Here is a 70033-nt window from a genome sequence, read left to right as displayed (position 1 = left end):
TATCCTTTTGGGGTTCTGGAGCCTATTCCAGCTGTCTTAGGGTGTGAGGCAGGGTACACCCTGGAAAGGTCGGCAGTATGTTACAGGGCTAACACATAGACACAGACAGTTTGGGCAATTTAAAGTTTCCAGTTAACGTATCCCCACTAACAGCATGTCTTTGGACTATTGGAGGAAACCGGAGTACCCAGAGAGAACCTACACAAACATGGGGAGAACATGCAAACCCCGGCCTTATGGTGGCAGGGAACTTCTTGCTGTGAAGCAACAACCTCAACCATGGAATCAGTGGAGGATTAGTAACTCTACCCTGAGCTCATCACTATCTCTTAGGCTGTGTCCAGACACCATTTAGAGAAAGCTCATTTTTCCTATTTGATCTTATTTTGTCAGTTAAAGGTGAGGGTAAGAACGAAACCGAAAATCTACAGCTTCATTTGCAACATTTTTTTTTTACCACAACAGACCAGTAAAGCTTTTGTACCACCGCAAATGCCAACTTTTCACAAAGTTAAATTGTAGCTAGTTTATACTAATTCCATTTGCAGTATCCCAGGCTCGTCCACATTCATAACACTCTTTATTTGCCTAATAACTTCTGCAATTCAGTTTTCTTCCTACAGCATGACAGTTTTCCTACTCTGTGCAGAAACAGCAGAGGAAGAACCAGACGGCTGGGTACACTCAGCCAAACTGCTGACTCCACTGCCACACACTTTAGTATCAACCGGTAGTGCATTTTGTATCAGAAAATAAATCAGGATCCCAGCAAATCTCAACACCAGCACTCCTGTTATTGCCAGAATCATGTGGAAAGCTCTTAGCCTTGATTGGTCAACCCACCCCTTGTTCCCCCCCCACCTCCCCTGGCCCCGGACGAATCAGAGTGTGAAGTACAGACAGGCAGCAGAAAGAAATAAGTAATATGCAGATGCCCATGTTGGAGAAATTGGTATTGCAGGAAAATTTGGACAGTACAAGTGTTCCACCCCCATCCACCCAAAGCCCACCACCCAAACACACACAGTGATGATGTTTCTAATCTTGATCCCATGAGATTCTCGCAGATGCCTGTAGGTGATGGGGTGAACAACAGCCAGATAGCGCTCCAAACAGGTCAGGAGATGAAACATAACCTTTACAGGTAATGCAATGCTGGAGAAATACTGCCCCAACACAAGCAGTGTGTTATTACCATTATATTTGTACACATTATTGAACTAACAGAGACTCCAAAAATCTCTAAAATCATCATGTTGTAGGTGAAGAAGTCAGAGTGGCTCATTGTCATCCCTGCAGGTGTAGAGCGCTGACGGAGCCAATGCTGGAAACCCATGTAGAGGATGAGGAATGATAGAGCAGTAAGAGGAGGAGGAGGATGCTGCCAACGGTGTAAATTGTAAATCGTGTAAATCGTAGTCAGAAGAAATGGAGGTGTTGTTGGAGTTGTAGGAAAAAAGAGGTGGAGTAAAATTGAGGGAGGACGAGGAGTCGATGGATATGACCTATAGAAGACAGAAGAAGAAAAATAAGAGTAAAATATGGATTAATTGTATGTAATTTGGTACAGCAAACATCCTAAAGATCACATTCCAGGAGATGAACAGTTACTCTAAGAGAGCAAGCAAGAACAGGACGAGCACTGTCAGAGCTACTAAATAACCTCCAGCAGGCCTCTGGTGTGAATCTGACCGAACATTCAGAAAAATCATCATCGTGTGTAATTTACATTGAGTAGGCTAACCACGTTATTACATTAATGCATGTAAGGTGAACTAGCAAACACCGTCGTAATTACATGCGGCTGTCTTCTTGTTTGATGGCAGATGCTCCCTTCACCCTGGCCAAAAAGGCTAAAATGACCAAAGAAAAAGTGGAAAACAGCTAAACATGAGAGGTTTTTGGACAAAGTTTGTGTTTTTTCCATTGATCGAGCACCGTTTAAGCACTGGCACCGTTTCAAAAGTACCGGTTTGGTACTGGTATGGGATAAAAGCTAAACGGTACCCATCCCTACCCACCAGTGTTCTTAGGGTGGTTTTCATTGGAGAGGCAGGCGTGGATACAGGAGGACTTAGGAAAGAGTTTTTGAGTGGTGAGTTGCCTATTACCTGTTTAGTCTTAGTGTCAATAAATAATGGATAACTTAAAAATGAGGATATTTTTTGTATGAAAGACATGATTTCAGGTATTGAAAGCAGATTCTTTGACCTGAGAACAAGAGCAAAAACCCCAAGTATACTCTGACCGATCTTGATAATGAAAACTGGTTACATACGAGCTTTGTGGATTACATTTAATACGCATGCGATATTTTTGTAAATGTTACCTGAAAATGAATTATAATCATTTGTCTAATAATTGCAGTCAGCCTCGCCCAAGGAGGCCCATCTCCTGCCTTTTTCAAAGAATGGTGCTACAATTTCCTCTGCTCAGGAGAGCTTGATTTCAGCTGTCTGTCTAAGGAGGATGTTGCAGATGTGGAATCTTCCCTGCTTGCTCATCTGCAAAGTGAGCACGTGGTTTAGCTCTGGCACATGATATATTATGAGTATGGTGTTTTTAAACACTTTTAACCTTCTGTATTTCCTCTTTCACATTATACATTTCCAGGTTGAAGATGCAGCAGACATACAGTCTCTGATGATGTGGGCTGATGAAATTGTCAGCTGTGGATACACAAACCAGATAAAGATGGATAGTAAGGAAAGCATGATCCGGTAAGGGAGAAAAAGTCAGAGAGATCATTAACCCATCCCCCCAGTTTTTCTTTTTCTTTCTTTTTTTTTTTTTTTTTTTTAAGTGCTATTGTCTTACACTCTACAACAGACTGATTCCAATGCTACAGCAGCTCAGAAAGGGCTGTAAGGTCTTGTGAAGCTGACGGCTGTAAATCCTGAAGCTTGGCACAGTTTGTTTGTTCATGGGAAAATCCTCAAAGTAAGTATTAACATAGCAGCGTGAGATCCAAAGACAGTCCACTTATCTGTACTGTAGTTATCCTGTATTTATTTATTAGTTTTGACTGAACAATATATCTATAATATAATCTACTTTATTTCCTTATTTACAGCCAGACGCTGATTTCATTATGATGAGCTGCCAACCACATTTCAGTGAAAAGGGGACATCTAGGGAGAGAACTGAGAGGAACATCATAAATTTGCAGGAGATTGAAGTATCAGGTACTATATAGTATTAGCTGTATATACCTATAGTATTGTATATATACCGTATGAATCTGTTAAATATTTTTGCTTTGACATGACACTAGGAAGTATTCTTAGTTGTTAATTTAAAACATTGTAATCCAGATTGCTTTTTATTTAGAAAAGACTTCAGAAACATTTTCAAACATCACAGATGGAAACACAGGCGGTGCAGGTGGAGAAAAATCAGAGTTGCTGTCCACCATGTGCTCCAGTGGGTGACCAGCCAGTCCCATGTTCCCATCCTTCCTGATGAAAAGAGACATTTCAAAATAACAAGTTTGACCACGAATGTAAGGAGCGGCTGGGAGATCACTCCATTTGTTACCCAGTTGTGAGTGCATGCACTTGTACTGGGACTTTTCCAGTGCAGCATCTGGACACTTACACAGAGGTTAAAACCATAATGAGTGCAGCAGTTAGATATGGTGGTGGATTCCACAGAGTTTAACACATTGTTGTCTTGTAATTTGGAAACTAAATGAGTAAAAATGTTTCTAAACAGCTGTTAAGATGTTCGTAGCTGTTTCATGAAATTGACAAGACTTCAAAACTTTGTGTAGGGTCCTACGTTGATAGATAATAAGCAAGTGCTTTGTTTGCTTGTCTACTTGTAATCTGAATGTTTTAGCAAACTTAAAAGAGCATTGACTTTCACGTCCATGTGTGTCACTGTTGGTTTGACACCTGTAGCAAGAATCGTATGTACAGGTCACGACCATGTGACTCAGAATGTTTCAAAGGATTAATTGTTCTCTGAAGTCCCTCCAGGGTTTCCTCATCCAGTGGGCATTCAACCTCAGGAACCACAACTGTGCTGTTAGATTCTTCTTGCAGTCCAGCACTCTCCCAGTCAATGTCTGGATCCTGAAGCTCCTTCAAATCCACAAACATATATAATAGTTATTATTCCAGAATAGGTACTTTTGGGAGTAATGTTATTTTGTGTAAGCGTTTTTTCCATTAAATACAACAATTTAAAAAGAACGCCTTTGTTTTCATGTTCTTCCTACTGTAATTTAGATTAGTGGTAATTGAAAAGCAAGAATGTATAAAATCACCAGAAGCATCTCCCAGATGTGCTACAAGTGTTTAATTTGTTAATTTCAGAAGAGCAGAGTTAACTGCTAACTAAAATTTTGAAATTCAACATTGAAATAAATTAAAAAGAAAATCTGATTATGATCTGGTACCTCAAGTCTCTCGCCCTCGTCCAGCTCTTGTAGATGTCCCATACACCAGAGCTGTTCGGGAGTAAGACCACCTTCTGTCCCGAGGGGATGATTATTCCATCCTCCAACAAAGGTGACAAAATCTGCTCAGAGACGAGGGACAAAGATGTAGTGGACACCAAAGAGATGAAAGATATCCGAAATGTCAAGCAGGCCGTCCCCCTCGAGTGAGTGAAGAATATCATGGTACTTGCTTGTGACTGCAATCCAGACATCACGCCAAAGTCGTTCTACTCTGTAAATACATTTCAATTTGGATTTCAGGTATTTCATGCTTCAAATCAATATCAGAACTGCTACAACAATCTACCCATGCAGTCAATAATAATATAAAAAACATCAAAAGACTAACCTCTGATTGTGGACACTCTTTCCAGATATGAAACTCACTCTCTGTTCCTCTTGTGGCCAACATGAAATGTGCAATGTCCAGGTTTTCTACTCCTTGATCTGCCCTAACCCTATGATAAAAATACATTTTTAAGACTGTAGCCTCATGGGCGGTGTAGTTCGTGCTGCAGGGAGAACGTGTTGGACCGCCCCTCCCTCTGTGTGTGCGTGAGCGTGAGGGAGGGAGAAAAAGGAAAGTGAAAAGTACAAGGTGCTACTGAGCAGAAACGGGAGCTGGAAGCATGTAAATATAATAATAACCACTACAGCCAAAAAGAGTGCCTGACAAGCCCAGCTGTAAGTAAGCTATTAAGACTCGACTGTACACCGTGTTCGTGTTTTAAAGTTCTGCTGGAGCAGCCTTTCACCGCCTCTCTCTGTCTCTCGCTAGCAAAGTTGACCCAGACAGTAAAGCTAGTTCCAGGTTACGAGCCTGACACGCAACCCAAAGTATTAGCCAGAGGTCTCCTTACCACGGTCGGAGCCGCGGACCTGGCCGAGGTAACAAGAGAGTGCAAACATGTTGAGGGCTGTGTTCGTTCAGTGAGAGATTTATTTGGAAAGAAAACTATTTTCACTTGCAGTCAAAAACTAACGTGTACGCTTATGCCTGCATTTTTATTTTGTTAAATACAAACAAAATTGTAGCAAAAGTGCTGCCACGTGTCTGGCCAGAAAGAGCTGTTTATTTGGTAGTTCAAGGAAACTACTGTACTATACTGCTGTGTGACTGTCTTCTGCTCGTCAAATACATTTCATTGCAATGTTGACCCTGCGCTAACTTGCATATGACAAATGAAACTGGAAGGCTTCAGATAGTTAAACGTGAGAAAAAAATTGCGTTCATGTTTGCATTTTTGTCTAATTACACAATAATTGGAATTAAATAAAACAAACAAAACACTACATTTTAGGAAATATTAGTGGCTGTTTTCATGTTTGTTTTTGTGTACTACATGGACACTAAAGTGGCCCTCCAACGAGATGACGGTGCCAGAAGTGGCCCGCGGCTCATTTGAGTTTGAGACCCCTGGTCTAGACCATGATATGGGCATAATGTGTGTGTGTTGTTGACCACATGGAAACTTTCAAAGTTTTTACTTGAACACCTGGTCGCACCGGTGTGATCTAGGATTTTTTTTAGTCGCACCATTGAAAAATTAGTTGCACTCTAGAGCCCTGACACATGAGATGAGGCACCGTCAAAATTAAACAATGCACCTGCTGAAGCAAAAGCTTGGGTGTGGTAGGACTTGGGGGAATGAAACTACTTTTCACTAGACCCTGTGCACGAGAAAATGCTAACTTCCTGTTTTAAGACCGGATGTAGGGTTGTACATTTCCGGTAGTTTTATTTTGCAGTCAATTGCTACAGCAAAGGTGGACTCCAAAATCATGTCCAAAATATGAAAATGGAAAGATTACGTTAACTCACAAAGAGCAGAGGGTGGGAACACTCACCATTGCTGTGTCATAAAAAAATCAAATGATCACTAGCAGTGTGACTCTGAAGTGTTATACTTTATGTTTGTACGTTTTCTCCCCAACAAACACAACAATGTCGACGAAACGTTTTGCACCATCAAAAGCATCTGCAGTAGCACCCAAATGGCAGAGGAAGATACTAACCATCGCACAAAAAGTTGGACTTCTGGACATGCTAAAGGAAGGTTGAAGTTACCATATATATTTTTTTACCACTGGATTATAAGGTGCATTAAAGTTAAATTAAGCAATTAAGCTTAAAGTTAAACTCATTAGCTGTCATTATTATTAAAACAAATATACTGTATGTTTATTTCTCAAATAAATGTTTGGGACTGAAAGCAGGTTTTGATCTTTGGTTTCATTCTATAATGAAAAGTGTGAAACTGTTCATGCCTGTCTGAGAAAAGTGTACAAAGTGTGTAGTGACGGGTTTTACAGCATTAAAACATCTAAAATAATTATAAAAAATAAAGCTGGCTATTTTTTTAGCTTGTTAATTTTAGAACACAACACCCGTGATAAACGAGGGAACTCTATATACAAATACTGAGAAATTTCAATCCTTTCTCTCTTTTGCTTTTGAGACATGAGACATGTTTTTAGACATGTTGCCATTTGAGATATCAGGATAAATGTAAACCTCCACAAATGAGTTTAGTTTCCATGTATTATGTATACATGGAAACTAAAGGAAAGCGAACAAAAAACCTGTGACATCCTTGCTTTTATTTCAATAAGTGTGAACGATATATATTAATCTTAATAAAAATTACATGTCATGTGATGATGTCTAGGTGATGGTTTATTGGACGAGCAAAAATGTATGATTGCTAGCAAATAAGTACCACAATGAAAGAAAAAACATTATATGTCCAGCAGTATTCACTGTCCTGCCTTCACATGCTTAACATGAACTTGAGCTAAATACTGTTCTTAATTCATAAGGTTTAATATGAGGTTGTGGCGGGGTGTGGTCGGCGGTGCGGCTGCAGCGTGAACGCACCTGCAGGGCATCGGCAATCATGCCTTGCTGGGTTAAAAGACTGAACTGGGTCCTGTCATGTTGTTGTTGGTGATGATGTCTGCGGCTGGCAGCAGAGGAGCTGCAGCTATTGAGTTTGTAACAGCAACCGAGTTGAATAAAGTAAAATGTCACTTAATGCTGAATCGTGGTTGCATCATGCTTCATTCCTGCCACAGATGTCAATCCATCTATTGCAGCTATAACAGTTTCAATTCTTCTGGGAAGGCTTTTCACAAGGTTTGGGAGTCTGATTTTAGCTATATATATTTTTAACCATTCTTCCAGAATTGTGTTTTTGAGTCAGGTCATTTGGACAATTGCCTTGCTTGCAGTCAAAATTAACCAAATTAATCCCAAAGGCGTAGTAACAGGTTGAGGTCAGGACTGTGCCAGTGAAGTTTGTCCACACCAAACTTGCTCCTCCATGTCTTTATGGACTGTGCTTTGTGTTTTGTGCACTCATCCACAGTCATGGTGGAACAAGAAGGGGCCAAACTGTTCCTACAAAGATTTGGGCATGTTTTTGTATGCTCAAGTATTAAGAGTTCCCTTCACTGGAGCTAAGGGATGAGCCCAACTCCTGAAAACTTGTCTATTGGATTGCCAGATAGAAAAGCATAATTTGTCACTCCAGAGAACACACCTCTGGCCATCTACTAGACACCACTTGATCCCGCAGTTTGCATTGCTCTTGATGATGTAACCTTGGATGCACCTGGAACCACTAAATGATAAGATGGCACGTACCACATTTGAATTAGAGGTCATGGTTTTGCGACATGCAAAGAACCCCTAGCTTTAATTAATTGTCACACACACACCCATTTTTCAACATATATTTGGACAGGACACCGGTATATGACAGTTTGAAGAAACAGGAAACGGACACATCTTCATTTATTAAGAAGAAATAAGTAGACTACAGTTAAGGTTTGACTGTTTTAAGGTATTCATAGCATCTAATATTAATTCTAATATTCTATTTAACCTTTTGAAAAACAGTTACCACATTTCTGGTGACCCGTGTAGAGCTATGGGTAGCTTTAGATTGGGTCCAGAGTTATTTGGGTGACAGGAAGCAGTTTGTGAAATTAAATGGCGGTTGCTCCTTATGTATGGACATTGCTTGTGGTGTACCCCAAGGGTCAGTATTAGGTCCAAAATTCTTCAACTTGTACATTAACGACATCTGTAAAGTGTCCAAAGTATTAAAAATGGTTCTCTTTGTTGACGATACAAACATTTTTTGCTCTGGTGATGATCTGCAGAATTTATTGGAGGATATGACTGAATAAATCTGAATAAATCTAAACTTATGTTATTTGGAAATAGTAGTTTAAATACAAATGCTAAGATTCAAATAAATGGTGCCGATATTGAAAGAGTCAGTGAAAATAAATTTGTGGGGGTAGTAATAGATGAAAAACTTAACTGGACAGCTCACGTAAGATATAGTCATTACAAAGCATCACAAAGCATTGCAGTCCTAAACAAGGCAAAGCAGGTATTCGACAGAACATCCTTTCATATTCTATACTGTTCACTGGTTTCACCATACTTAAGCTATTGTGCAGAGGTCTGGGGCAATAACTATAAAACCACATTACATTCACTTTTTACTCTTCAAAAAAAAAAAAAAGCACTTCGAATCATCCACAATGCAGGTTATAGGAACACACAAACTCACTATTTTTGCACTGAAATATTGAAAATTGACGATCTAGTGAAATTCCAAACAGCACAAATTCTATTCAAAGCAAAAAATAAAGAACTGCCAGGTAATATTCAGAGTATATTTGTTTTGAAAGAAGGAAGTTATAATTTAAGGCGTTTTTGTAACTTCAAAACAGGGAAGGTGCGTACTACAAGAAAAGGCTTCTGTGTTTCTCTTCATGCGGTGAAAATGTGGAACAGTCTGAATATGGAATTAAAGCAATGTCCAAACATAAAACAGTTCAAAAAGAGTTATAAAAATATGATCTTCTCGAACTATAAAGAAAGGGAAAATATTGAAATTAAGTGAATGTCTCTATTTAAATAAATAAATAAATAAATACATTTTTATGATGGGATATTATAGTATATAGTGTATCAGAAATCTGTTCACTATTTTTATTACAAATTATATCAGTAAGGAAGCTGACTAAATATTAACTGATAATTTATGGCAAAGGGGTGGGATTAAATAAGTGTTTCCTTCTTCCCACTCCCTTTCAACATGTAAATTAATAAGAACGGTAGCTATATTGAAATGTATTGATTTTTTTGTATAGTATTTTTTTCACTCTCTTATTTTCTTTTCTAAATGTACCTGTATATTGTTTACATGCTTGAAATAAATTACCAATCAATCAAATACCTAAATACCTGGAATTCGCAGCAATGGACAGTGCACAAGAGAGTACAGACAGGGTGGAGTAGGTGGAGACAAGTGTCCGGGGAGATTGGTGTTGTGACAAAAGGATGTTAGCAATAGTGAAATGGAAGATTTACAATATCATAGTGAGATCTCCTATGATGCATGTTGTGGAGATGGTGGAACTAACAAAAAGACATGAAGCTGAGCTGGAGGTGAGATTTTTGTTGGGAGTGACAAGGATGGATAAGATTAGAAAAGAATATATCAGAGGGACAGTTAAGGTTGGAGGTAAAGTTAGAGAGGCAAGGCTAAGACGGTCTGGACATTTGCAGATGATGAGTAATGGATAATGTCGAATGTGGAGCTGTCAGGAAGAAGGAAAAGGGAAAGACTAAAGAAAAGATTCATGGATGTAATGCAGGGCACACAGAAGGTTGGGAAAACAGAGGAGGATACTGGTGATAGGATGAGATGGAGGCAGATTATCCACTGTGGCGACCATTAACCTCTTAAGCCCCAACGCCCCCTGATACGGGGGTAAAAGGCAGGAGATCAGTTAGGCTTGGGGCTTAAGAGGTTAAGGGGAGGAGCTAATAGACTTAAAAGAAATCTATCAAGAGTTTTTCTTCCAGAAGCACAAATATATTTTGTGAGACTCTGTTAAAAACTTCATCACTGCAACCGTATCGAATAACTTACAGCATGTTTTAGCTTTCACAAAACATGACATTATTTACTATTTTTGCTGTCTTCCATAGGTCATGTTCATCAACACTTCCTCCTCTCTCTCATCCTTAAATTCCTCCGTTAACTCGTTTGAGTCAATATGCAATGATTCAACAGTCAACAAAGTTTTCTACACCATCCACACCTCCATGGCCATCCTCCTCTTCCTTCCACTCTACATCTTCATCCTCTACATGGGCTTCCAACAGTGGTGTCAGAAATCTGCACATGCAGGGACAACAATGACCAACTCCAACTTCTTCACCTACAACATGATGTTGGTGGAGAGTTTTGGAGCTTTTGGATCGGTCTTCTATACCGTGGGTGGTTACACCAATAACATAATAATGATCACTGTTGGAATGTATATGTTTGTCATCCTTTTTCCTGTAGAGACTTTGTTTCATGTCCTGACCTGTCTGGAGCGCTACCTGGCTGTTGTTCACCCCATCACCTATATGCATCTACGAGAATCACATGGTGTCAGGATTAGAAACATCTGTGCTGTTTGTAATTGGCTGCAGTGTGTTGCATGGTTTGGGATACATTTCTTGCTTGGGACTCAATATTTAAATATCCTACTTCTGCCCTACTTCGGTGTCTGCATGGTTGTTGTTGTTTTTTGTTGCCTCTCTGTTCTTCATGTTCTGAGTCGCCCAAGACCAGGGGATGTGGGCAAACACAAGGAACAGTTTGACCAATCAAAGCTCAAGGCTTTCCGCATGATCACGGTGATAACAGGAGTGCTCCTGCTGAGATTTGCTGGGGTGATTATTTTGTTTGTATTGCAATATTTTCCATTGAAAGAATCGTGCGTTTTGACTGAATTAGCATTATGGTTGAGTGTACCCAGCCGCCTGGTTCTTCCTCTGCTGTTTCTGCACAAAGTAGGAAAACTGGAATGTTGTAGCAAAAAATAAATAAATAAATAAATCACGATATAAGAGGCACCCGTGAAGTAACTGTTGAAGTTTCTATGGCTCATTGATGTTTTAGTGTTTTTAATGTACTGTATCTCCTCAGAGATAGTTTATGTTGCTAATTATCATTGTTGTGTACTATGATATTACATTACAATATTAACTTCAGATAGATGACATAAAGAGTTGAGCATAATTTTTTTGACATGCATAAGAGCCAAAACCATTCAAGAATATTCCACTTCTTTGCCTTTAATAAACTCCTGGGTTGCTTTGGCTTCATCTTTTGGATCATTGTGTCACAGCGGGGTGCGCCAGTATTTTGCAAAGGACTCAAGAGCAGATACTGTAGGAGACAGAACTCAACTTAAACCAAAAGCGAGCCTTTATTTGGGCTGATGAAAAACAACAACATTAACATTAAGGTAAAATCAGAAACCACTACTAAACTGAGAATAGGCTATGACAACTATGAAACTCTGACAAAACTATGAAAGCTATGACGAGACTATGGTTTGGCATAACAGACAACCTCACAATGAGTGAGCAAAAACACACAGACTAAATACACACAAGGGGTAATCAGGGGAAGTGGAAACACACGAGGAAACAGCTGACACAAATGAACCTAATGGCGTCATAGGGAAAGTGAACCTAAATACAATGACAAAGATGCACCAAACTCTTTCAAAATAAAGCAGGAAACACTAAGAACATACAATATTCTAAGAATAAAACTAAAATACGCAAAACACTGGGTCGCAGACCCAGTACCGTGATGCATTGTCCATCTTTTTTATGAAACACCGCCCAGTCAGTGTGACTACATTGTCTCTGAACACATCAGAATTAATTTGGCTCATTTTGTCCAATGTCACATCATCATTAAACACTAGTGTCCCAACACCAATGACAGCCATGTACGCCTAAGCAATGACACTGCCTCCACCGTGTTTTAAAACCGATGTAAAGGTATGCTTTGGATCACCTTCTTCATACCTTTTTTTCGCCATTGATCTTGGTTTCATTCGTCCAAAGAATGTTTTTCCAGAACTGTGCTGGGTCTTATTTAAATAATCTAGGCTTTCTATTCTTGAGGCCAGTGGTGGTCCTAGCCTGCCCCCCCCCCCACACACACACACATACACATAAAACATAAAACATATTAAGGATTGTACATTAACATAAAACTGTTGTCGAAATTCACCAGAGAAACACACACACACACACACACATGAAGAGAGGGAGAGTATGCATTGTATGCAAACGGCTACCAAACAGCCATCATAATTCGTCATACATTGAGATGAGGACAAATCAACAACTGACAATGACTAATTAATATTAAAATCTGTAACATAATGTATTGTTTGGAGTTTAGTCTGTTACTGTTACTATTTTTACCATTTCTTTTTGGAGCAACTGTAACCCACATTATTTCCTTAGGGATTAATAAAGTATTCTGATTTTGATTTTGATTGTTTCAGGATGACCTGCCATTATCCAATGACACATCTGCTTACCTGTATCTTTTGCTCGTTTCTCGTTTCTAAACTGAGCTCCTGATGGCTTTGAACTTTTCTTGTCCATCTTCCATTGGTTTTAATTTTGGACTGCAGTATGAACACAAATCCCCCAACTCGAGGATCGCCACAACATAACCTAATAGACCTACACCTTAGTTCACAGATTCACTTTGTCTAAGGTGTATTTCTGGGATTTCACACAACCCAGGATTCAAATCATGAATACATAATGGGCTTGGATTTACAACATTATGAATGAAAACATTATGAATGAAATGTGCTCTATTTGGAGGCAGCAGGTCTCCCTCCCCTTTCCACGGGTTGTGTGTGAGACATTAAATCATCAAAATATAAAATATAAATTTTAAATTGTTATCCAAGCCCGAGTCCTAAAGTGTGTATTTATTTTCTTACTCTTCTTATATATATTGTTTGTTTACTTGCACAGCTGTAACTGGAGCCTCGTCCTCTCGTCTCTCTCTATAGTGTACTGTATGCAGCGGAGATGACAATAAAGTTTTACTTTGACTTCAGCAGCGAGCAGGCTCACCGAGGGCTCTCACGCTCACTTTTCACATATAGAATTTAGGAAAAACATCGGTGCAAATTATAAGTCCCCTGCCGCCCCGCCCTCTCCTCCCTGTGCCGCAAGCAGCAGGCGCACCTCGCAAACGGAGGGCGCCCTTACTCCCAGCAAATGGGCGATAGAAAACCGATCGGTGCCTATGCCATTCCCAATATGCGCTGGCTGATGTCGGGGCAGCATGATGCCCGTGATGCCGCCCTGGGCAACCGCCCGTGTCGACCCGTATCAAAAACCGCTACTCCTTGAAGCCTATGAGTGGCTTGCACCTTGTAGTGAACCCTCTGTATGCACTTTCCTGCAGTCTTCTCTTTACGGTAGACTTGAATATCGAAACATCTAACTCCTGGAGAGTGTTGTTCACTTGGTTGACTGTTGTGAGGGGATTTCTCTTCATTTATTATGTTTGATGGCCCAAATTTGAGCACTACACCAAATACCGGGTATGAGGTTATTATGTGACACCTCTCAAAACACAAATATATCCACACCTACAACCACTAAATGATTGTCTTGTGGCCAGGGATGCACATCACATTTGAATAAGATGTCATTAGTGCAAAGCCCACACTTTTTCCCAATCTGGCTTTCATAGAGCTCACTCTACTGAAACTGCACTTGTTGAGTCTCCGGTGACATTGTGATGAGATGTGATGCAGGAGAATGCTCTGTTTTGCTGATGTTGGATCTGACATCTGCCTATTACACTGTTGACCTTCATAGTTTGCTAAATAGGCTGAGACACTGGGTGGGTACATCTGGGTCTTCTTTGAACTGGTTCACATCTTATTTGTGTGAACGATCCTTACTATTGCGTGATGTAGAAACAGTGATTGTGGATTGTTTTGTCACTGGGATAGACTGAAGAGACGGTATTCTATATTCAAATCCATCCTCACCCCGAGCCACTAAATGTTCTTTACTTGGCCACTGGCACATATAAAATTTAAATTTGCAGTCAGAGCTCTTTCAGCATGCAAAGAACTGCCGCTTTTGTTTATTTAGAATTTTTCCAGACACACCTGTTTGAACAAGCTATTATTGTTACAGGACACTGGTCTATGGCAGTGTTTGGGAAAAAAAAACAGAAAGAGACATGCCAAGAAACAAACAAAAATTCTGTAATCAAGATTTGATGAATAATTATTTTTGATAGTGTGAAAATGACGGATGTGACGCCAACAGCGTTTGCAGTTTCACACAGTTTGTATTGGCTCTGTTTTTTTGCTAAAAGCACAACCACACACCTCATCGTTCACAGGAGAGACATGATCATGTGATGGACCTCAGGTGTGTGTCAGCCTCCCCTGACACCGCACCCTGAATGCACTTCTCCACTCCTCCCCTGCAGCTAAGCCACAAACCACACCCCGCCATAGATAGGCTTCATTACCAGTGTTTTGCTTGATTGTTTTATGTACCATGAAAAATACTAAAGATGTACAGGTCCAACAGTTTCTTTGTTGAGTGATGGTAACATTAATGTTCTTGGAAACTATTCATGTAAAGTAACTTAAAGACAGTAAAGTCTACTGGCACCAGCCGACTTTGAATACAAACTTTTTAAATTATCTTCTCTAAGGACAGCTACAGTGTTTCGACCTTTAAGAACACCAAATCGCTGAAAATTATTTGTAGTAATGAATATGTTTGTAAGCTGAAAATGTAATTTGTAAAATAAGATAACTGTAACAAGATTGTATTTTAATAATAATAAATATTTAGCGTATGTGTATGTTTCTGCTTTTTGTAAACTCACAACAGAGGTAATTGTTCTTTTATTCAAATGTTTGCCTGTTGACCTTTACATGTAGCGCTATGTTTGGAATTTTGCTCATTAAAATCTGAGCTGCAAGAAAAGAAAAACAAAACAAAACAGAAAGATGAAGAAAGCAATGAGTTTGCACCTTCTCTTTACATACAAAAGTTTATTTTTTAATAACTAACCTCGTATTGTGGATGAATAATCTCAGTTGTTCTCCTGACTGAAGTTTGGTCCGTGTATAGCATCCTGCTAAGCAATTGCATTTGTCCCTGACCACCAGAATCCCTCACGTTAACTTTTATGGAGTGGAAAAAAAGTTAGCGTTAATCCTCCAGCTTCACTGTGCTAATGTTATGCTAACATAGCCGTGTCGCTAGCAGTCGCATAGCACAACATTATATACCAGGTAGTCCAACTTCAGTAACCCTGCAAATGCCACTGCTGTTTAGTTTTCTGTCTTCATTTATGTTGGAAGTGGTAGCAGAGCTGTACGTTTTAATTAAATTTCAAAAATCTCTCAGTCAGAACATGGTCTGTCATGTTTAGGTGGAAACTAGCGAGCTAACTTCCTGTTAACTTCTAACTCCGTTAAATTTAATAAATTCTGTTTTCATGGATGCCTGGATGTTAAACTTAATTGTTACACCTGATAAAGCAGCAACGCTGATGATTTTATTAAAGATGAAAGAATTTAGACCGTTTTTAACTCTTAGTGTTCATTTGACTTTGGGCCCTGAAGCAGATGGAGTTTTGGACCCAGATTACTCCGCGAAGCTCCTCACTACGGCAGCCGTAATGCTCTGACAATCCATCAAGCAGTGCAGCTTACCAAAGTTGTACTAAAACATTCAAGGTCAGTAAGCACAACCAGAATTCATACATAAGGCACACCTCGAGTTTTGAGAAAATTAAAGGATTTTAAGTGTGCCTTATAGCGTGGAAAATACGTTATACAGAAGAAAAGAATATATCGCAATATATATCGTTACCGCACGTGCTTCGAATTATACCGCGATATGGATTTTAGGCCATATTGCCCAGCCCTAATGGACATGTACGTCTTTTTCACAGGACTTGTGTCATGGAGGCTTATATGCATCCTCAGGGATGGTATGCAGCCAACATCATCACTGTCATATGCAAACGCCTCACATTCCTCTCGCAACATCTTCCTCGCAGCCGCTCGCTGATTTTCATCCAGATGCTGGAGATCCACTGATGGGTCCCATGACTTTGGTCTCTGTTGGTTTTCTTGTGTCTGTGTGTTACTCGGGTTGTGTGACTTTAGCTCTTTACCGTTTTTGTTCTCTTGTGTCGGCTCGTTTACTTTAGTCTGGATGCCAGCTGCGTATACAGTCTTTACTGGTTCAAGGTATCCAATCACTTTACAGCTCTCCAGATAAATGGTGTGGTCTGTATTGTTAGTCACAGGGATGGGCACATATGGTACTTTTCTGTCTGGGATTTTCTCCAATACGTCATTGAATATTATGCCCTCTGGTGGTGGGTCAGCCCCATCAGGCAGAAAGAGCATGTCTTGGCCCCGGGCATGTGAACCAACCTGTGCCCGTAAATAAACTCTTCTTATGCCAGTCCTTACCACACCTGTCTCTGGGCATTCATTGCTGTTCTGCACAAGATTGACAACATTATGTGCAGTGCGTACAGTTATTTGAAATGCTTTACTCACATAGTGTGCTAGCTGTTTTCTTCCTCCTTTGTTTTTTACATCTTCCTGATTCACGATAGCTTCAATGACATTGTAGCCGATGATGGGATTGCTGGCCACAGCTGGGTACTGGGTACTAGTACTGGGACTTGCAGCTCATTGGTTGGAGACAAATCGCTGCCTAGTCTGAAGCTGACTTCTATCCAGCCAATTTAGGGAATGGGTGTGTCATTTGCTGCAAACACTTTAAGCGTCTCATTGTCTAACAGTTCTGAGACAGGTCTGACGACCGTGTGAGGGAGGTGGTTTTGTCGCCAGTTTTCATTTACTATACTGGACTGTGCCCCTGAATCCCATAACACCTTGGCTGGGTGATTGTCCATAACACAGTTTACAGTATATCTGTTTCCTACCAGGCTTACTAGCCATGACTTTCGTTGAGGGGGTAGATAGTGAACCTCAGTTACCGCTGATGGGACACTAGCTGCAGTTTCTTTGGAAGAGATTGGTGAGCTTGGCTGTTTGTTATGGGACCGTGGGCTTTGGACTACTTTTGGTCCTATCTCAGTAGTCCCTCCCCATTTCCCGATGACAGTCTCGGTGCTCGGCATCCACGGGAGTAGTGGCCCTCTCACCCACATTTGAAACAGTGCAGGCAGTTCTCTCCTTTCCCCTCTTCTTTGCACTTTTTACAGCCCTTTTCTCATTGCTTTGGTGCCATGGTGTGGTGACTGGTTTCCATAGCAGCCATGATCATTTGTTTCATCTCTTTACATAGTTCTTCTATAATCTGCTGCGTGTCTGACTTAGTCTCTTTATTTTTCACTGTTGTCATGGCCACTGTAGCGGGGGATTCTCAGGGTTTGGAGGGGCTTTGAGGAGATGTCAGGGCTGTTTGGCATTCTGTTTGGAGCTCTTGCACCTTGGGAATCTTGGCTGCAGTGGACCTTTTCCGTTTCTCAAATCTTTCATTTTCTAGCTTTGAAGCTTCGTTGACTTTCTCAATCAGTTCTTCATCAGTTATGGTTATGTCGTTTAGGGAGGACAGTAGCTGATACTTGATAGAGTCACTGAGCAGCCCAGTTTCAATGGAGCGGAGGAATTAGCGCTGGATGGTGGCTCTGCTATACATTTCATCTGTCTCCTCATTTGCCGCTTTCCATAACAACTTCTCTTTAAGTTCAATGGCACGAAATACAAAGTTTAAGGCAGTTTCTTTGGGCTCTTAGGAGATACATAGATGCTAGAAGCCTGTATGCCCAGGCTTCTAGCATCTTGCACCCTGCTGTTATGTGCTGGACAGCCAATACTCCAAATCACATCTAAACACAAACTACTGGTTTTCATGCACTGTGGAGTGCAACCCTGAAAATTTGACTGGACATTATTTTGAATTTCCCCCCCATTAAACCAGAGTTTTGTTTTGTTTTTGTTTGTTTTTTTTAATTAAATTTAATTGAGTTTGTTCATACTGTAAGATTACTTTGATTATAAAGAAAATGGTAATAAGGTACATGAATTATTTAAAGGCTGGATGGTTTAAAAGGTTATAGAACAGGTTATTTTAAAACTGCATTCCTCTTGTTTGCTTTGTCCATTTAACACATTAATTCAATAATGTCATGGCATCATACTAAATAGAGTAGTGTTGGCTTGCCATTGAAGATTCATAGTTTACAAAATAAGAATTTAAAATTTATAAGACCATAAGCTTTTTTGTTGTTAATTAAAGACCTTTCAATTCATTATCGCTTTGACTTATTAAGTCAATTTTTTTTAACAAAATGCAAAAGTAGGAGAAAAAGGTGCAAAGTCTATTTTAGTATATTTTTTTGTTTTTACATTACCTTAAAGGCAACTCAAATAGACACGGTCTATTTTAATTAATTATTTGTTTTCAGTAGTGACCCTGGCTTCAGTGACACAAGTTAGTGGAACTGAACCATGATGATCTTTATTAATAGGCCAATAAAGAAATAATAATCAAAATAACCAAACTCACCCTTTATACTTAGTTGAGTAATTTTTTAATTGTATTAGAGGCGCACAAAAACTTTTTGTCATGAATCGCTGTGCGGCAGGCAGGAGTTGGACCCAAAATGCAGACACTCAGGCACGAGGTTTAAACAAGAAGAACTCTGCTTTATTTGCTGGCAGGAGAAAGGCATACAAACTAAACTCACAAACTAGACTCACAAGGGAGACACAGGGAGATCCACACAGCAAGAGGGACGACACGACACTGACTCAGAGAAACATGGGGTTTAAATACACTGGGAAGTAACGAGGGGAATGAGACACAGAAGGAGAGCACAGCTGGGGGAAATCAGAACTGACGAGACAGGGAGCAAAGTAGGATACACTCACATGAGACACAGACCTTCAAAGTAAAACAGGAAGACGCAAACTAGACTAGGGGAGACAGAGCAACTAAGAAACACAGACAATACCAACAACAAAGAGACACAGAGGGGAGCTACTAAATACTCAGAGAACTAAACAGAATACAAGAAAACCAAACAAAGACACTACACTAAAGAATAAGCTGGGACAACAAAGTGAACTAAGAACATAATACAAAAAACTCAGAGGCACAAGAAACTCAAAACACTGGGTCACTGACCCAGGACCCTGACACTTTTAAAGTAACAGAAGCTAATCAAATCAATCAAGATGATAGAAATGTAATATTAATCACTTATCTGAATCCTCCTTTAGCTTCCTTGAATGCCAAAACTTTTCAGAGCTAAATTCAGAAACATCCACCTAACATCTATTACATTCAGTTCGTTCATCCATATGATCACTTTTGCATGAATCAGCTGATTCTCAGAGGGTTAGGTCAAAGCTCCTTTCCAATTTGATTATTGAAATGAACATGAAATTGTTTCGGCCACAATCAATAGGTTTACTCTTCATAAGAACTATATGGAAATGTTTTAATAATGGATCCACGTGGGTGATGGAGGGGGACACAGGCAGCTGTAGCCAGTTGCTGTCTCCAAGCCAACTGGAGTGACCAAACTGGACTTCTTGGTTGTGTTTTTCATATAGGTGGAACATTTTGATGGGATTAACTGACAAATAATATAATGTGTTTTCTGTCACAGATCTTTCAGGAAGTTCATGCTTCAGTTTTGGTGGGCAAAATTGTACTTGTTGGCTTCTGGAACTACTTAAACTGCATCTTTGTAGCTCAGGAAATTTTCTGGATCAAGCTTGTTAACCAAGTGAGCTACTATTAGATAGCTTACACCCCATCTTTTAACCCAAATATGGTCACATTTGAGAACATCAGCAACAGCCACAACTTCAATGATCCAGAATCCAGTTAGTTGTGTCATGGTGATTACCAGTGTTGGGGAGTAACGGAATACATGTACTGCCGTTACGTATTTAAAATACAAAATATGAGTAACTGTATTCCGTTACAGTTACAGTTTAAAAAGGTGGTATTTAGAATACAGTTACTTTGTTGAAATAAATTGATTGCACTGTGGTACTTTCCAGTTTCATATTGTCACAGATTAGGACTGTTTGGGTTTTGTTTGACAGCTACGTTCTGTTGTTCCAGGCGGCAGCGTTAAGGTTGCCATGGTTACAGGGTGACGCTCTCTCTCTGCGTGTTTCCTGGGTGAGAGAGCGCCTTTTTGTTGTTGTTGTTGTGCTAAGCTAATAGGCAGAATGCTACAGGTATAGCTCTAATGAATGTAGCCTCATAGGCAGTGTAGTCCGTGCTGCAGGGAGAATGGACTGCCATACCCGTGATGTGTCTGTGAGCGCCAGGAGGGACAAAAAGGAGAGTAGAAAAGTACGAGTTGTCACCGAGCAGAAACAGGAGATGGAAGCATGTAAATATAATAATAACCACTGCAGCCAAAAAGAGTGCCAGTTGTAAGTAAGCTATTAAGACTCGACTGTACACCGTGTTCGTGTTTTCCTCCAAAACAATAAGTTCTGTTGGAGCAGCCTTTCAACGCCTCTCTCTGTCTCTCGGTAGCAAAGTTGACCCAGACAACAAAGTAAAGTTATTTTTTGGCTACGAGCCCGACACAGAACCCGACGTATTAGCTTCACGTAGCTATAAAAAGCATGATACTATATTAAGTAATCCAAAGTATTCAGAATACGTTACTCTCATTGAGTAATATAACGGAATACATTACAGAATACATTTTGGGGCATGTATTCTGTAATCTGTAATGGAATACATTTTTAAAGTAACCTTCACAACACTGGTGATTACGTCCATCTTTATTGTAGTATATGGATACAGCAAAGATCCATAGACTTCAGTTCAAATGTGTACTGTTTATAGGTATTAACGAGTCTGTACAGCTAAGCTGTCAAATTTTCTCAATTTACGCAACTATCATACATCATCTAAAACCATCAAAAACAACTCCCACCTATACGTAGTTGTAGTAAATTTTTAAGTAATATTAGTAATACAACAATATTGGAAATAAATGCTACTACTAATAAATAGAATAGAATAGCATAGACTAACCCTTTAATGTTGCTGTAAATACACAACAAAATGTTGGATGCTCAATGCCAACTGTGCAGAAATCAAATATAAATAGTAAGACAGCAGAATAAATAAAAAAAAACCCCACAAAAAACAGGAGAAACATATACAATCAAGAAGAATTTATAAAAAAAAAAACCCCCAAACAATAGAAAAGCACACATTGGACTTGTTTTGAATTTGTGAGTGGCCTGAGTGTGTGGGGTGATACTGTTGACAGTCTGAATGGTCTTGGGGAAGACGCTGTTAGTGAGGTGCCAAGCGGGTGCAGCCGGTTAAACAGGTGGTGGGCGGGGTAGAGATGACCTGTGATGGCAGTGATTTTTCTGAGACCCGAGGATCTGTTGATGGTCTCCAGGAATAGCAGTGAACAGCCAGTTATTTTGGGGGACAGTGTTAATTACCTGCTGTGTTTTCCTCAGCACAAGATAGAAGTGCAGCAACTGCTGGGATGTCTTTACCAAGGTGTCAAGATGAGATCAGTGGAGGCAAATTTTACCCGTTCCTCATTTATAATGAGGTAGAAGTGGACCTAAAGTCCATTATGAGTTGTTTTGTTTGAAGGACATTAAGCTTCAGGCTATTTTCTGAGCACCAGCAGGACAACTTCTCTGCCTCTGCCCACAGCACAGGGCGGAGGCCCCTATCCTGAATTTTTTTTTTTTCCTACAACATGACAGTTTTCCTACTTTGTGCAAATACAGTAGAGGAAGAACCAGACGGCTGGGTACGCTCAACCAAACGGAGGATTCCATCAAAGTGCATGAGTGTTTGAGAGCAATCAATGACATAGTACTTATCACAAAACAAATCATCAACCCAAAAAATCTCAGCAGGAGCACTCCTGTTATCACCATGATCATGTGGAAAGCCTTGAGCTTTGATTGGTCAACATGCTCCTTGTTGTGGCCCACATCCCCTGGTCTTGGAAGATTGAGAACATGAAGAACAGATAGGCAGCAAAAAACAACAATCACCATGCAGACACCCAAGTAGGACAGAATTAGAATATTTACAATTTGAAGCCGATATACGGGCAAGCCCAACCATGCAACACACTGCAGCCAATTACAAACAGCACAGATGTTTCTAATCCTGACACCATGTGACTCTCGTAGATGCATATAGGTGATGGGGTGAACAACAGCCAGGTAGCGCTCCAGACAGGTCAGGACATGAAACAAAGTCTCTACAGGAAAAAGGATGAGAAACATAAAAATCCCTACAGTGATCATTATTATGTTATTGGTGTAACCACCCACGGCATAGAAGACCGATCCAAAAGCTCCAAAACTCTCCACCCACATCATGTTGTAGGTGAAGAAGTTGGAGTTGGTCATTGTTGCCCCTGCATGTGCAGATTTCTGACGCCACTGTTGGAAGCCCATGTAGAGGATGAAGATGTAGAGTGGAAGGAAGAGGAGGATGGTAATGGAGGTGTAGATGGCGTAGAAAACTTTGCTGACTGTTGAATCCTGGCATATTGAATCAAACGGGTTAACGGAGGAATTTAAGGATGAGAGAGAGGAGGAAGTGTTGATGAACATGACCTATGGAAGACAGCAAAGGAAAAAAACCAGTAACATATGGAATAATTTATTGTTGTTTAGAAAATACAGTAAAGTTTTGCATATGTTGACAATGGTCATGTTTTTGGGGATTTGTCTTTCACACTGTCGTGTTTTGACAGTAGCCCAGTAGCGGCTACCTGAGAGAAAAGTCTTCATATATGAGGATGGAAGAGGAGGCTGAATAATAATACTAAAACATATTAACAATAACGAAGAAAGAAGTCACCGTAATTAACCTCTTAAGATGCTTCAGGTTATTCGCAGCTGAAGTTATGACTAAGCTTCAGGTTTGAGTTTAACTAACATCTACATCTTTCTTGTAGATGTTACCTTTTGAAAATGTTTCCCTTTTGAAACATTCATACTTTCTAATCATATATTTTTCTAGTTTGAAGTTTTTGGAAATGTTTCATTTTTGGAAGAGTTTTTAACAAAAAAAAACTGCATGGACGAAAAGTCTAAGACCTTATGTCAAATGTCACATCTTTTAGATTTCATGCAATTTAGCATGTGGCTAAAATAAAACCCATTCCTAGCCCCATAGATGGTTCAACAAGGCTGTGGTAGTTGTTAAACAGTATATCAAATGTAATATTAAATGCTTTAAATACCTTAAGAGAACGAGGGTTCTTTGCATGTTAGAAAACTATAATATGCTTTTAGTGCCTCAGGTGTAGAAGGTTTTGTGTATAAAACTAAATGCATTAATGATGCATACTCCACATTCAATAATATTATTGTAGAAGTGTTGGAATTTTTTAAAAATTTTTTCTGTTAGAGTACTTTTTGAGCTGTACATCAGTTTTGTGCAGCTTTGAGTTTTCTCTGTACTACATACAATTTAAGGTTCCTTGAGGAAACTGGTGATGTGATATAAATTGAATTAAAATTGATTTGAGTCTAGTCAGCTAAAAATCAACTTTGTTTCAGCAAATTTAATCAGATAGTAAAGAAATTATATTAGTATTTTATAACATAATATTACTTCATTTTTTCAGTGTGTATTGCAGCTGAATCACAAAATTAGAAAATAACCTAATATAGGTCCACCTATATACAGCCTCATATAGGTGGACTGAGGGTGGTAAATTTAAATGTAAACATAAATACTATAAATATGCTATATGTGTTTTTATTGTCTGTGTCAGTTTGCTCTTATAGCATATTATAGTATGTTGCCATTCATGTTGGCTGTATTATAGGTTTGTGTATTCTCTTTAGTACACTGAGAGCAAATAAAAAATGAAGGTATGTGTCACACACTTGGTCAATAAATCTGATTCTGATTTTTTTTTTTTTTAAATGTTTATTTATAAGATTTTAAGTTCAAAGTTAATTTGATTCTGATTTTGACAAGATTCCCAACACCACTGGCTAACATGCAGCTTCAAACCATGACGGCAGCATGTTTTACATGTTGTACCTCTCTCCTGAACTCCACCAACTATTTTACTAACAAGCTATAGATTAATCCACTGATGCACCAGATGCATCTTTCAGGATATGTGTTGTTGTTGTTGGACGCTTTCCTATTTCTTAAGAACTTGACTTTAAGAAACTGTTGTGTTACCTTTTAGGTCTGCCACGTCCTCTTTTGTCTGCCCACTTGTCCACAATTTTTTTTCACATTTCTAAAAACACACTACACATCACGTTAAAATATAACACTTCTTTTCGGATCCTTTGGGAATAACCTCGTTGGTGTAACAGTGCTATTTTAAATGGTGTCATCTTTGGTGGTTTTCATAGATTCAGAGGTAAAAAAAAAAAAAGTACCTAGATTGGTTCTTTTGTAAGTTCTATGTTAAGTCTAGACAAATATATCCTATATAAATATACAAATATATAAATATATCCTTATATTGGCTCTTACAAAATAAAACCTAAATTGAAACCAACATATATGAAGAATATATACTTTTGAACAATACTGCACTTTGTTGAATACTAATTTCAAATGAATCAACCTAACCTAAATATTTGATCTCAAAAACTACTCACCTGAATCTCCATGTAGCTCAGCCAGCTGCTTCCTTTAATGCCAATGAGTGTCGTCTTCAGCACAGCTGAACCAGAAAGAAGAATCCACACACGCTCATCTAACACCCATTACATGATATTCAAAACTGTTGATTAGGTCACTGCTGGTGTTTTGCATATCAGGACTGGACACCTGCCTTACAGTCACAGTTTATCGTGTATATCTTAATATAATATACAGCAATACAATATCATTTAAAACACTGACTGGTCGCATTGTTGTGATTACCTTTGTGACTTAACAAAAGATTGGTTGTTTTGGACTAGTCAGATTCTCAAAGGCTTGACTCAGATTTTTTCTTTCTGAGTCATCTGGATACTGCAGAGAGGCTGTGGCGTATTTGGTATTGACCGGTGTCCTTGCAGGAGCTGTTGCCACCAATTCCTATCTGCTAGTTACTCCACTAACCAGAGCCACTGAACTGGAATTCATGATTGTGTTTTCCATATTTGTGCCTGGTGGAAAAAAAACAAAACATTAAATTGCTTGCTATAATACATCCAACTTTGTGGTACAGAGCCACGAAAAGTTCATGTTGTGCGGTGGGGAAAAGGTTTATTTGGTGGCTTTTTAACAATATTTAGTCTACATCTTAGTGGATCGTCCATTTTTCTGCCTCAGCAGATAGCCCACAATCCAACCTGTGCTCCAAATATTTTCACATTTGGTTTCAAAACACAAGACGGCAGCAGAAAAGACTTTGATTTAGAGTCCAGAAACAAATGAGTCATGTATGAGTCATGTGGTGGCTACATTAATCTTTATTACAGTGTATGGCAGCGGTGGGAAGCTCTAGTCATCGAGAGCCGGTGTCCTGCAGGTTTTAGATATATCCTTGATCCAACACAGCTGATTTAAATGACTAAATTACCTCCTCGACATGTCTTGTATTTCTCCAGAGGCCTGGTAATAAACTAATCATTTGATTCAGGTGTGTTGACCCAGGGTGAGATCTAAAAGCTGCAGGACACCGGTCCTTGCGGCCTGGAGTTACCCACCCTTGGTTCATGGGTACAGCTAACATGTGCAGAATTCAGCGCAGACAGTTCACAGGTAATAATGCTAACTTGCACAACAATCACAATATATCTGAATGCACAATTATTATTGAGAAGGAATAAAACTCTCTATGAACAGTTAGTTACTAAAGACCTCTGACCAAGTAAACGAACATATTAGTGGAAAGTATAGTACAAGTAATAAATGTAATAGCACTGTTGGGTTTAACTTTATTGTAGGGTATTTAAGTTACAATATAAAGCCTCTTTTCTTTTATCAAACCACCCTAATCCTACAAACACTTACCGATCTACAAATAAAACCACCTTTCAATGCTTAAAATCACTGCACAGTACAATAATTACATTTATTAACATAAGCAGGCATTCTCTGAGCAAACACGTTACCGCCACGAAATTCACTCCAGTTTTGAAAGTTGAAACCTTAACCATTAATTACTTAACTAATGAGTATACAGTCTTTCAGGCTTGTTATAATTCATAAAGTTCTAATAGTTTAAAATCTAATCAATCCATAAAACTCTTGATTCCTCTGACTCTCTATCCTGATCCAGTTTACTTCGCACAACATAGTTTTTTTTCTCTGTGCAGAAACAGCAGAGGAAGAACCAGACTGCTGGGGACAGATAGCAAGTTTGCTACATTCCACATCACACATAAAACTTTCATGTCCATCACTGATAATTGTTCTATGCCAGAACAAATCAGAATGCCAGAAAATTTCAGCAGCAGTGCTCCCATTATGACCACGATCATGTGGAAAGCTCGTTGCTTTGACTGATCAATCCGTTCACTGTTTCGACGCACCTCCCCCGGCCCTGGGCGAATCAGAACATGGAGAACAGACAAACAGCAGAAAATAATGACAAATAAGCTGATACCTGAAAATGCTAGTTGTAGTTTGACTGATCCCTCAACAGACTGAATTATCCCGTACCATCCAATGTTCTGCACCCAAACACACACAGTGATGATGTTTCTAATCTTGACCCCGTGTGTTTCCCGTAGACGCATGTAGGTGATGGGGTGAACAACAGCCAGATAGCGCTCCACACAGGTCAACATGTGAAACATAGTCTGTCCAGGAAAACTATTTTCAAACAAGTGCCCCCCAGTAAACTTGATTTCTATGTTATTGGTAAAAGTGCCCACAGTACAGAGAAGTGTTCCAAAAACAACAAACAACTCCACAATAATCATGTTGTATGTAAAAAAGTCAGAGTGGCTCATTGTCGTCCCTGCAGGTGCATTGCGCCGATGCCTCCAACGCTGAAAGCCCGTGTAGAATATGAAGATGTAGAGTGGAAAGAGGAAGAAGGTGTTTGTGATGGTGAAACTGGTGAAAAGGGCCGTGGCTGCTATGGGACATTCGGATGAAGTGGAGGAGCTTAAAAGGCTGGAGACATCACTGAGAGCTGAGGAAGAGTTGATGAACATGGTCTGTTGAAGACGGCAAGAATAAATATATTTGATCATTTAATACTTTCCAGCAGTTTCAACCTGCAACACCATATCACTTATTCTGATGATGTTCTTGTAACTGATCCTTACAAAATCATTAATTCTCCTGCAAGAAACACTCAACAATAAGATGTTCTTGTCAGTGCTGCGTTGAATTAGTGCCATTTCCTACAACTTCAAATTTCCACATATATCACCTGGAATGGCCTACCTGATCTGTTATTGGACTTTTGTGATGATCCTAGCCTGTCCATAGTAAACACCGTAAGGGTGTTCATGTGGCACTAGGATACTGTAGACTGCACAAAGCAGGGGCTGCAGTGTGCTCGGTAAGCCTGCAGGGCTTTGGACATAGCGGACAGGTACTGGCAAGCCAAGCACAGTGTAGTTCTGGCAAAACTGAAACAAACACGAAACGTTTTGCACCAAAGGAACCTGCGGTAGCACTCAAATGCAGAGGAAGATGCTAACCATCGCACAAAAAGTTGTACTTCTGGACATGCTAAAGGAAGGTAGAAGTTACCGTATTTTTCGGACTGTAAGGCACACGGGTTTATGAAGCCCATTAAGTGAAACAAAACAGTCACATAAGTCAGACTTTACTCAACTCATTCTTCTTTTTTCCTCTACTTTCGTACCACTGATTCATTAATGTTGAATTCTCTCACACCTGCTCTATTCTCATGTTTGATCTTTGGTTTCATTCTATAATACTGGATTAATTTTTCTACGAAGGTTTGAACTTTGAGAGTGTTTAAACACGAGACAAAAGTGTGAAAATGTTCAACCCTGTCTGAGAAAATGTATAAAGTGTGTCGTGAGGGGTTTTTCAGCCTTAAAACATCTATAATAATTGTAAAAAACACATTAAAGTTGGCTACTTTGCAGATTTCACCTATCGCTGGTTATTTTTAGAACGTAACTCCCACCTTAAACTAAGGACCACTGTATTTATTGCAACATGGTATGGAAAAAAAAAATCAAATTGTAAGTATTAATAACTATCAAGATTAAAAGGGCGATCGTGGCTCAAGAGTTGGGTGTTCGTCTTGTAATCTGGCTCGGACAGTCTTGGTCGTTGTGTCCTTGGGCAAGACACTTCACCTACCGCCTACTGGTGTTGGCCAGAGGGGCCGATGGTGCGATATGGCAGCCTCGCTTCTGTCAGTCTGCCCCAGGGCAGCTGTGGCTACAACTGTAGCTGCCTCCACCAGTGTGTGAATGAATAGTGGTATTGTAAAGTGCTTTGAGGGGTCCCGAAAAGCGCTATATAAATGCAATCCATTATTATTGTTTTAAATACCGAACCATAAAATGTCTCCTCCGTGAATCGCAACCTTATCGTGGTGGAGGGGTTTGTGTGTCCCAGGGATCCCAGGGGCTATGTTGTCTGGGGGCCTTTTGCCCCCTGGTAGGGTCACCCATGGCAAATTGGTCCTGGGTGAGGGACCAGACAAAGAGCGATTCAGAAGACCCTTATGAAAAAAACACAGAGGGAACAGTTTACCCTGCCCGGGATAGGGTTACCGGGGCCCTGCCCTGGAGCCAGGCCCGGGGAGAGTGCCCGAGGGCGAGCGTCTGGTGGCCGGGCCTAGCCCGAAGAGGAGACATGGGCCCATCCTCCCGCAGGCCCACCACCCGCAGGAGGCGCCATAGGGGTCGGGTGCATTGTGTGCCGGGTGGCGGCCAGGAGCGGAGGCCCTGGCGGACTGACCCCCGGCTGCCAAGACTGGCAATAGGGACATGGAATGTCACCTCTCTGGTGGGGAAGGAGCCTGAGTTAGTGCGTGAGGTTGAGCGGTACCGGCTAGATATAGTCGGGCTCACCTCTACGCATGGCTTGGGCTCTGGAACCAGTCTCCTGGAGAGGGGCTGGACTCTGTCTCAGTCTGGAGTTGCCCCTGGTGAGAGGCGGCGGGTGGGGTGGGTATTCTAATATCCCCTCGGCTTGCTGCCAGTACGTTGGGGTTTTTCTCGGTGGACGAGAGGGTTTGTTCCCTGCGCCTTAGGGTCGGGGAACGGGTCCTGACTGTCATCTGCGCTTATGCGCCGAGTGGCAGTTCGGAGTACCCAGCCTTCTTAGAGTCCCTGGGGGGGGGGGGGGGGGGGGGGGGGGCTGCTGGAAGGTGCTCCACCTGGAGACTCTGTTGTCCTGCTGGGAGACTTCAATGCTCAGGAACGGCCTCCCTGATCTGAACCCGAGCGGTGCTTTGTTATTGGACTTCTGTGCAAATCACAGTTTGGCCATAACGAACACCCTGTTTGAACATAAGAGTGTCCATAAGTGCACGTGGCACCAGGACGCTCTAGGCCGTAGGTCGATGATCGATTTTGTAATCGTATCACCAGACCTGCGACCATATGTTCTGGACACTCGGGTAAAGAGAGGGGCTGAGCTGTCAACTGATCACCACCTGGTGGTGAGTTGGATCAGGTGGCGGGGGAGGACGCTGGACAGACCTGGTGCACCTAAACGCGTAGTGAGGGTGTGCTGGGAACGACTAGCAGAGGCCCCAGTCCGCGAGATCTTCAACGCACACCTCCGGCAGAGCTTCAACAGCATTCCGAGGGAGGCGGGGGACATTGAGTCCGAATGGACCATGTTCAGCGCCTCCATTGCCGAAGCTGCTGCATTGAGCTGCGGCCGCAAGGTGGTTGGTGCCTGCCGTGGTGGTAATCCCCGAACCAAATGGTGGACACCAGAGGTGAAGGGAGCCACCAGGCTGAAGAAGGAGTCCTATCGGGCTTGGTTAGCCTGTGGGACTCCGGAGGCAGCCGACAGGTATCGACAGGCCAGGCGGAATGCGGCTCGGGCAGTGGCTGAAGCAAAAACTCGGGTGTGGGAGGAGTTCGGAGAGGCCATGGAAAAAGACTTTCGGACTGCCTCGAAGAGGTTCTGGCAAACCGTCAGGCGTCTCAGGAGGGGAAAGCGGTGCTTTACCTGCACTGTGTATAGTGCTGGCGGAGCGCTGCTGACGTCGACTGAGAAAATTGTCAGGCGGTGGAAGGAATACTTCGAGGACCTCCTTAATCCCACTGACGCGTCTTCCGAGGAGGAAGCCGAGTCTGGGGATGGGGGGAATGACCCGCCAATTTCCGGGGGCGAGGTCACTGAGGCAGTTAAACAACTCCTAGGTGGCAGAGCCCCTGGTGTTGATGAGGTCCGCCCCGAGTTCCTGAAGGCTCTGGACGTTGTAGGGCTGTCCTGGTTGACACGCCTCTGCAATGTTGCATGGAGATCAGGGGCAGTACCCGTGGATTGGCAGACCGGGGTGGTGGTCCCCATCTTTAAGAAGGGGGACCGGAGGGTGTGTTCCAACTACAGGGGGATCACACTCCTCAGCCTCCCCGGGAAAGTCTATGCCAGGGTGCTGGAAAGGAGAGTTCGTCCGCTAGTTGAACCTCGGATGCAGGAGGAACAATGCGGTTTTCGTCCTGGTTGCGGAACACTGGACCAGCTCTTCATCCTCTCGAGGATACTTGAGGGTGCATGGGAGTTTGCCCAACCAGTCTACATGTGTTTTGTGGACTTGGAGAAGGCATTCGACCGTGTCCCTCGGGGTGTCCTGTGGGAGGTGTTGCGGGAGTATGGGGTGTCTGGCCCATTGCTACGGGCCATTTGATCCCTATACAACCGTTGCAAGAGCTTGGTTCGCATTGCCGGCAATAAGTCGGACTCGTTTCCGGTGGGTGATGGGCTCCGCCAGGGCTGCCCTTTGTCACCGGTTCTGTTCATAATTTTTATGGACAGGATTTCTAGGCGCAGCCAAGTGGCGGAGGGCTTTCGCTTTGGTGGCCTCAGAATCTCATCTCTGATCTTTGCGGATGATGTGGTTCTGTGGACTTCATCGGGTGATGGCCTCCAGCTCGCACTGGAGCAGTTCGCAGCCGAGTGTGAAGCAGCGGAAATGAGGATCAGCACCTCCAAATCTGAGGCCATGGTTCTCAGCCGGAAAAGGGTGGAGTGCCCACTCCGGGTCGGGGATGAGTTCCTGCCCCAAGTGGAGGAGTTCAAGTATCTCGGGGTCTTGTTCGCGAGTGATGGGAGAAGGGAGCCGGAGATCGACAGACGGATTGGGGCTGCAGCTGCAGTAATGCAGACGCTGCACCGGTCCGTCGTGGTGAAGAGGGAACTGAGTGTAAAAGCGAAGCTTTCAATTTACTGGTCGATCTACGTCCCTACCCTCACCTATGGCCACGAGCTGTGGGTAGTGACCAAAAGGACGAGATCGCGGATACAAGCGGCGGAAATGAGCTTCCTCCGAAGGGTGGCTGGCCTCTCCCTTAGAGATAGGGTGAGAAGTTTGGCCATCCGGGAGGGGCTCAGAGTAGAGCCGCTGCTGCTCCACATCGAAAGGAGCCAGCTGAGGTGGTTTGGGCATCTGACAAGGATGCCCCCTGGGCGCCTCCTGGGTGAGGTGTTCCAGGCATGTCCCACCGGGAGGAGGCCCCGGGGCAGACCCAGGACACGCTGGAGAGATTATATCTCTCGGCTGGCCTGGGAACGCCTTGGTGTTCCCCCGGACGAGCTGGAGGAGGTGGCTGGGGAGAGGGAGGTCTGGGCCTCTTTGCTTAGGCTGCTGCCCCCGCGACCCGGCCCCGGATAAAGCGGATGAAGATGGAGGGATGGATGGATGGACCATAAAATGTCTCTGAAAGTGTAAGAGTGTTGCCAGAAGTCTTCAATAGATTAAGAACCTGAAACTTTATTTTTGCCTGTCCCGTTTGGTTCTTTTGCCATCAGAATTATTGTCTAAAGGCAAAGAAAGATGCCCAACGGATTTACTTTACCAAATGGAAAAAAAAAAAGAACCTGAAACTTTTTGAAGAAATCACAAACGGTCAAAATTTAAACATGTTGTAATTACCCAAGCAAAATTCCATCACTGGTGCAAGCCTTCCCTTTTAGCTAATATCCACATTGTCTTTAAAATGTTTTCATCTTCTCAAAATGTTTTCCTTTTTGAACAGTTACAAAGTTTTCAGTTTTTAAAAATTTGCCTTTTAGCATTTTTCCTTGAAACAAAACCTGTTTGCAGCTGTATGTGGGTTCCTATATCGTAGTGTATTAGAAATATTACATGCTTTAAAAGAGTCAAACCTTATTTGTATTCTTCTTGTTTCTTCTTAATAAATGAAGACGTGTCACTTTGCTGCTTGTTCGGAGTGTCTCAATTAACCTATCAGAACACATGTTGATGGATAGTTATGTGAGGAAGATGTAAAATAAATAAAAGAGCTAGTTCTTTGCACGTTTCAAAACCACTAATGGCCCGTAATTTCAATCTGCCACATACTGTTTTATGACTTAGCACCTCCAGGTATTGAGCAGTCTGAGTATAGCACAAAATCTCTTAATCTGTCTAAACTCCAGATCCACCATTTAGAGTATACACTGCATATTTTATAGTACCACTGAACGTTGTAGGGTTTAATTTTGTTTTGTTACTTTACTTTTTGAGCTGCACGTCTCTTTTGGATTTGCCTTTCCTTGAGTTTGAGTTATAATCAGGGCCAAACATTAACTTTGTCCCAGCATATTTAATCCATATATAAATAAATGAGATTAGCAGTTTATTAAAAACTGCCCAGTGACTTTATTTTTCATGTGAGTATTTACAGGAGCTGAATTTCCTTAAATCAGAAAACAATCTTACTCGACAGCTCCGTTCTCCTTCCTTTGAGGCACTCAGACTCAGGGATGTTGTCATTATTGGCATTTAGCTAGATATACAGGAGGAGTGAGTGTGAACCTTTTAGATCTTACAAAAGCCTGGAGAATTATAAATGTAGAACATTAAGTCCGGCTCCTTATAAAAAAATGATTAAAGCTAAAATATAAAGAAATGAGTGATGGTTAAAGACTTATACAGTACCTTATCAAATAATATTTTCTAATCATAAAATGCTGTCACTCACCTGAGTCCTGTTGTTCGTCAGCAGGGAGCTCCGTTTAATACCAACAAGTGTTATTAGTGCAGCTGAGCCAGAAATAATCATCCACATGCACTCATCTAACATCAAGTACATATTATTCAAAACTAACCCCAATGACATGGCTGTTGTTTTGCATATTAGGACTGGACTCCTGGCTTACAGTCACCCAAACAGTTTATCTTCTATTTCTTAATACAATACACAGTAATACAGTATTATTCTAACTACTGACCAGTCACATTCGTGTGATTAGCTTTGTGACTTAAGAAAAGATTGGTATCTTTGGACTAAACATATTTTCAGAGGCTTAGTTCAGACTTTCTTTTGTAAATAATTAATCTGGATACTCAGAGAGGGTGTGGTCTATTTGACACTGACAAGTGTCACAGCACAACTAGCTCTCTGCTCGTGAACTTTAATTAACTGGAGTCACTGAGCTTGAACTCAGGACTGTGTTTTTGCACATTTTGAAAAAAAAATGTAATTGAATTATGTAACAAATGATATGTCTTACAGTGTGGTACAGATCCTTCAAGACATTTATGCTATAGTTCTGGTGGGCAAAAATTTTATTTGATGGCTTTTAACAATATTAATTCTACACCTGAGTGGATCGTCCGTTTTTCTGGATCAGCAAATAGCCCAGACTCCAGCCTGTGCTCCAAATATTTTCATATTTGGTTTTAAAATACAAGATGGCAGCAAAAAAGAGTCCAGAAACAAATGAGTCATGTCATCCCTCTTTATTACAGTGTATGGGTACAGCTAACATCTGCAGAGTTCAGCACAGACAGTGACTGTTTACAAGTAAAAATGATAACCTGCACAACTACTACTGAGAAGGAACAAGTCTCTCTACATACAGTTAGTTAAGATATAGAAATCATCTCTGACCAAGTATATAAAAATGAGTAGTAAATGTAGCAAAAGTAATAAATGTAATAGCACTGCTGGGGTTTGTATATACTCTAAGTCTGTATTATTGTACTTTCCTTATAATTTAAAATCTTTATGGCAATGGTTGTTGTGATTTGACCGATATAAATACAATTGAACTCACACAAGTAGATAAACATCTAATTTCAGAGTTAAGATAGCTTTTAGCTTTCAGCTCTCACTTTCTTCTGACAATGCTTTTTGTCTCTTAACTTGAATTTGAAGTAAAAATTGTGTTGCATTGCTTTGACAAGACAAATTGACCCTGACAGCACTTAACAGCATTTTAGTTGTTAAATTTTAGCTGGCATGAATTACAAGGCAATAAAGCATGGCTTTTTGTTTCATATATCCACAGTTAATGTGATAGTGTGATATAGCAGCACAAACAAGACCAAGGAAGTATTTGGCTGATATTTCAGATCTTCAGTTAAACTACCCTAATCTTACTGACAGTGACTGATCAACAAATAAAACACCCCCTTCTATGTTTAACAACTCTATAAAGTGCAGAAATTCTATTTACGAACATAAACCAGGATCCTCTGAGCAGACACATTACCAATGTGAAATCACAACTTACTCTTTTGAAAGTTGAAACCTAAACCCTTAATTAGTTACTCAATGAGTATACAAACTCACAATCTCATAACTTGTCATAACTCGTAAGGTTTCAATATTTTAAAATCCCACAACTCCATTATTTTTCAACATCCATAAACTCCTGAGTCCTCTGACTCCCTATCCTCATCCGGTTTTCTTCACACAACATAGTTTTTTTGCTCTGTGCAGAAACAGCAGAGGAAGAACCAGACTGCTGGGGACAGATAGCAAGTTTGCTACATTCCACATCACACATAAAACTTTCATGTCCATCACTGATAATTGTTCTATGCCAGAAAAAATTAGGATGCTAGCAAATTTCAGCAGCAGTGCTCCCATTATGACCACAATCATGTGGAAAGCTCGTTGCTTTGACTGATCAATACGTTCACTGTTTCGACGCACCTCCTGTGGCCCTGGGCGAATCAGAACATGGAGAACAGACAAACAGCAGAAAATAATGACAAATAAGCAGACACCTGAATATGATAGTAGTAGCAGTACTTTTACTGAATCCTTAGCAGACCACAGTATCCCGTACCATCCAACATTCTGCACCCAAACACACACAGTGCTGATTTCTCTAATCTTGACCCCGTGTGTTTCCCGTAGACGCATGTAGGTGATGGGGTGAACAACAGCCAGATAGCGCTCCACACAGGTCAGCATGTGAAACATAGTCTGTCCAGGAAAAATATTTTCAAATAAGTACCTCCCAAGAGAAAGAACGCTCATGTTAATGGTAAAAGTGCCCACAGTGTAGAGAACTGATCCCAAAACACCAATTATCTCCACAATAATCATGTTGTATGTGAAAAAGTCAGAGTGGCTCATTGTTGTCCCTGCAGGTGCATTGCGCCGATGCCTCCAACGCTGAAAGCCCGTGTAGAATATGAAGATGTAGAGTGGAAAGAGGAAGAAGGTGTTTGTGATGGTGAAACTGGTGAAAATGATATTACCGACTATGTGACATTCGAATGATCTGGAGGAGTTAAAGTTTAAATAGCTGGAGACTGAGACAGGATCACTGAGAGCTGAGGAAGAGTTGATGAACATGGTCTGTTGAAGACAGTAAAAATAAATATATTTAATAATTTAACACTTTTCAGGAGTTTCAACATGCACTATATCACTTATGCTGATGATGTTCTCGTTTATAACTGATCCTTTCAAATTATTCATTCTGCAAAAAAGCCTCATCAATACTATGTTCTTCTCAGTGCTTCGTGCTGACAATTTCCCTTCACTGGCTGTCTGTACATAATAGAATCCTTTTAAAAATTTTCATTTGTTTGTTTTTAAATCTCTAAATGGCCTCAACACGAGTGATGTGTTGAGGAATTTTCTTTGTCTTTGAGTTTGGTCAGAGCATATAAGACAGCAAACCACGCCCATCTTCAGAGACTACTTTGGTGTTTGACCAGAGTGTTTCTCCATATTGCAATATGTTATTAAACCCGCTGCAAAAGACACTCACCAAGTGTTTGCAGTTCCTTTTAAAACTTCACAGCCCAATTTACCAGAAAAGCAAAATGAAACTCATGGGGATTGGATTCCTAAGGCTTCCACCCCTGAGTGCCACAGTCAAAGGGCAATGAGATCTGGAGAAGCTGATCAGGAGGAATGGTCTGCCAGAACTGAAACTGAGTGTTTTTCTGGCTGCACAGAGCTGTGGTGCCATTGTGATTGGTTTCTTTTGTCTGATGGTGGTGACAAAAGCCAAAAGGAGTGCTCCTGGGCTTGGTCAGCTTGTAGGACTCTGGAGATAGCTGACAGGTACTGGCAGGCCAACTGGAGATTGGCTCTGGCCATAACTGAAGCCAACAATTGAATGAAGTCATGGAAGAAGACTTTCGGTCAGCCTTGAAGCAATTCTAGTAAATTTTCAGCTATTATGAAATATGAAGGTCAAAGAATATATTGGTGAATTCTTTAATAAAGTTATGTGGATGTCCAAATGCTATATTTACTGACACATACTTTGGACTTTTTTAAAAATACAAATCATCGGCTTTAAATTACCATACCATCAAATGTCTCTGTAGGTATGAGAGTATTACCAGAACTCTGCAATGGTTTGGGAACTTGACAATTTTTGAATATAATATAATAAAGCAAATACTAAGCTAATTTGAAGAAATCATGAATGGTCAATAGTTAAAAATGGTATAATTACAGAAGCAAAATTGCTCATCATTGGCATAAGTTAAGAAACATTTCTTTAATTCTAGTTCATATAAGAATTACAATCATATTAATAACAATGAAGAAATTAGTCGGTATAATTAAGCATTTAACATCCATCAGGTCATGGCAACTCAAGTTATGGCTAATCTTAGGCTTTGGTTTTAGCTGATGTCCACACTTTCTTGTAGAAACTGTTACTTTCTGAAAATTTTTCCCTTTTAAAGCAGTAAAACATTCTTGTTTTTTTAGTCAAACCTTATGTGTATTTTCCTTATTTCTTCTTAATAAAGGAGGACGTGTCACTGTGCTTTTTGTCCAGACTGTCTCAAGCTTGTGTGAGGAATATATGTAAAATAAATGAAAGAGCGAGTTCTTTGCATGTTTCAAAACCACTAATGACCCCTAATTTTAATCTGTCACATACTGTTTTATGATTTAGCACCTCCAGGTGTGGAGCAGTCTGTGTTCAACACAAAATCTCATAATGGTGCAAACTGCAGATCCAACATTTAGAGTATGCAATGCATGCATGTTGTACAATATGTTTTAAGCTGCAGTTTTTTTTATGCTTGTGGTCTCTTACTTTAAAAAAAAGGTTTCCTAGACTTTGAGTTTTAATCAGGACTAACATTAATTTTATCCCAGCATATTTATCCATAATTAATTAAATCAGATAACTAGTTTATTACACACTAACAAGTCAATTTATTTTTCCTGCATCTATAGAAGCTAAATGTCCTTAACTCAGAAAATAATCTTGCTCGACTGCTCCGTTCTCTCCTTTCAGGTGCTCAGACTCAGGGATGTATAGTTAGATACACAGGAGGAGTGAGTGTAAACCCTTTATTACAGAAGTTCTGTAATAACAAAAGTGTGTCCCTTTGCAAAAGGGGTTTGATAAAGGTGATATTACTCACCTGACTTTTATTTATTTGTCAGGTACAAGAAATAGTCAGAAATAAATGAAAAAGCCACCAGTGTCTAAATATAAAAAAAAAACTCTGAAAGACTTTCCAAAACCCTTGAAGTGTTTGGAGAACTATAAATGTAAAACATAAGTTTGCTTACTTAAAAAAGAAAGCTGATATTTAAAGAATTGTTCAAGACTTATATCCTGCAGTACTTTATTGAACAATAATTACTAATTATAGACTGACTAAGATTGTCTTTTTAAAGTAAAAATAATATAATCATAAAGACTTTATTTAAAAATGCTGTCACTCACCTTTGTCCTCTTGTAGCTCAGCTTCCTTTAAAGCCAACAAGTGTTATCAGTGCTGCTAAGCCACAGATAATAATCCACATGCACTCATTTAACATCAAGCACATATTATTTAAAACTATCCACTAAGTACAGCTGACGTTTTGCATATTAGGCTTGGACATCTACATTACAGTCAGTCACACAGTTTACCTACAAGTCACATTGTTGTGATGTTATATTTTCATGACTTAAAGAAAGAGATTGTAAGGAGCACGAGTCAGCTGATTCTAAGAGGCTCACATAGAAACTTATTTCAGGTCTTTATTTCTAACTGATTCATTTAGATACCCGTAGGAGTCCATAAATGTATTTAAAAGTGATTTACTTAAGCAAGAATGGGAGATGTTGTATAAGGAAAGAAATATTGATAAAGCTTATGAGACTTTTTTAGGAAAATTTAAACTGTTATATGATGTTGCCCAGTAAAGAAATATAGCAAAAACAAAAATATGCAGCATGTGCATGGATCACAAAAGGATTACAAAATGCATGTAAAAAGAAAAATACCTTATATAGAGAATTTAAAAGAACAGAAGTACAGAAGCTGAAAACAAATACAAGAAATATAAAAATAAATTAACTAGTATTTTGAGGTCATGTAAAAAGGAATATTATGAGAAATTATTATCCATCCATCCATCCATTCGCGGGGGGCGCTGGAGCCTATCCCAGCTGTCATAGGGCGAGAGGCGGGGTACACCCTGGACAGGTCGCCAGTCTGTCGCAGGGCCAACACACAGGGACAGACAACCATTCGCGCTCACATTCATTCGCACATTCACACCTAGTGACAATTTGGATTATCCAATTAACCTATCCCCACAAGCTGCATGTCTTTGGACGGTGGGAGGAAGCCGGAGTGCCCGGAAGGAACCCACGCAAACACGGGAAGAACATGCAAACTCCACACAGAAAGACCCCGGCCTGATGTTGGAATTGAACTCAGGACCTGCTTGCTGTGCGGCAACAGTGCTAACCACCGTGCCACCGTGCTGATTTCTGCTGATGAGAAATTATTAAATATGAATAAAAATAACATTAAAGGGATTTGGAAAACATTAAGTACCATCATGACAAATGATTCTAGGCAGGTAAATTATCCTTCGTATTTCACTAATAATGAATATGAAATATTAGTAACATGAGTGATGTGGTTAATGAGTTCAATAAATTCTTTGTGAGTGTTGGGCCAGACTTGGCTGATACAATTCCTGATAAAAGAAATTCTGCAGATAAAGAAACTAAACTCATTGACTGTAATCCTCATTCAGTGTTTTTAACTTGTTGGGAAATCACAAACAAAGAAATTCTACAGACTTTGATGACATTGATATGGAAATCATTAAGAAAGTGATCAGTGGCATATCCAAACCCTTAACATACATTTGCAATTTGTCTCTACAAACGGGTGCATTCCCAACACAAATGAAAACAGCTAAAGTAATACCACTGTTTAAAAATGGAGATAGACACCAATTCACAAATTACAGGCCTGTTTCTCTTTCACAATTTTCAAAAATACTGGAAAAAGTTTTCATTAGTAGACTTGACAAATTTATAGATAAACATAAAGTAATAATGGACAGTCAGTATGGTTTCAGACCAAATAGATCAACATCTATGGCATTAATGGAACTAATTGAAAATATAACCAACAATATAGATCAAAGACAATGAAATATTACTTGATAAACTGAAGTACTATGGCATTAGAGGAGTGGTGCTAGAGTGGGTAAGGAGAGACAGGCAACAATTTGTGAAGATTGGTGAATATCAATCAGAGTGCCTGGACATTGTTTGTGGAGTTCCACAGGGGTCAGTATTGGGACCAAAGCTGTTTATCCTGTGAGGCATTCACACAACTATGTGCCGAAAGGAGGTGAAGAAACTGAAAATTATGGTGAAAAGGGGTAAAGATCCTGATATTTGTACTGAAAAGAGTTGAAACAAAGTTGAACTGTGTTTTCATGAGCCAGATTCGAGCCCAGGCCCTGGGTTCAATATCTGATGCCTGTGAGGCATTCACACAATAAAGAAACAGGAACTCAATAGTGTGGATGCCTACTGTATCCACACAATAATAATCAACAAAGCACAAGAGTATCAAACCAATCCATAATGCAAAAATAAACTAAAACATAAGAAACTCAAAATGCTGGGTCGAATCGACCCCAGAACCGTAACATTTTTAGCTTTTGATCAACAGGTTACAGGCATATATCTGTCATCCTTGCTGCAGTTACCATTTTGACTGTACAATAAATAACAAAAAGTACATTTATTGATTTTCTTAAGATAAACAACTTGAGGTTTATTTGGATTTAATTTGAGAAAGAAAAAAGTTACAGAAAATAAGAACAAGATAAAATTCAGGTGGTTAAAGTTTCTGATGAAAGTAACTTTTTGCGTGACTATGATTGCTATGACTACTATGACTATGATTGGAGCAATAGCAAAGCAAAATCACCTGAAGAGTAACTGAACATTTTCATTTTCTGTCCCCCTCACACATTGGTGACAGGTCACGATTATTCTGGTCATTCAGGTAGTCCTCTCCATAGTCAATGATCTTTTTCAGTACACTCAGTATCAGTGAATCCACAGCGTCATCTGTCTCGATTTCTTTGTGGTAGTTCTTCACCAGGAAGATGCTGTTCAGTGGAATTCCCAGGTTCACGTTCACTGTTTCCATCTAAGTTAAACAATATTAATTTTTTAAAAACTGAAACTATATTGTTGCACTAGTGATATAATTATAAATTACTTATTGAATTATTTGTACTGATTCCAGCTGAGGTTTCTGTACAAATATAGTGAAATGTACAGCCGAATTATAGATGTTACATTCATGTGTAAACTGTCTACAAACTCATGAAAGTTACTTCTTTGAACATACCAGCTTTTTCAAGTGCTTGCTCCTGTAGGCGTTCTTTATGTCTTTTTTGACTTCAGGACAAGCTTCATCAATTTTTGTCAGAATGGCTATTTGTGGGATCTCTGCCAATACAGAAACCAATGCAATCATTTTATCTCATGTTTTTCTAGTATATGAAATTGTGACATCATATATGCTCGTAGAACAACATCTGCTCTCACGTTTGTCACGAGCTGCTGCTCTGATATCGTTCATCTTTCTCCAAGTGTCATCATCAATTAAGCTCACTGTGTTAGCAGAAATGACAAAAACCAGAATGTGGACTTTGTCATCAAAAGTGGAGGAGCCTCTGTAGTTAGGATCCGTTTCAGGCAAGGGGCATTTGGGATTGAACTGGGAAAAACATGCAAGAGAAAAATGACTGAAAACAGAAGAACTGTTGCAGTTAGGATCCGATTCATGCAAGAGAGATGTGGGTTTGAACTGGGAAAAAAAAGCAAAATCACTGGAAACTTTTTTGCATGATACAATTTCTGTATCACAGACTGTGTACAAGCATCTGAAAGAAAACATCATACCCTGTAATCTTCTTTGACATGTCCACTGATGGCAAGTTTGATGTCTTCCACGTGAATTCCTTCATCACTGGACTGAACCCCCATGGTGTCATTGAAGACAAAAGGGTAAAAGGTGTCTGGATTTCCTTTCTGAATTTTATATGTCCTGTACTGTAAATAAAAAAATATATAGTGTTGTTATATCAGTGCCAGATATTAAAGAACCTAAACAATTTGGTATTTGCAGAATAGTTTACACTATAGTTGCACCTACTATCCTACTTTTCTAGTTCAATTTCTACAAAGCAGTTACCACTGCAGTGCCCTCCTGTAGTCCTAGAAAACCTTGTAAGAAATGTGTTTTTTGTAACCCTCTAACAGTAACTATGATAAGAATAGATACATCCTCATACATACTGCAATGGTGAAACTTTTGGAGGCATTTGCTGCCAAAGCTCGAGCTGTGGTTTTGCCTCTTAAAGTACTGTCGACAGAGTTGATGAAGCTGGACTTTCCAGCACCTGGTGGTCCATAAAGCAGAATTCTGAGATGCTCAACATCTTTGTGAGGCTTGTAATCTCTGACAAGCTGCAGGTCTCGCTCTCTTTCACTGTTCAATAAGAAAATTAAATATGATTGAGTATGCACATAAAGTTTACACAACAGTGGCATGAACGCACACAAAATAACACAATAAGCAAACAAAACACTTGAGGGGTGTACTAACAAGCCAGACTGACATACTCAGCTTTGCATTGGTTGGCTTAATAATGCTAAAAACCAGAGTCACACAAATGTAGCTTCATGATGGTGGTTATCACTTTCTGCCTGAGTGTGCATTGCTATCTTAAGGTAAGGTAATTTAACTGTAAAAGCAAAAGATCAGATTTCAACTTTGATAAGATAGCAGGGAGGATTATGGGCATGGCAGCTCCTATAAACACTCAAGAACTACTAGAACAGACCATCCTTAGACAGGCAGATGGCATTTTAACAGACCATCTTTAATGCATCTTTAAACTCTCCCAGTTTTTCAAAGTGTAGTAAACGACTTGTTTCAATGTCGTTGACAAAGAGTTCTAGCCTGATTCAAACGCAAACACTGCTTGTTGAAGGGATAAGACTGTATTTCCAACGCCTTGCATTTTCACATGTTCAGTCATGTCCACAAGATAGTAGAACTTAAGGCGCCTCTCAGTGTTAGCTAACTCATGATGCTCAACATTTTTCATTTCAAGAAAAGTCCAGATTTCGCTCAGACAAGAGGTGAAACAGCTGAGCACTTGACAACCAATGCACATTGCTGTGCAGAAGAACACCAAGATAATTATTCCCAACTTTATTCAGTAGTGTTTTAAACTGGCGTTCATTTAAAGCTCGGGCATCAATAAAGTTGACCACCCGAATGACCAGACATCACCTCACCAAGCTGCTTGCCACACGTCTGAGAAAAAGTGCCTCCTTAGGATGGCTCTCTTTTCATGTTCACGAAGAAGCGCTACGAATCCCCTGTTTTTCCCCACCATGCACAGAGCACCATCAGTACAGACCAAAATACGTTTACTCATCAGTAATTATTTTCTTTGGTAAGCTCAGTGAAAGACTTGAATAAATCCTCCCCTCTTGTTGTCCCTTTCATAGGCAAAACAGTAAGACTTTCCTCACCTAGTGTGACACCAACAACATACCTTGCGATCACGCTGAACTGAAATAAATGGCTTACGTCTGTTAACTCATGCAAATCAAGAGAAAAGAATGGATGCATTTATGTCCTTCACTTGTGTTTTGCCATTTGATTTGCCATCAATTGTGAACAGTTCTTGCAAAGAGAGGAATGTCTTTTATTTGTTTGATTATCTTGTCTTTATCCGAAAAGTAATCAAGAAGTTCATTGGCAACATCAAGCACAAATGTTTTGGTATAATCCCCATCTGTGAATGTCTTTACATTTCTCACAACTGCTAAAGCATTCGCAAAGCTAGCCGAATTCAAGTCACCTTGCTGCTAGCATACCAGAGTTGAGCCGTAAAGGAAGTGGTTCTCTGATGTTGCCTCCACTGATGCAGATTGAGTATGACTTCTTTATATATATATATATATATATATATATATATATATACATATATATAAAAGCATGTAGGGCTGTTCGATATAACGATATATATTGGATGACGATATAAAAACGTTTATCGTTTCATTTTACGCTATCGTTTGTTTCGTGGTGTCGCAAAATAAACTGTTTACAGCAATATTTTTTCATCGTTTTGATGGTCACTGTAGTGGCTATATTAGTCAAAGGAGCTTGCAAAGAAAAGCGTCTGGACTTCTTTAAGTTACTTGAAAAAGAAGTCCAGACGCTTTTCTTTGCAAGCTCCTTTGACTACGATGACCTGGATGACTGAGAACCTTCACAGACATAGTGGCTATATTAATTTCTTAAAGTTCTCTCTTTCTCTTATATTTAATATAACCACACTACAGACAAGCACCTGTTTTTATGCGTTGTGGTTAGCAACAACGACGGTAACAGCATCGCGTGTCCGATTGTTTATGTTCCACATAAACCTTTCACAATAAAGCTCAAGATCATGTTGAGACTTTTCAAAATAAACTGAATCACGTGAAAGATGCAGATTATTTACGGATGAGAAGTAAAAAAGAGCGGCCAGGTGCTAAAAAATAAACCTTAGACTCAAATGTTAGAACAGGCTTTTCCCCGCAGCACGCCGTGTAATAAATCCTCACAAAGAAAACGGCGGGCGTTACAACTTATGTCTAAAAATGTATCGTTTCATGCATCGGTTAAAACACTCGACTCCAGCTACATGACGCGCAGCTGGAAACACTTCCCGCAAGACGTGCTGTAATTCACAGAATTTACAGAAAATGTTACATTTTTGTGATTTATATCGTTATCGGGACGACAGAATTCTTATATCGCGATATGAGATTTTGGTCATATCGTACAGCCCTATAAGCATGCTTTCATTTTCATCTGGCTTCCAGGAATTTCCCCCTCACTTGTCCAAACTAGTCTGTTATAGCTTCTTTGTTTGTATGTGTCTGGCAGGATCTGTGTGCGGCAGGCAGGAATGTAGAACGCGAATGGAGACTCTTGGAGATGAAAAGTGAACTAAAACCAGCTTTATTGCTGGACATGAGGGAAACTAACTAACCCGAGGAATACAAAATAAACTAGAAATACAAGGCATGTGATTTTGTTAAATAAAAGTTTGCTTTGACGTATCGTGTAACTCATTGGCCTGATTGTCAGAGACATAAGAGGAAAATGTGATGATGATCTATAAAGACTATAAGAAGTATAACACCAAGAGGCAAGTGAGAAGCAACAGCAGAAAATAACTAATCCCGTGAATTCCTAATGTAATACCTTTATTTCAGCACTCAGTGCACTCTCAGCACCGTGATTCATTGCCAGCAATACAGCTGCACATTGGAGGTTTGAATCTCTCCACTGATACATTTACACATTATATAATCCGGTTTGAGACTGACATCAAATGGCAAACATGTGTTACAAACATAACTCACATTTAAGTTCTAGAACACAAAGAATAAACCACGCCCATAATACTCACTTCCATGGTATTTTCCTTTCTTCTTGCCGTAAAACTGTAAAATGAACATGTTAATTGTGTGAATCACATGAGAAGGAAATTGTTTTAAATTCATTATACATCGTTATGTGTTGGTTTAATCTTAAAGTTTAAAGAATTTTATATTAAATTTTAAATTTCTTACGGGGAGGTGAAGGAGGAGGTGAAGGGGGAGTACCTGCAATTAAAATATGACATTCTAGCAACATGTTGACAACACTTTTCCATATTCAGTGTTACTTATATAATTTACTCCCTTATGTTAAATGAAATGTTAATCTTTGCTATGTTCAGATTAAGCTTTGGTCTACACACCTCAAAAAACTATTCAGTATTTCAGTCAGGCAAGTTTTATTCGTAAAGAGTAATATTATATGAAAAAACCCAAAGAGCTTGACATGCATGAAAACACACTGAGAGCAAAATTTAAAAAAAAGAAAGAAAAAAACAAAATTTATGAACTTATTAAAGCAGAGCTGCAAACAAACAAGTAAATCATCACAAATATGTAAGCCATAAACATGTTACATTAAAAAAAAAACTGCTTACCCAAAATAGATTTGATAATTTTCCTAAAGAAGCTCATGTTTTTTGCACCGACTATCTGTGAATAAAACAGGTAGTTGGGAATATATACCAGGATATTGGACTATATACCAATTGCATTTAATCATTGTTTTTCCTACCGTATTGAAATGATAAGACAAAGTTAGCATACCTGAATATCCAATTGTAAAGGTAGTGGTTCTCTGGTGTTGCCTCCACTGAAGTAGACTGAGTATAACTCTTTTTTTATATAAACATGCTTTCAGTTTTAGGGCATGTGACTTGTAGGAATTTCCTCCTAACTTGTCCATACTAGTCGCTTCTTTGTTTGTATCTATCATGATCTGTGTGCAGAGGAATGGAAGACCTGAATGCAGGGTGTACCCCACCTTCCTATGACAACATGTGTCAGGTAAGGTAATAATAATAATAATAATAACATTTTCATTAGCTCGTGCTCGAGACTTCGCTTTAATGCAGCAGATGCTGTCCTTGTCTGACAGTGCTAAATCATAACCGAGCCCAGTGACTGGTTCTTCAGAGATGGCTGGCATATTTAAGTTTATGTGCACTTTCTTTTTTTTTATGACTTTTGGGCAGGGGAAACTAATTCTGACAGGGATACCTACCTTGGCAGTAGTGCAGGTGAAGCCAAAGGAAGATATGCTTCATCATATTTTCTAGTATTTGGCTTGGAAGGAAGTTTTGCTGATGCTTCACCTGCTTTGCATTTGTGTGGGAGGCCAATCAATAGTGATGTGCGGATCGATATTGAAATATTGATTCCTCCGATACCAGTCATTTATGTTCTAGAATTGATTCTCACATTAAAAAATTTATATTTTAGTAATTTAGGGTAAATTTGTATTTTATCATAAAAAAGGAACGCAATGGAAAGAAACTATATCATTCGGATTGTCTACATTGGAAGGAACTACTTCCTCTTCCGCCTTTCATAGTCATTAGTGATGTGTCGTTAGCTAACGAAAAGGCTCTTAGAGCCGGATATTTGAAGTGAACGACGTGAGCCGGCTCCTTATTTGGAGTTTGGGGTTTTTTCCCCCTTTCTCTCACCCTCTCTCTCGCACTCTTTTTCCGCTTCACTCCACACGCAAGCCTTGTGCTTTGCACTGGGAAGAGGGGGCGGGGCGGTAGTTACACTCGCAGTAGCACAGGAGTAGGGGTGGGTTTTTATAATCAATTTATCAATTAAAATTGATTCTGGCTTGGATAATTTGAAATCGATTCATTAAAATCCATCGATTTTTTTATATAAATTTATTTTGCCCGAAATGCCAGAATCTCAGGTTAAACCTCACAAAATTTCAACAACCACCAAACAGCTAAGACAGTAAATGAGAGCAGGAACACGGATTCTGCACAAAGACCTAAACACAAAGCGCGGACCCGCGGATCAGAATCAGTGAGATGTCGCCTTTCTCACCTGACGGCACAGACACGGTCGGGGCTGAAAGCCGACGGCTCGCTGATTCTGATCTGTTGGCAGGTCCGCGCTTTGTGTTTATGTCCTTTTTGCGCTGATCATAAAGCTGTTCGTTTGATCTCACTCCAAACAATATTGACCGAACCAGAAGCAAGGAAGATCCAAACTACGCTTCACATAAACATCGTCATGAATTCCCTCTGACTTTTGCTGTTTTGCTTCCACCATGATAAAATCACTCTTCATGCACAGCTCTCTCTCTCTCTGTACTTCAAGAACAGTTTCCCGTCTAAAAATCTGTTTTCTGCATTATTTGCTTGCTTGTTACGCACAAGTCTACCGTTGTTTACAGCGCTGTCGGCTGATGTTTTTTTTTTTTACATACTTCTGAAAAGAAAACCTAATTTCTGCCGTTCAATACTGAACAAATTTAAACGTTTTAAAATTATGCAAAATGCAAAACGCTTAGCCGTGTCTGTAATAAAACCACTGTAACTTCAGAGGTAATGTTCATAAGTTGATTAATGGTTTTCTTTTGTTTTTGATGTACTGCAGAATATTTTAAAATCCCAGGCCAGGAAAATCACCTTCATGTTTTTCTGTGTTTTATCTTCAGCTACTTTGACACAAAGGCCTCTGCTGTGACGCTCACACCTTTGATAAAGTCTTGCGTGTGTCAGCTTCCTTTTTATAGATACAAAAATATGTAAATGTACTGATCTGAATTATAATATTTCTGACTGTCAAAATTTCCCAGATTCAAATTGAATTGAATCGAATCGAATTAAATCAAATTGTGGATTGAATTGATTCAGGACCTTGTGAATCGGAATCGAATCGATTCTAGAAATCAGTGACGATACCCAGCACTACACAGGAACAGAGCGGGAGGGAGAGACAGAGAAAGAGAGCCAGGGACAACAACGGATTCTTCAGGGCCAAGAAAGACACGGCTCAAAGTTGTCTTTTACTTTAAAAATGATCTTTAATTAACATATCCTGGATATGGAGACCTTAGCACACAACACACAACCCAAGGTCTGAAGCACAAACGGAAGCCCAGGTATTTATATACTTGCTCTCTAGTGTGCATCAAACAGCCTAGTTGGTTTCACTTTCACTTCATTCTAGCTGCAAAAGCACGCTTCTGCCAAAGCATGCCGTTTCCTGTCAGCCCTTTTTGGCACAAAGTGTACTCAGGCGTGGGCCGAGGGCGTGAACCCACCATGAGTTCTGTCCCAGCAAAACGGGGGGAGAGGGAGAGAGGGGGAGAGAGAGAAGAAAAGGAGAGGTAGGAGTGGGGAGAATCTGATCAGCGCCTTGCCGATCCTGCAGGTCGTGACAGAGACAGACGTCTCTCACGGAGTCCTTTAGTGTTGCAAGCAGGCAAGGCGTTCAAATAGTGCACAACTTCAGTTTTTTTATTTCTATATGACAAATTCTGCATTATTAAGTGATAAGAACAAGTAAACTGACATCCTGTAATCATTATGATGCTATAATTTGAGATACAATAAAAGATACAATAAATAAAATACGTTTTTGTAAAGTATTGCTATCGGATCAGTACCACCCTGAATTTTACTTGGTATCGGATCGGAAAGGAAATCAGTGGTATCGCACATCACTACCAATCAAAAACCTGTCCATTATTCTAACAGTGTCCAAGCGTTTTTTTTTTTTGTTTTTTTTTGCTTTTAAATTCATACTCCCCCTGCAATAGCTCTGCGTCCCCCCACTTTGGGAACCTCTGCGCTAATCTAGGGGGGAAAGTAATTTTCATCATCCTGATAAGCTTGAAAATCAATATTTGGTATTTGGTACCAGTTTTATTATTTTCCAATCTTTGTTGTAATTGTGTAATATTAACTTGAATTGAATGTATAGGTCAGTATTAACCAAAAAATAAAGCATTCCATTGAAAAAGGTCAGGTACAAGGACTTGACTGAACATAAGTAAAAAAAATCAGCCAAGGGGCAGAGCATAATTTTCAAGGGGTCTTCAGAAAGCCTGGACACATATTTTTGTCACCACTCAAAAAAATTGCAGTTAACTGACTCCTTGTAGCAAAAATTGAATCAAAAAATATAAAGAAATGAGGCGTGGCTCAGGACCTTTGCACCACATGGTACTTTAATGTGTAAATTAAAATATTAATTAGAGACCAACTCAGGATAATCTCAGTGAGAGAAACTCATTCAAACTCCAAAATACTGCCACTCACCCGAGTCCTCCTGTAGCTCAGTGAGCAGCTTCCTTTAATGCCAACAAGTGTTGTTTTCAGCGCAGCTGAAGCAGAGAGAACAATCCACACATGCTTATCTAACATCTATAATATACTATTCAAAACTATCCACTATGTCACTGCTGGTGTTTTGCAAATCGAGACTGAATACCTTTATTAGAGCAACTACCACAGGTTATCTTATGATTACTGTTTTAGGACCCTCAAGTGACCCATTACATTACTGTGATGTTATAAGGAAGACGTTGTGGTGTATCAATCACATGAGTCTCAGAGGCTCGGGTGGAAACTTATTTCAGGTTTGATTGATGCTTTATAAAAAAAAGGAAGGGGGAGTGATTTTTTTGTGAATTTTAGTATTTATCTATCGCAATACACTTAAAAATGACTTCTTCTGGTATCATAATAAAATCTACAACCTTTCTATTTCTCTGTCTCCACAGAAAGAGTGCACACAGACATAAAGAAAATCTGGACTGACAGGTTTAAACATTACAATGATTTCATTTTAATGAATATATTCTTGTTCAACTGATTCTTGATTATATTTTGATTGGTTTCTGATTTGATTACAGGAGGAATTACTTTTAGCAAAAGCACATACATAGAACTGTCTGTGCTACAAGCAGTGTTGGAAGACATGTACCAGCGTTACGTATTTAAAATACAAAATATGAGTAACTGTATTCCATTTAAGTTACTGTTTAAAAAGGTGGTATTTAGAATACAGTTACTTTATTGAAATAAAGTAACTCTTGAGATCGTGGCTCAAGAAGTTGGCAGTTTGTCATCACATTCAATGAGAGGAAGGAGGTCTAGACGTGGGCCTTCACCTACAGGCTCAATTTGGAACCACACTGCTTTCCTGCCAAGCATTTGAACAGCACACGTTCTTATATGGTACATCAGAGGTCTATCCTTGATTCCAAATAACTCAAAGAATTCAGGGCGTGCCAGCGGCGTACATCTTAAAAGACCGTTCTGGTTGACCTTTAGGGAAAACTAGACTAGACATACCTTGGAGCAAGAATGTGGAAGACAGCCTTCACTGCAGATTTCAGTGCATCATGATGTTACCTTGGGTAGAGTGGAAAAAAACAACCTTGGGTGGAGCGTTGTCTCGAGGCTGAGGCTCTGGTTCAGGTGCGTTTTCTGGCTGGGGTTTTTGACCCGTGTCAGGGTGCATGGCAGAGGAATGTTTTTCACTTTGGCACTCCTCACACTTGACCTTGAAGTCACAGTCCTTTATTGTGTGCATGGGAGACGTTTGTGTTCTTTGAGTATGTTTCGTCTTTCATGTAGTAGTTTGATCTGGAAAGCTCTACATTTGGCTAGAGGATGCGTTTTCTTGTGGACTGGACAATAACGTGTTAGATCATCCTCTCTGATACTAGCAGAAGCAGTTGTATCAACCTCCAAAAGTTGATTCTGTTCATCTGGACGTAGCGTTTTGTGGGAGAAATGTTTCATCACTCACAGCTGACTGCAGGTTTCCCCAGTTTTATAAACAGTACATTTGTACCAGCCCACTGAAGGACAAACCCACAGCTTCTAGAACCTCTGCTTTTGCCGTAGCAGCTGCAGCTTTTTTCTCTATCTCCAACATCTGTAAAACATCTGCTTTTTAATTTCCAATTGTCTCTAACTGTACGAGGCTTTAGCATTTAAATAAAATACAGAAAAACTAATGCTGACTGTATAGAAAATATTTTTTAACTAAATGACTTTTTTTAACATAAATTACCAGAGATGAAATATGACATTTTTATCACTAAATTATTATTTTACTTGGGACAGGACAGCTACAACACACCCACAAAGGTTGGATTTTAGGCCTTTTACTTCATTTCTGTGTCAGGGGTTGCCGAGTGGATGTGGAGAAGAGGACTCAAACGCAGGACTCACGGTGAAGATTCAGGGTGTTTATTGTGAGGGACGAATGACGAAAACAGGAGATGGCTGACTGACTGAATAACTGAATGAACGGCTGACTGAGCTGAACTTGGAAGGCAAACATGGGGCATAGATAGCAGTGACAACGTCAATGACGCGACGCCGACCAGGAGAGAACTGAGGACTTAAATACACTGGCTGAACAATGACTGATAGGTGACAGGTGAGTGAGCAGCTGAACACAATTGAACTAACGATGCATGGAATAAGAACTAGAACATAATGCGCACAGAGTAACGTTAACACAAAACAGGAAGTGGAACGTACAAAGGATAAACAGTGACCATGAACTGAAAATACTTACAGGAACCCTGACATTCTGGTTGGAGCTGAGCTGAGGGATCTCTGTCTTTTTGACAGACCACAAAAATACCACAGATGTTTGTCACACTGGCTTGGGCAGCTGCATGTTAGAAATCATGTCATGAGTCGTGGCTCTGAATTTTTAGCTTTATCTCATAAAGTTGAAATTTTACGCAGATTTATCTGTCAGTGAGAATGCCATCACATGACAACTGACTGCAGATGCTCTGACACAGGTTTGAACAATTCAGAGCCGATGAGCAGAGTATTATAATTTCATTGGTTTAATTGAATCTCCGTTTTCTCTCCCTATGATTGGCTGTTAGTTGGTGTGTGGCGTCTGTCTGCAGTGGATGTCATCCATGTTTCTATGGAGCGCGTCCAGGATTACTGCATAGATGGGATAAACTGAGGATGTGTGACAGCTGTGCCACAATCTGCCTTTACAGTGAACATGATAAAACTCTAAGGTTCTTCTGCACTCGCATTAGCCACCTCATTTATAAGCTTATGAACAGGTCACTTGTTTGCATGTGATGATCTTATTATTTTCCAAAGTGAAGTCACAGGTAGTTTTGAGTTGATCCCTCGCTCAGAAATCTGTGGTTATTATCAGGTATGACATATTTAAGTCTACTACCACATTGTTATTATAGTTTCTGGATTTTCTTTATGGTTCATGACCAACATTTTATCCTCCATAGGAGCAACAAATGATGGTGACACAATAAGAATTGTTATCCAAACCAACAACTCATCGCACACCTGGAGCCACTACTAACTTTTAGCCATCAAGGCACACGTTGGATAAAAATTTGCATCATTAGATGTTTTGTAACATGCAAACGACTTCAGTTCTGTTCATTCTCCATATGGCACACCTGTTTTTGACAGGATAAATGAAGTGTCGCAGGCTGAGGAAACGAGATAAAAGCCATCGTTTGTGTAGGAGAAACAAACGAAAACACCGCAGACAAGTTTCAACTTCCTCAAGGTAGGCCTACTCAATCATACAACCATATGTACAGTTTGCATCGTCACCTGTGTGAGAAATGTATTTTGGTTATGTTATGGTTATATTATTTGATGTTATCCCTCACTGTAAACCCGAATCAGTTCACTGAACTTAAAACATTTGTGGAAACTGATTACCTCAAAAGTTTTAAGTACACAAACTCATCTCTTCTAAGTATGGGGGTACTCAAAATTTGTATTTATTGTTAACTTAAAATTTTTTAATTATATTTTTATTTTATTAATTGAGCTTTACTTAAAAACTATATACTTTAATTTTAATATTTTTGTGTTTTTTGTAGTTTACTATTTTGATCCAACACAATGCAATTATATTACAACCTAAACGCAAATTATATGATTATTAATTAAAAGATATTTATTTTTAAATGTTTGAGTTTAGACTAGTAAAAAAAATTTGAGAAATTCATTTACTTTACATTTTGTTTATTTAACATTTTTTTATGGAAATGTAAAAACATCACAAATGTTTTTATAAAACCATTAACATGGACATGGGCACCATAAAGTGAGCATTATAAATTCGGTGTAGAACATCTTTTTGTAAAATCACAAAGGACAACATCAGTCCTAATAGCATCTTTCTCAAAATACACAAAAATTCAAAATAAAAATTCAAATACTAATCACTTTTGTTTGAAAAAGAAATAAAAAACAATTTTTAAAAATGGATACAAATAAAGATGATCATCTTACAAATAACAAGAACAGGCAGGCAAGTATAGGAAAATTAGGTAAACTGATGGAGTTAAATCCACCCAAAGCCTGTAGTAAACTTAAAGTGCTTTAAATAAAGTGCTTCAAACAAAGTGCTCAGTAACAGAGTGCATGTCCTAACAAACATTGCCTTATATTCCTTCCAAAACTACTCTTTCAGTAACAAATCATTTTTAAGAGCATGTAGGCAGGGTTTCAGGGGTTTGCCGTCATCAAGCCCCATGAAGATTTTTTGGACAAAGGTAAATGTGTGAACCAGCTTCCTGGGGTAGTCTAAATGCAGAGCACAGATCAAGCCAAACAATAAGGCAAATGCATCTGCAAATCTGGGAATATCACGCATCACCAAGTCGCCTTCCACCACAACGGCCATGCTTGAGGAAGTAAAATGGACAGAACTGGTCTGGGAAGTGCCGTCGGTAACCACTGTGAGAAGGGCAACTGGAGTGTCAATGAGGGTCGACTCATCCAATGTGTCCGCCTGGAATAGACACAGTATCAATAAGTAAGGTTGGTTTGAGAGAATGTGACAAGCAAGACCTGTAATCTAGCAAAAAATTCAGCAGTGTAGTGGGTTACTTTGTAACGGGTTAGGGTACTCTACTTTTTTGAAAAATGTACATTAACGCGTTAGCTTCTGTCATTACATAATTAGTATGTTTGTTATTTTTCTAAAAAAAAAAAAAAAAGAAGTAATTTTTATTTTATGACTTTATCTCAAAAAGAAACTAAATCTTGACTTCAGCCTTGTTTTTGGGGCCACCTGCAGCGTAGCCGAAGTGCTGTGATACGCCTGTGCCCTGCTCCTGACTCTGTGTGTGTGTGTGTGTGAGGGTTTTCTAAAGAGAGGGTATTTTGCTTGTACAATTTGGTAGCTGCTAGGGTATTAAATTGTATTTTAAAAAAAAACATGGTGTTTTATCTCACTGGCAGAATTTAAGTGATGCAAAAATACACTTACATTACATGTCTTAAAGAATTCTGGGTCCTCCTCCCACAGGTATACAGGAAGGGCACGAAGCACTGCAGTGCGTTTCACGTTGACATCAGGCGCCTCCTAAAAAGGGAAAAGAAAAGTTCATTGAACACAAAGTTTTCAGGTGTCATTCTTTGGGGAGAATACATGTTTATGAAACTGCATGGCATGTGACTCTACATAATTTTGGAGACATTTCTTTTAAGACAACCTTTCTGTCTCTTATGACAAAGAGTCTGTATCTTACTCATTTGACAAAAATCCTACACAGTATTTTAAAATAATAACAGATCAGAGCTGTAATCTGTATAGAACACAGATGTTCAAAGCAAGGAAAAAATTGAGTTTTTAATCAGTGAAACGTTTAATTTGTGTTAATTTTATCATTATCAATATTCACCTGAAGATCATAATGATTCAGGATGGTTCGCAGAGCCTCCGATATCTTGCCAGTCCGTGCAGCCTTCTGTCTGTATAGAGCCATGAGTCGTGGTGTGTGTCTGTCAAGTTCAGCGTAGAACTGGTTCCGCAGGTTGATGTTTGTGACTCGGTGGAACTCCGCACAAATCTAAAATAAAACAGGAACAAAAACATCAACATGAAGCCAAATTACTGACCAAATTTACATCTTATCATTAAAGAGGAATTGCCCAACTTCTGTCTAACCTTGTTTTATAGATGTCCTATTAAGTTTTTTGTTTTTTTTTTTTAAAATTGGACCCGAACCACAAGCACAAGTGTATCACAAAGCTGAAATATATTTTTGTTTGTTATCTATTATTTATTTATTTGTTATTTATTTATTATCTGAATCTGAAGAGATCTGCTGAACTTGCATTGTTTCATGTTAAACTGAAGAAGAAAAAAAAATCAAAGCACAGATACCTGAGAGTCAAATAGCAGAGCAGGCCATTTCTCTAAGAAGTTCTTTACCATTGGGTTGTCTTGAACAATTTCATGGCGACGAAGTGGAAAGGTAGTCTGCATCAGTTTTTCAATCATTATTTTGTTGGGCTCAGTCTTCTCAACCTCATTTTTTATCTGGACTCTCATATCCTCCAAACTGACCTGATCTTCTCCTCTTGGAAGGTTTGGGAGGTAGTTCACCTCAGCTCTACTGGCTCTTTTTATGTTTGAGTGGGGGTGCTCTCCTTCAGGGTTGTTAACACTCCTCCTGCCAGCGTTGACAGACACCTCCACACATCCAGATCTGGCTAGCTTGGTGCGATACTTTCCCATCTTGAATTTTAAACTGGTCTTCCAACCATAACTTCCATTCCTACTTCCAGGCTCTTTAAGACATGGATGAGTGGTAACAAGAGCTTCTGCTGCCAAACCGACATCTCCATCACTCGGATAGGCTTTGAAGGTGTGCATCGCTGAAGCCATGGTCTCCAAGATGTTGTGCTTTTGGGCTCGAGTCAACTTCAGATGTTTTCCAGACATCTCAAAGGCTCTATTTCCCTCCTCAAGTACATGTTCAACTTCGTAAGAAAAGGTAGGTACTGGGAAAGTGTCAGGCCAACACTTCAGACGCTGAGCTAAAGGCACATGAGGAAGGATGTCTGTATCAGAACTTGCACAAGAACTGACATCACTTTCAGATCTCACTACTTTTAGGGTGCCCTTCTCCGGCAACTCTTGAATATCCAGTAGGCAGGTAAGTTGCCCATCAAAGTCGGGGTCTTTGTATTGTAAGGTAAACTCAAAGTCCAGCCTAGGGTTGAGCTTCTCACGGAGTATGGTGATTAGTTCTTCCACCGACTCAGGCCGCTTAGTTAGAGAAACCTTCACAACAACATCTGTGGTGAGGTGAACTCTCAGCAGGAACTTTTGGGATACTGCCATCATCCTATGAATAAAACAAGGAATGGAGATGATTTTTAAAAAAAATGAATTGTCTCATAAGCACTGTACATCATACCATTAACCTTATTATTAGGGATGGGTTTTTATAATCGATTCATCGATTAAAATCGATTCTGGCTTGGATAACGTAAAATCGATTCATTAAAATCCTGAATCGATTTTTTAATATAAATTTATTTTGCCGGAAATGCCAGAATCTCTGGTGAAATCTCACAAAATTTCAACAACCACCAAACAGCTAAGACAGTAAATGAGAGCAGGAACACCAATTCTGCACAAAGACTTAAACACACAGCGCAACCCGCGGATCAGAATCAGTTAGATGTCGCCTTTCTCACAGTCGGGGCTGAAAGCCGACAGCCCGCTGATTCTGATCTGTCGGCGGGTCCGCGCTTTGTGTTCACGCCCTTTATGAGCTGATTCTAAAGCTGTTAGTTTGATGTCTCTCCAAACAATATTGACCGAACCAGCAGCAAAAGAAGATCCAAACTATGCTTCACATTAACACCGTCATGTATTCACTCTTACTTTTACTGTTTTGCTTCGACCACGATGCACAGCTCTCTCTCTCTCCCTGTACTTCAAGAACAGTTTCCCGTCTAAAAATCTGTTTTCTGCATTATTCGCTTGCTGGTTACGCACAAGTCTACCGTTGTTTACAGCGCTGTCGGCCAACGTTTTTTTTCTTTGTTTTATATACTTCTGAAAAGAAAACCTAATTTCTGCCGTTCAATACTGAACAAATTTAAACTTTTTAAAATTATGCAAAACGCTTAGCCGTGTCTCTAATAAAACCGCTTTAACATCAGAGGTAATGTTCATATGTTGATTAATGGTTTTCTTTCGTTTTTGATGTACTGCAGAATATTTTTATAAAATCCCAGGCCAGGAAAATCGCCTTCATGTTTTTCTGTGTTTTATCCTCAGCTACTTTAACACAAAAGCATCTGCTGTGATGCTCACACCTTTGCTAAAGTCTTGCGTGTGTCAGCTTCCTTTTTATAGATACAAAAATATGTAAATATACTGTTCTGAATTATAATATTTCTGACTGTCAAAATTTCCCAGATTCAAATCGAATTGAATCGAATTAAATCGAATCGATTCGGGACCTTGTGAATCGGAATTGAATCGATTCACGAAATCAGTGACGATACCCAGCCCTAGTCCTGACACACAGGCTGGTGTTTGTACAGCTTCCACAAACACAATAATTTTGTATTTTTAAGAAAAATAAATGCAATATAATCATAGTAAACACACTAACGCTCACGAACACCACCTACTGCCAACAGCGCATAACATACAACTCCCTTCAGTTACATCACACGTCCAGATTATGAAACTTTCAGTCAAAATTTGGGTTTCTAAACATTTTTAATTTTGAAATACCCCAATCAACGTATGAAGACGGTTTTTGGGGGACATTTTATATGCATTTCAGCAACTACTGAAATCTGCACTTTAAGGGACTTAATGAATGGTTTCTTTTAAAAATTAAAAATGATTGAGTATTTTCACATCACATGAAAATATAAATTTTTAATACAAATTTGGCCCTACAAAAAAATGGAAACTCAGTAACCAATATAATGGAGATTCTTTAAACATGAGCAAATATCACAGTAAAATTGTTGATTGGGATTTACACATTGGATGTATCCTCAGTAATTTTGTACAATTATACAAAATTATTTTATAAGAACGCAACAACTGATGAAACAACTTACTTATGTGACTAAATATGAAGTGTTATAACTTACCACAAAGGTTGAACTGTGCCACCGACCCTTGGTAGATCTGCACATGATAAAAAGATGCATTATAAATAATAACACAGCTATTAATAATTATACTGGCGGGGTACATTTAAGATGTTAATGTCACAAAATAAAATAGACCGGTTGAAAGAAGTACAAGGTAATGGTAATGGGGGGAGCCATGAAAATATATCTTTTCAACATGATTCAGTGTGACAAAGCAGGGGCATGATTAAAAAGAAGAAAAAAAAAACAGGTATTTTAACCTACAAATGTTTTAATGGCCATGAAGAAAGGACTCTTCAATAGATCTTTCAACTCACCTGTGTTTACTGTCTCCACCTGAAATTACTTGCAGTCTTAAGTTTTTTTCTTCGGTCTTCAGCCTTGGAATAAAAAATAAAAATACTGAAAACCTTATCAGCACACTAAATATACAACACCTTGCTATATTTCAATCTGGGTATTACTTTTAATTGTTTAAGATAGAAGTTGCCACTGCTAGCTAAGTCACTTTTGAATGATGCTAATGAGAAGAAAAAAAAAACCTGCCGAACAATGAGGCTGCTGTTGTAAAAACGCCAACTTTCTTGCGTTGGCAATGGGTCGTTAAAATATCACTAAGACACTTTCTTTATGTGCAATTCTTATTAAAACTGTGTTTTAATCGGTTAAAAATGTAAAAATGACGACATCATCGGTTTGAAAAAGAGCGCGAACAACCGCGAACAACTATTCACTACCTGGGTCTGTGCTGTTTAACACAAAAGTGCATTCGAAAACAAGTTATTGGCTTCAACATATTAATATACTTGCTTTTTTACAGAAAAAATAAACATAACGAAGGTTCCGTTTTACTTACAAGTTTCTCCAAATGTGCTCTCCAGTCGCTCGAGAAGGGCAGCCATATTGAACAGAATTTTCTGTCAACGTCGTTCAGGTTAGAGAGAAAACGTCATGACGTCATGACGTACACATGCGGAGCTCGAAAAAAAAAAACATTTACTCAAAAATCATAATTAAAAAAGCAGTATTTACTCTTAACTTCTAAGCCATGTACAATTATAACTGTTTGAATCGTTAACAGAACAGAAAAGTTTTAAGTTGTTTCAACTTTGTGACGAATTTCAATTGTTGTATCCACAAACTTTATAAGTCAGGTATACTGTTGGGGTTTACAGTGCTCTGTCCGCCAGTTATTCATTTTACACATGGCCTGGTATACAGTAGGTGATAAAATTTCACAATCTTTGCAGAGTGCTGAAAAACCCACCCATATGGAAAAGAAATAGTAAAAACATATATGATTTACTCATGAAAGTGGCCACTTTCTCATTACTTTCATATATTTTTTTTAGTAAGTATACAAAACATACAAGTTTCATTATATAATTTTTCAAGGGATCTTATATGTGTTTTCACTCTTGTATGCTTTTCATACAAGTTTCATACACGACAGATAAAAACTTTATAAGATTCATACATATCTTTTCCCTATGGGCAGTGACTTTGAATTTAGATTAGATTAGATGAAACTTTATTAACCCCTCGGGTGGGTTCCTGTGGGAAATTCAGTTTCCAGCAGCACAGCAGCGACACAAGTTGGATGTTACAGATACAATTAAAAGGGGATGAGAGTAAGGCTAAGCATAAATATACCATAGATACACATATAAAAATACAGAATATATAATATGGATAAATATGAACACATAGATTGCACATTTGAGTGAGTCTATTGCGCAGTGATTATTGCATAGTCAAATATAAGAAAAAACATTGCACAGTGAAAAAAAAGCACTACAGCTCAGTTGTTCCCACCCTCCTTTGTCCCCCTGTTTCCCCTCCCTCTCCCCTCCAACGAGGAGTTAAGTAATTTAAACCCAAAGGAAGTCCAGAGCTCTTCAGAATGGTGGCCTTAAATTCTTATTGGTTTGACTGGAGCAATGATTTCATTTTGGCTTTTTTTCTCAGCACTGCAGTTAGCGTTAGCAAAAAGCAAACAAACACAGAACACTCCCAAAAATATTTTAGGTGTAATCTTCCATAGTTGACTAGACATTTACAGGAACGTCAGGAAACAAAACACTAATGCAACAAAACACTCAATGTAAAGAATTTACTCTTGGTAACACTCACATCTGGGCTCAAATTTTAAATAAATCTTTTAAAAACATATCATAAATTATAAACATTATATTTGTGTAACAGAAATGATCCCAAAGGTAACATTAAGCTTAATCCTACAAGTGTTCAGTAGGTTTGAGGTCAGGGCTGCAGGCAGGCACCCCATCCTGTCCACTACTAAATTCTGCAGGTAATCATTTATAAACGCCACTGTGTAGGGCAGGGGTGTCAAACTCAATTGCACAGGGGGCCAAACCTCAAGGCACACTTTAGGTCGCGGGCTAAACAAGATAAACATTTATTGAACACATTAAAACAATGCTTTTTAAACATAAATATGAATAAAAACAGACAGGAATATAATTCAAGAATAAATAAACTTAAAAAAAAACCTTTAACTTTAGATATTTTTCTCTCCACAAAAATATATCCTGTCAAAATATGAAATAGAAATATGAACATGCTGCAAAAAACCCCAGAAAAAATTAATTAAAACATATATAAAGTTCGATCCGCATGTAGACGGAGCTGGGCCATTGCTTCAGGAATGGAACTAATAAACTCTGCGGGTCATACTTTCCCTTGAGTGTCCCATTAGAATAGAATAGAAGAATAGAATAATCCTTTAATTGTCCCACAAGGGGAAATTTGGTTGTAACAGCAGCCTAAAAGACACATATACAAACAAACAGTACACAGGACACAGAACAGAAACGTACACAATTTTTTAGCATGTTGCAGCTCCATCTGAATCTGCACAGGTGCAGTTTATCCGCCGGGCCAGATGTGGCCTGCGGGCCTGGAGTTTGACATATGTGGTGTAGGGGGTGAGCATTGTCACCTGTGAGGGAAATGCTGCCTCACAGCATCACACAACCTCTGCTAACAAGAGTCAATAGCCCAACCCACAAATTACTTTCCTTACAAATGTGTCGCCATTTAAACATATGCTTTACATGCTTGTCAACGGTATATGATTTACTATACCGTTGCAAATCTAGCAAACACAAATTTCCTTACTTTTTGTGCGAAACCGACAGATGTAAATAGTATGTAGTTTAATTATTACTACAACTTTAATCAAATTAAATCCAACCAATGACATCATAATTATTATTAGTATTATTATTATTCTCCTATCCTCTGTTTTTCTTACTTTCTTCCACAGGTCATGCTCTTCAACTCTTCCTCCTTCGCCACAGTTTTCCCCGCCCCAACATCCCACGACTCTTTCAATTCCTCCAACTCCACCATGTCTTTCTACGAATTATGCAGGGAATCAGTACCAACCTTTGCCATCTACACCATGTACACTTTTACAAACATCCTTGTCCTCTGTCCACTCTGCATCTACATCCTCTACATAGGTTTCCAACATTGGAGGTGTCAGCACTCTGCATCTGCAGGAAGGTCGATGACCCTCTCTGACTTTTTCACCTACAACATGATGATCTTGGAGATGTTTGGTGTGTTTGGATCAGTCCTCTTTTGTTTGAGCAAACCTACAAGTAATGGCTCACTAATGATGTTGGGCATATATTTATTTTGCGTAGTTTTTCCTGGACAGACATTTTTCCATGTCCTGACCTGTATGGAGCGCTATCTGGCCGTTGTTCACCCCATTGCCTACATGCATGTGCGAGAAGTATCGAGGGTCAGAATTAAAAACATCTGCACCTTGTGTGTTTGGCTGATATGTGGCGGTTGGGTGGGGATAGTAAAGCTGTACTACCCCAGTTTTCCCATGGTCCCGTTTCTTTCATTGGGCATCTGTCTGTTAGTTATTATTGCGTGCTGTGTGTTTGTTCTCTATGCTCTGACTCGTTCAGGGCCAGGACACATGGGTAAGAACAAGGATCGAGTTGACCAATCAAAGCAGAGGGCTTTCTATATGATTACAGCCATAACAGGAGTGATGCTGTTGAGGACTGCTGGCTTCCTGCTTTGTTTTGTAATAGAAACAAGGAAGTTAGCTGATCTCCAAGTGATGTGCTGGTTGCTGGATTTAGTCATCTGGCTGTCTCTCCCCAGCAGTCTGGTTCTTCCTCTGCTGTTTCTGCACAGAGCAGGAAAACTATCAGGCTGTAGGAAGAAAACAGAATCAGGATAAAGAGTCCATTAAGAAAGTTTGACTGATGTGTACAAAACAAAGTTATAATGGTAAAAATTGCCTGTATTTGTATAGTGCTTTACTAGTGCCTAAGGACCCCAACGCGCTTTACATATTCAGTCATCCACCCATTCACACACTGTATTTTAATGTATAAAATGCTTTGTAACTTATATACAATGTATACTAAGCAATCATAGGTTGTAGTTTATATAAAATATTTTGATGATACATATGTAGGTTGTAGGGCATCAGTGTCTGATGCTCAGGACATTTGTTTACCTATTTACATGTACATTCTTATGTATATTGATATGCCTCAGTTTTAAATGGATTTGTATTATACTAATGAGCAGTAAAAATTAACCAAAGATATCTATAAATAGGTAAACAAAGAGGGAATTCTGAGCTCCAAAACCCTGATATACTCTTAATCTAATTCAAATGTTTGTTTGTTTTTTTGTTATCAAGCTATAGTAGTTTATGACTTGCTATGGTACTATCCTAATTTTATTTTTTTCATTAACCTCAGTTCAAGTAAATTATTTGATATATTAATATAGGGACAAAGCCATATGATCCTGTATAAATGTGCTATAAACTGCTAAAAAAAACCTTTAATAAAATGACAACAATTAACAACACTGTATGTCACACATACTTTTCTTCAGTCTTTTTTAATCCACTCACACAACAGCATTTTCATGTTTGTATGACATAAGAGTCAGATTGTCGAGAGTTCTCAGAGCTCATTTGTATGAGGGTCGTAATGTCTCAGATCAGTCAATTTTCTGCTTAATCGTCCCTGAATTGCACAAAAACTATTTTTAAAATTAAATTTAGTTTTAAATCTCAAATACTATGGAAAAATGTTCCACCAACCCCCTTTTTAACCACACATTGTTAACTTGTTTTCTCTTCTTGCAGAATTAATAATTATTATGGGCCACTTTTGGTCTGAGACAACTTTAGTATTAGTGTTTAAAAAAATTAACAACATAGAAATAAACAACAGATACATTTTGAAGGAAAGATAAGTGTAAGTAGATTATGCTTTTTGTTAACAAGGAAAAGATTTGCCAAGTGGGACTCATGGTGAGTGAACATAAAGGTAAAATGTTGTGATTGTTTTGAACGGCATTACAAGTAAACATGCTGTTCTGGAGTTCAGTTTAGACTGCGTTTTCTGTTGTTTTGTGTTTAATTTCCCGATCTCCAGCAATAAAGTTGTGTGAGTTCTGAATCAGTCTCTATAGTACAGTCGTTCAACAACGCAAATGTCTAATTAGTCATTCAGTTAGTCAAGTTAGCAATGGCAGAAACTATGTTCAACATGTTCAAGGTGATCTGGCGAAACTCCGGCCAACTGGCCCAGTAATAATAATAATAATTGCAATTCTAAAAATAATAATAATAATTATTATAATTTTTGTTATTATTTCACTTTAGAATAAAAACAATACAGGAGCCAAACATTTAATCTTATTAAGATTAGAAGTATACGTGGAAAACTAAAGAAATTAAAGCAAGAATCACACATTTAACTTAATGCAATAAATCTAAAAATAACAATGAAGACGCTTGAATAAATAAACTGGCTGCAAATTTCATAAGGTGAGACACAGACAGGTAATTAAGGCTACGTTCACACTGCATGTCTTAACCCATGAAAAAGAAAATAGTAAAAACATATATGATTTACTCATGAAAGTGGCCACTTTCTCATTACTTTCATATATTTTGTTAGTAAGTATCCAAAACATACAAGTTTCATTATATAATTTTTCAAGGGATCTTATATTTGTTTTCACTCTTGTATGCTTTTCATACAAGTTTTATACAAGACAGATACGAACTTTATAAGATTTATATATATCTTTTCCATATGGGAATGCTCAATTCCAATTTTTTTGGTCTGCTTATTCACACTACAAATAAAATGTGACAGCAAAAGCAAAGCAAAAGACCCAGTTTAGACCCAGACCAAACAGTATTGTTTGACTGATGGCCCTTAATGTAAAGACTTTTTTCGGACTTTACGTTTCCTAATTTTGCTTTAAGTTATAAAGTTATTTTGTCATTTACATATGGCCTAATAATTATCCTTATTGCTGTTTTAGAGGAGCGGTGCTTCAAAGGATAGTTGCAGATTTCTGTCAGAATCTGCAGATTATACAGTACAAATAAAATGTTCACGTTTCTCCAACGTTGTCTTTCAAACAGTTTCACTAACATCTACACTGGATGGCCAGGAAGCGTTCACGACGTCTTGTCCGGTGCTGATAATTGGCGTCTGTTTTGTGTCAGTGACGTAAAAGACGGATTTCATGTGACATGACCATCAAACAGCAGTCGCTTTCTAAAACATCAGATATATATCGGATTCAGTACCGCATACGAAAGTGACCCAGATCGGATTTGATGCGCTTTCACCTGCAGTGTGAACGTAGTGTGCGCCATCTCTGAAAAGTGCTTAGAAAGGGGAGTGCTGGGCTTTTTAACAATTTTGTTTTATTTTTATTTCAACTATCCAATATTCAGAATCTGCAACTGGGACATATACACTAAAATCATCTGATTAATTTTAATTACACTAGGCATCAAACCATTTTTTGTAGGATTTTATCTTAAATTGAGATATTATTTTAAAACTTGTGTAAGATTTAAGTGTGAAAAGAACCACCTGAAAGTGAGTCAACAGTCCCACTTTTCAAAAATATTTATCTTGAAAAATATATAAAAAAAAAAAATATAAAAAATTGTATCTTGGTAGATTTAAAAAAAAAAATGTATTTAATGAGATTTTCCAATGCCTGACTAAAGCTGGCAAGGAAACAAAAAAAAAACGTCTGCAGTTTGTGGAAAATTGTTTATTTATCTTTATAATTAATAATATATTTTTATAATATATGAAAAAATATATGAAAAAATGTTATTATATATGAAAATAAATTTCACAGCGCTCATTACAGATGTTTAAACTGTGGATCATGAAATGCTTATGCTAATTGGAGACAGTGAAGTAGAAAATGTTCTAAAGGATTAGCTGATTTGAGATGTTGCAATCCCATAGACAGGATATCTGGAAGGTTTTAAAGTAAACAGTCAAAGATACAATGTTTAAGGCAGGGATTATACTTGCTTGTAGATATGTGGAAACTCCTTCTTATCATATCTAGAGAAAGGATTTATGGATAATTGGTGAACCACGTCTAGTTGAGCCTTGTGTTCACCTTTTGAAGAAATGTATGTCACTGGGACCCAATTTTTTTTTGTCTTAACCATTTCATGGTTGTGGGGGGCTGGAGCCCATCCCACCTGCCACATGGTGAAAAGTGTGGCACACCCTAACTGCATATCTGTGCAAATATAAGAATATTTGCATGATACCATATATCACTATTTTTCTTGGAAGTAGTGGTAAATTCTGCTTTATCTTTCTGTGAAGGTCACCTCACATATCAAAATATCATCTATTTTTGTGACTAAATCCCATAGTACCCTGAAATATAAACTGCAATTGCGACTAGAAAAATTTGCTTTTCCTGCAAAAATGCTGTGTGGTTGCTGTAAAGCTGAAGCTGTCTGCTGAAAATAGTTGAAGAAGCTGAATTCCGTATTTGAAAAGTAGTCAAACTTGTAATAATTTTATAGAAGCATAACAACTTTGAAAAAAGGTAATAACTTAGCAGAAACGCAATAACTTAGAAGAAACATACTAACTAGCCAGAAATAGTACAACATAGCAGAAGTATTGTAATTCAGCAGAAATGTTAATATTAACCCTCTGGGGTCGACGGATGCGCAGGCACATCAAAATCACATGACCAATTTAAGACGACACAGCTACATGATGCAGCTACTCAGAGTCTCAATTTCATTTTCAACTTGGGTTGAAACTATATACCAGTTTTCAAATTGTGCCGAAAGGCCACGTAAAACCAGAGTTATGATAAAAATACACGCAATGTTTTTTTCTGAACAAAACAGTGGCGTTTACAGCGGGAAGAACGGTAAAAATGGTGTTTTCTATGAACAGCGCGAGCAAACACTCTCCGCTTGTGAGTAAAAAAAAAAAGACTAAAAAACCCTTCCCTATTGGTGTTACAGTTTACCATGTCAGCCAATCAAAAAAATGATAGGGCAACATGTGAGACTTGGTTGTTTAGGGAGAAGGGGAAGTTTTTAGGAGTGACACCCGTGACAGAAAGCGGGCGAGCGAAAGACAGAGAGAGAGCGAGTTTTCATATGTGAGACATTAGTGACGTTTAGCGTGTTTGGAGGCTGTAGTTAGTGTGTTGTGTAGTTATTGTTTTGTATTGTGTGTCAGTTATACTGCTGAATTTCATATTTGCTCTAAAAAAGCCGTCAAAGGCAGATTCCAGTGTAAACGCTGTTCCCACATGGAAAACAGGACTGATGCACCTCCTGCTGTCAGACCTGCAGGGTTTAGGCCTGTGGTGTCCTCCTCTGTCTTATACTGAACACAAACTACATTTCTGGACTGGCACAAATAATTTGTGTGCCTTCTTATTTGATGCAGAACACCTGATTGTTCTGTAAATAGATTTAAATGGTTATATAAAAAATGCCTGAGGCCTTGGCTGCATTTTTAGGTAAATAGTACCATATAACTTTGTTGTTTGCAAAACTTGTGCATCATTTTTAGAAATGTACAATTTATATTTGCATTTCAAGTTATGAAAATGATTCGTTAAACATGTTTGTGGGTTTTACAGTAAAAAATATAACTTTTTTCTACTCGGGTTATGAATTTTTTGTCTGAATTTAGATCAAATATGCTAGTATGTTAAAATGAAAAAAATAACTCAAATTTCAGATGTTTGAGGTTGTGCTGAAAATAATGATACCAAACAAGGCCAGATAAACAGTTTTTAAAATATAGGAACATGAGGACAGTTTCTTTCACCCTTCGCCATCTCCCTTCTAAACAGTTGACCTGTCACACTGCTCCCACTGCCAGACTGCAACTGCACCTTATGTACATTCTGTAGTATTCATTCCACCTCATTTCATTTCTGTATTCAATGTATATATATACACATTTAGATTGTTTATTTATAGTTGGTTTTTCACAGCTTTGTGTATGTATGTGTATGCATGTATGTATAATGTATATAGACACGTGTGTGTGTGTGATTTACATTGCTGTGATTGAGAGTCACCATCTACCGGAGCCAAATTCCTTGTATGTGTCTATATACATGGCCAATAAACACGATTCTGATTCTGATTAAAGGTGAAATATAAAGGTAAAATCAAAAGTAGTCAAAAACGGCCAATTATACCCTGGACCCCAGAGGGTTCTTTTACCCTACAGCAAGTTATCATTATTAGGCACTTGTATTTAACATAACTAAAACAAATACTTTTTTCTAACATGTTTTGACAGATTACATCACAAGTTGTAACCGGCGGGAACCTTATTTGACCTTTCTAAGAGACTTTGTTTGACACCCACGGCTCTTACTGCTCTTAAGAACTTCATAAATTTTGAGTTTTTTACTGCCTTTATAATATGTACAATACAATTTTTTGAGTCATTTGAGTCACTGAGTCAGTTGACCAGAGTGCAAAAAATGTACATTTTCACTTTGTCATGTATATCCTACTGCTAAGATGAGTGATTGAAAAAGAAAAACAACTATTTTTATGGAGCAAAAAAAGAGCAAAAAAAAAATTCTAAAGGGAACATTTATTTTTATTTTATTAGTATTTTCCTCAAATGTGTCAAATATATATTTTCTCATCTAAATGTCCACTGAGCTGTGAGCCAGGGGGCGGTAATGCGCCTTAACATTGGTTGCCAACCAAGAAGAAGAAGAAGAAGAAGAAGCTGTGAGCCAGGAGGGAGAGGGTGAGTGAGTCAGTGATTCGTTTATGCTACGATTCAGCACAGCAAGGGAGGGGGTGAGTGAGTCCTGCGTGATTCGCTTACGCTACAATTCAGCACAGCAAGGGAGGGGGTGAGTGAGTCCTGAGTGATTCGCTTACGCTAAGATTCAGCACAGGAAAGGAGGGGGTGAGTAGCTCAAATGTGCTGTTAGCATGTTAGCAGAGCGATGCTACTGTGAACCGAGGAGCTATCCGGTCGTTAAGTCTGACGTCACTAGCCGTTTCTGGGCCTAAACTCCGCTGCAGGTCCATATATCAAACGATCACTATGGCATTACTGAGAGTTGAAAAACTGTCCAAAGTCTTTCATCTTTAATAAAATGATTAGCGTTCTGCTCTACCAGGTGTAACAATTGAGTTTAACATCCAGGCATCCATGAAAGCGGAATTTATGACATTTAACGGAGTTAGAAGTTAGCAGGAAGTTAGCTCGCTAGCTTCTATCTAAATACAATATAGCATGTCCTGACTGCGGGGTTTTGGAAACAAATTAAAACGTACAGCTCTGTTATCACTTCCCACATAAATGAAGACAGAAAACTAAACAGCAGTGACGTTTGTAGGGTTACTGAAGTTTGGCTAGCTGGTATATAATGATGTACTACGTGACCGCTAGCGACACAGCTATGTTAGCATAATATAAACAAGCTAACTTTTTTTCCACTCGATAAAAGTTAACGTGAGTGTTCTTGGTGGTCAGGAACAAATGTAATCGCATGGCAGGATGCTGTAAAAGGACCAAACTTCAGCCAAGAGAACAACTGAGATAATCCATCCACAATACGAGGTTAGTCATTCATATACTGCTGCATGGGCTGGGCTGTAGTTACATCCTAAGGTTTTAAAAACTAAAGTAGAGTTTAAATAAATGATTAGCAGTAATAAAAGCCGAGGGAGGTCAACAGTGATCACTGACTGTTTTAGGAGCTTTTTGAGAATAAATAGAAGAAAATACATAACATTAAACATGTTAGCAACACAAAAGCCATATTAAATGCAGACTACTTTAGGCCCGGAAGTAGGATTCGTCACGTCATCACTTAACGACTGGATTGTCTTGGTGTGAGCTTCTACTCAGGGCTTTTTCTTCCAGTTCAGAGCAGAAATGTTTTTGTTAAGAAACTGGCTGTTGTTCTTTTCCCCACAGTTTTAATTATAAGCTAGATATATTTCTACCAATGAAATTAGTTTGCTAAGAGCAACAGGGATGAGTCAGTGAGTCAGTTGGGCTTGTGAATCATGAATTACGAGTCAGCAAAGTGATTCTCGAGTACTGAACGATTCGTTCATGATTCGCGCATCACTAATGGAAAGCGCGCTGGAAGAGAGAGGTTGGTGAAAGATTATCCATGCAGTGCTGCAAGGCAAGTATATCTAACTCAGCTTAGTAGAATCAACTTGGCATTGCTTGACCACTATGGCTTGTAGTTTACTGAGACGGTAAAAGGCATGGAATCCCTAGCTATGAAGGCAAAGGACGTTGTCTGTCAGTATAAGGTGCAGTTTGTATACAGCTAGACCAGCCGCTATCTTGCTGGCTA

At 39.1% G+C, this 70033-nt stretch overlaps 7 protein-coding genes and 2 pseudogenes across 8 annotated transcripts; 3 read left to right on the top strand and 6 right to left on the bottom strand.

The window, feature by feature from the left end:
- Window positions 1-580: 580 nt before the first annotated feature.
- On the bottom strand, window positions 581-4656 carry LOC148103625 (uncharacterized; annotated as a pseudogene).
- A 5807-nt stretch (window positions 4657-10463) lies between these two features.
- Window positions 10464-11348, top strand: LOC148103624 (uncharacterized). Its single transcript, XM_087839161.1, has one exon. It carries the CDS (start codon window positions 10464-10466, stop codon window positions 11346-11348), a length of 885 nt encoding a protein of 294 aa, XP_087695287.1.
- Window positions 11349-21997: 10649 nt separating this feature from the next.
- LOC148103623 (uncharacterized) lies at window positions 21998-22969 on the bottom strand. Its single transcript, XM_087838163.1, has one exon. The coding sequence runs from the start codon at window positions 22967-22969 to the stop codon at window positions 21998-22000; it is 972 nt and encodes a 323-aa protein (XP_087694289.1).
- A 3639-nt stretch (window positions 22970-26608) lies between these two features.
- LOC148103622 (uncharacterized) lies at window positions 26609-27529 on the bottom strand. The gene has a single exon (XM_087839160.1). The coding sequence runs from the start codon at window positions 27527-27529 to the stop codon at window positions 26609-26611; it is 921 nt and encodes a 306-aa protein (XP_087695286.1).
- A 7605-nt stretch (window positions 27530-35134) lies between these two features.
- Window positions 35135-36046, bottom strand: LOC148103621 (uncharacterized). The gene has a single exon (XM_087838162.1). It carries the CDS (start codon window positions 36044-36046, stop codon window positions 35135-35137), a length of 912 nt encoding a protein of 303 aa, XP_087694288.1.
- Window positions 36047-40929: 4883 nt separating this feature from the next.
- On the bottom strand, window positions 40930-46076 carry ifi44b (interferon induced protein 44b). Its single transcript, XM_087839159.1, has 8 exons — window positions 46040-46076; window positions 45636-45668; window positions 45473-45506; window positions 42291-42483; window positions 41895-42044; window positions 41538-41709; window positions 41338-41438; window positions 40930-41133 (listed from the first exon to the last, which is right to left on the bottom strand). The coding sequence occupies exons 1-8, from the start codon at window positions 46074-46076 to the stop codon at window positions 40930-40932; spliced, it is 924 nt and encodes a 307-aa protein (XP_087695285.1).
- Window positions 46077-53426: 7350 nt separating this feature from the next.
- Window positions 53427-59268, bottom strand: LOC148103620 (uncharacterized). 2 transcript variants are annotated; one of them, XM_087832627.1, is made up of 7 exons: window positions 59202-59240; window positions 58663-58725; window positions 58343-58379; window positions 55596-56562; window positions 55111-55278; window positions 54696-54791; window positions 53427-54215 (listed from the first exon to the last, which is right to left on the bottom strand). In XM_087832627.1, the coding sequence occupies exons 4-7, from the start codon at window positions 56559-56561 to the stop codon at window positions 53883-53885; spliced, it is 1563 nt and encodes a 520-aa protein (XP_087688753.1). In that variant the 5' UTR covers window position 56562; window positions 58343-58379; window positions 58663-58725; window positions 59202-59240; the 3' UTR covers window positions 53427-53882. The 2 variants fall into 2 exon arrangements, with proteins under 2 accessions (XP_087688753.1, XP_087688758.1); XM_087832632.1 differs by lacking the exon at window positions 55596-56562 and having other exon boundaries at window positions 59202-59268.
- A 1284-nt stretch (window positions 59269-60552) lies between these two features.
- LOC148103619 (uncharacterized) lies at window positions 60553-62576 on the top strand. Its single transcript, XM_087838161.1, has 2 exons — window positions 60553-60564; window positions 61587-62576. Exons 1-2 carry the CDS (start codon window positions 60553-60555, stop codon window positions 62574-62576), a joined length of 1002 nt encoding a protein of 333 aa, XP_087694287.1.
- A 7365-nt stretch (window positions 62577-69941) lies between these two features.
- The window catches only part of LOC118455499 (uncharacterized), a 5079-nt pseudogene continuing 4987 nt past the window's right edge, over window positions 69942-70033 (top strand).

This window comes from Neolamprologus brichardi, chromosome 3, assembly GCF_056152115.1.
Source record: "Neolamprologus brichardi isolate AB-2024 chromosome 3, ASM5615211v1, whole genome shotgun sequence".
Taxonomy (NCBI): Eukaryota; Metazoa; Chordata; class Actinopteri; order Cichliformes; family Cichlidae; genus Neolamprologus; species Neolamprologus brichardi.
The sequence above is the reverse complement of the archived record's forward strand: the minus strand, read 5'-3'. Positions and strand labels throughout refer to the sequence as shown.

What these genes read in the sequence shown, in the direction of transcription:
- LOC148103624 (XM_087839161.1), top strand. Translation starts at nt 10,464, where the DNA reads ATGTTCATCAACACTTCCTCCTCTCTCTCATCCTTAAATTCCTCCGTT.
- LOC148103623 (XM_087838163.1), bottom strand. Translation starts at nt 22,969, where the DNA reads ATGTTCATCAACACTTCCTCCTCTCTCTCATCCTTAAATTCCTCCGTT.
- LOC148103622 (XM_087839160.1), bottom strand. Translation starts at nt 27,529, where the DNA reads ATGATCAAATATATTTATTCTTGCCGTCTTCAACAGACCATGTTCATC.
- LOC148103621 (XM_087838162.1), bottom strand. Translation starts at nt 36,046, where the DNA reads ATGTTCATCAACTCTTCCTCAGCTCTCAGTGATCCTGTCTCAGTCTCC.
- ifi44b (XM_087839159.1), bottom strand. Translation starts at nt 46,076, where the DNA reads ATGAGCTTCTTTAGGAAAATTATCAAATCTATTTTGG. An exon ending in AATTATCAAATCTATTTTGG is followed by an intron (nt 45,669 to 46,039) that starts GTAAGCAGTTTT and finishes TTTTAATTGCAG; the next exon opens with GTACTCCCCCTTCACCTCCT. An exon ending in GCAAGCACTTGAAAAAGCTG is followed by an intron (nt 41,134 to 41,337) that starts GTATGTTCAAAG and finishes TGTTTAACTTAG; the next exon opens with ATGGAAACAGTGAACGTGAA.
- LOC148103620 (XM_087832627.1), bottom strand. Translation starts at nt 56,561, where the DNA reads ATGATGGCAGTATCCCAAAAGTTCCTGCTGAGAGTTCACCTCACCACA. An exon ending in TGAATCATTATGATCTTCAG is followed by an intron (nt 54,792 to 55,110) that starts GTGAATATTGAT and finishes TTCCCTTTTTAG; the next exon opens with GAGGCGCCTGATGTCAACGT. An exon ending in AATTCTTTAAGACATGTAAT is followed by an intron (nt 54,216 to 54,695) that starts GTAAGTGTATTT and finishes TGTCTATTCCAG; the next exon opens with GCGGACACATTGGATGAGTC.